This window comes from Manihot esculenta, chromosome 13 (genome assembly GCF_001659605.2).
Source record: "Manihot esculenta cultivar AM560-2 chromosome 13, M.esculenta_v8, whole genome shotgun sequence".
NCBI lineage: Eukaryota > Viridiplantae > Streptophyta > Magnoliopsida > Malpighiales > Euphorbiaceae > Manihot > Manihot esculenta.
Genome location: NC_035173.2, coordinates 14,519,332 through 14,590,934, shown reverse-complemented (window position 1 = coordinate 14,590,934; position 71,603 = coordinate 14,519,332). Strand labels below are relative to the sequence as shown.

The 71,603-nt window shown below is 37.4% G+C and overlaps 1 protein-coding gene across 1 annotated transcript; it reads right to left on the bottom strand.

Moving 5' to 3' along the window:
* Positions 1-24,614: 24,614 nt before the first annotated feature.
* On the bottom strand, positions 24,615-48,431 carry LOC110629398 (phosphatidylinositol 4-kinase beta 1). Its single transcript, XM_021776351.2, has 16 exons — positions 46,335-48,431; positions 43,013-43,204; positions 42,705-42,753; positions 39,189-39,321; positions 38,574-39,039; positions 38,402-38,482; positions 38,206-38,325; positions 37,816-37,885; positions 37,113-37,210; positions 36,931-37,035; positions 27,006-27,059; positions 26,534-26,677; positions 26,315-26,368; positions 26,142-26,216; positions 25,623-25,706; positions 24,615-25,532 (listed from the first exon to the last, which is right to left on the bottom strand). Exons 1-16 carry the CDS (start codon positions 47,781-47,783, stop codon positions 25,431-25,433), a joined length of 3,276 nt encoding a protein of 1,091 aa, XP_021632043.1. The 5' UTR covers positions 47,784-48,431; the 3' UTR covers positions 24,615-25,430.
* Positions 48,432-71,603: the final 23,172 nt, after the last annotated feature.

Here is a 71,603-nt window from a genome sequence, read left to right as displayed (position 1 = left end):
CGGAATCTAAGGTGTTGGATCTCTCTAGAAGGGGTAAAATGTGTTTTCTAAAATGTTTTCACATGATTTCATGGTTTTAAAAGGAAAGAGAATTGAGTTTTGAAGGGAAAAGACCAAGGAGGCAATTGCCAGGTTCGGCCGCCGAAAGTGGAGTTCGGCCGCCGAACATGGGAAGGCTTCGGGAGCGCCTTTGGCCTCCGAAAGTCTTGTTTAAACGAGCCAAGGTTCGGCCGCCGAAAGTCAAGTTCGGCCGCCGAACATGCATGAGTTTAGGGGGCACGTTAGGCTGCCGAAGGTCTTCGACCAGGCCACCTATAAAAGGCCCTCAGATCGGAAATGGGTGAGTTTTCTCCCCATTCTCGAGCTCAGGTGAGTTTATGCCTTCCTTTGGTCGTTTTCGTGTTTTCTCTACCCATCTCTCAAGTTTTTCATGATTTCTACCTTTGTGTTTGAAGATTTAAAGCTTAAAAGGAGTTTTGGGAGCTTGGAGCTTTTGGAGCTTGGATTCTCCATACCTCCGAGTTAGAGATCACGCAACCCTCGATCTTCAAGAGGTAAGTGTAGATCTATGCTTCCTTTTATGTTTTAATGAGTTTTAAGTAAGTTTATTGGAGTTTTGAATGGGTAGAATGGCATGTTTAGGTTTATGTGGGTTTTATACCCAGTGTATGTTATGTGATGTTTGTGTTGAGGAGTTTATGTTAGTTTATGCTCCTTTATGCTTGTGGGAGTGAGTATGCATGTTGGGAGAGAGTATGTAAGGATTTGGGTATGTTGAGTTTGGTTTTTTGGCTTGGCAGAATCGGACCTGTCGTCCAGAGGGGACCAGGTTCGGCCGCCGAAAGGAGTTTCGGCCGCCGAACCTGCATGGGAGGCAGTCTTTAGGCTGCCGAATGTGCCCCCGAAGGAGGGACTTTCGTTTCTGTCCTAGGGTTTCGGCCGCCGAACCTGCCGCCGAACCTACCCGAGTTTCGTCTCTGGAAGGGACTTTCGGCCGCCGAAGGTGCCGCCGAAAGTGCCCTGTCCAGCCGTTTCTTGGGTGTTTTCCATGCATGATTAAGTGATGTTTAGAGGGGTTTTTGGGGAGTTGTTTATGAGTTGTTAGAATGTGTTTGGCACCTCATTCGAGTCCACCTGTGTAGGATCGGACCCGAGGGACCGAGGAGGCCAGTAATGCTAGCAGTTGCAGAGTCAGTCAGCGTCTGCCAGGATGTGAGTAGAACTAAACTTAATCTTTTATGCACAAAATCTAATGCCTAAAGCATGTTCATGCATCATGATTATATGTAGTAGGTTGATTGCACTAGTTTCACGAATATGACGCATTGCATTATTTGATGTTGATAGAGGAAGGGTGGACCGAGGCGACTTCAATAGCCCATATCTGTCACGAGTCTTGTCTTAGTCCTTTGAGAGCCGGACAAGTACATGTAGGAAAGTCCATGTGAGCTCTCTGTGGATCAGACACCATGTCATGTATGTTACAGGCCTTTGTGAGCTCCTATGGGGGAGCCGGGCACCGACAGAGGGATTTTTGATGTCATGTCCATCCTCTGAGAGGAAAGATGCATGCAAAAAGACAGACTCTCAGAAACCAGGGTCCGTGGGGAATAAATATTGCATGAGCCCCGAGACGGACAAGTTATGTGATTTACTTGTGTTATGACGCATTTCATGAAAGCATGTAATTAATGAACTGTTTTCTCTGTTTCTACTCACTGGGCTTTTTAGCTCATCCCTTTCCCCTAACCCCAGTGTTGCAGGTTGAGTCAGAGTTCAGAGGCAGCAGGGTAAAGTCAAGGCTAAGTTAAGTTATGTATGTAATAGTTTATGTTTTGTAGCAGTTTAGTAGTTTTAGAAGTGGACATGTAATATAAGATGATGTAATGTAATTTGAGATAATGTATGTAGCTGATAGTAGAGTTAATGTTTATGGATTAGAGTGTGCTTGGCCCTATAGACTGGTTAATCCCTGTTGACGCATGATTATGAAATGTTTTTATGTTGAGTTGAGAACCAGGCTTGATGTATGTAATGATGACCCAGCTAGAGCATTTGATGATGACTCTAGCATGGGAAAGTTTATGTTCACAGTTATGTTGCAACTTACGAATCAAGCTTGGTGTATGTTCAGATTTCAGGTTTCATGTTAAAGTTTTTAATCATGTATGGGATTTGACCAGGTAATAGTATGTATGTTTGGCTTGCTACGGGTCCCGGCGGCCTTAAGCCGATCTGGATCCTAGCGCCGGTGGCGGTTCGGGCCGTTACAGAGGGGTATCGGTTTCCGGGCTGTTACACCAACTCTCACACTGGAGCTAAACACCTTGCCTCAGGTCCAATCCTACACAGGTGGACTCACATGAGGTGCCAAACAACTCTAACATAACTCGAAAACATCTCCTATACAGCTCCCCAAAACCCCCTAAAAGACCCTAGAACAATCACACAAAGCATGCAAAAGAAGGCTGGGCAAGACACGTTCGGCGGCAGGTTCGGCGGCCGAATGTCCTCTCCAGAGACGAAACTCGCCTACTTTCGGCGGCCGAAGCTCCTCTTTCGGCGGCCGAAGCTCCTCTTTCGGCGGCCGAAGCCTTCGGGGGCAAGGTTCGGGGGCCAAAACATACTCCAGAGACGAAAGTCTCTAACCTTCGGCGGCCGAACCTCCCCTCCAGAGATGAAAGTCCAATCCTTCGGGGGCAGGTTGAGGCAGCCGAAACCACCTCCTCACCACGTTCGGCGGCCGAACCCTCCTTCGGCGGCCGAAGCTGGGTTCTCCAGTTAGGCAGAACCTAGCTCACCTCATGCACAACTTCCCCCAAACCTTACTCAACATGCATCTCAACACACATAGCAAGCATATACTCAAATATATGCACAAAGGGGTCCAAAACTACCTAAAAACCCCAACAAACAACACCCATAACACATAACCATACTCATGCATCAAAACCCTCAAAAACATCCTTTTACACCTCACCATGCAACTCTACCCTTTCCCTCCATAAAACTTGCTTAAAACACTAGAAAACACAAGGATCAACACTTACCTCTTCTAGAACAAAGGCTGGTGTGATCCGAGCTTCAAAACAAGCTTCAAGAACTTCAAGCTCCACAACTTCCTCTTTTTACTCAAAACCTTCAACACCAAGTGAAAACTCATGAAAACCTTACAAGATTTGAGGAAAACACCATGAAAACATCCAAGGGGAGCATAACCTCACCTTTGACTACCAAGAGAGCTTCCAACACCCTCCATGTCCGGTCAAAGGGGCTTAAATAGGTGGACAACCGCCTTTCCTTCGGCTGCCGAAACTGCATGCCAAACCATGCAACATTCGGCGGCCTAACGTGAAGTTTCGAAAGCCGAACCTATAGCACTTTCGGCGGCCGAACGTTCCCTTCGGCGGCCGAACCTGCATTTTGCCTCCTTAGTCTTTTCTCTTCAACACTCATTTCCTTTCCTTTCAAAACCATAAAACACGTAAAAACATGTTAGAAAACCTTGTAGAAAACTTCAGTTTACCCTTCCAATACCCCTCCAAAACGAATCCGACATCCGAGATTCCACCGAACGGTAGGAATTCTGATGCCTGACCGAGCCAGGTATTACAAACAATAAAAACATTGACTAGGAACATTTAGAGATATTACTTAAATCCAATAGAAATCTTATAATTATAACTACATTATAATTTTCTTTGCATAGTATGTTGTCTTATGGACTTTGTAACGACCCGGAAATCCGACCCGTTACCTGCGCTAGGATCCAGATCGGCTTAAGGCCGCCGGGACCCGTAGCAAGCCTACATACCTCCTGTAAACCTGTGGAATCCCATACATAACAACATATACATGATCTGTAAAAATTTTTCTTTTCTCTTATCCAAGCAAAACCTGTGCATGCACAAAATCATACATAAACCCCACACTGGAGTCCTCATCAAATACTCCAATGGGGTATCATCATCATACATATCAGCTTGGATAATCATGGTCATTAACATCATTACTCATTAAACACTCTGTACATAATGGGGATTCACACACCTCTAGGTCAAGCACTACTATAATCCTCAATACATCATCAAATCATTCATTACATTACATGGTCATAAATACTCATTACATCATGTTCATGTCCACTACTATCTATTACAACATACATGACTTAACTTCACTCTAGCCGACTTTCTGATCTATCCCGTACCTGCAACTCTGGGGATAAAGGGAGTGGGGTGAGCTACTAGAGCCCAGTGAGCAGAATAATAAAACATCAATTTAAATCATGCTTTCATGTATGCGCCATAACACAAACATTTCACAACAAGGATGAACTTGTCACCATTTAGCCCCTATCTTTCTTACTTATACATGCCGGGGGCGTAGAGCCGTAGCAGGCACACCCGGACTTCCATAATCTGTCATAGTGCCAGGGGCGTAGAGCCGTAGCAGGCACACCTGGACTCACGTAGGCTATCATGACATACAAGGGCTAATGGATCATCCAACATTCATCCACATCAACAACAAAGTATGCAATGCGACATATTCGTGAATTCTAATGCAAACATCCTAAAATATCTCATGGCATTCATGATGCGTGAATCATGCTAAAACATTTCATTAATTTACTTTAAAACTTAAAGTTTATTCCACTCACCTCTGGCTAGCTCTGAAGAGACTCTGAAGCAGCTGGCTCACTGCTGGGGGTCTCGGTTCCTCGGGTCCGAACCTACACAGGTGGACTCAAATGAGGGACCAAACATACATGAACATGACTCTAAAATACTCCCCAAAAACCCCCTAAAACATCCTGAAAACATCACATGAAAACATGCAAGAAATGGCTGAACAGGGCACTTTCGGCGGCAGGTTCGGCGGCCGAAAGTCCCTCTGCAGCCGAAAGTCATGCAGGTTCGGCGGCACTTTCGGCGGCCGAACCTCCCAGACAGAGACGAAACTTGAGTTTCGGGGGCAGGCTTCGGCAGCCGAAACTGCCTCCACAAGGGGGTTCGGCGGCCGAAAGTCACTTCGGCGGCCGAACCTGAGTTTCTGCCGAAGGGCAGAAACTTGGCTCCCTTGTGTCCACAGCCTCCAAAACGCCTCAAAACATGCATAAACTTGTTTCTACACATGCATACACATCATACATCACACCTAGGGGTCTCAAACTATAATATACCCCAACTACAACACATTTCAAGCCACATTGTCCAAAAACATACATTATACCCATAAACATACACATAACCTAAACATGCATTCTAACCCATAGATCTTGCATAAAACTTATTTAAAACATAATAAGAGTTCAAGATCGACCCTTACCTCTTGAAGATCGAGAGGAAAACGACCTTGACTCAAAGATGGGAGGATTGAGCTCCTTGAACCTCAAAGTACTCAAACGAGCTTAAAACTTGTAAATCTTCAAAACAAAGTTATAAACTTGTTAAAAACGTGAAAGATTGAAGGAAAATGCTCAAGATTGGTGAGGGGCGGCGGAGGTTCACCTTGACCGACAACGGGGAAGAAAAAGCTCGCCCGTGCGGACCAAAGAGACCCTTTTATAGTGGCTGGCCAGGCCACGTTCGGGGGCCGAATGTGCCTCCGCATGCATGCCATGTTCGGCGGCCGAACATGAGGTTCGGCGGCCGAACCTGCACTTTCCTCACTCATGCTTTCGGGGGCCTAACGTGCCTCCAAAACGCATGCATGTTCGGCGGCCGAACTTGACTTTCGGCGGCCGAACCTGAGTTTTCCTCCAAAGACTTTTCTTGCAAAAACTCATTTAATTTCTTACTTAAAAACATGAAATACATGAAAACATTTCATAAAATCATAGTTTTACCCTTCTAGAGGTTTCCGACATCCGAGGTCCCACCGGACGGTAGGGATTCCGACACCGGAGTCTAGCCGGGTATTACATTCTCCCCCTCTTAAGAACATTCGTCCCCGAATGTTCCTCAACTAATCATACAAAGCATGGCATCAATCATAACATACAACATAGCATACATACAGACATTCAAAACAACTAACACTCACCTCAAAACAGATGGGGGTATTGCTGGAGCATGGACTCCCGTGTCTCCCAGGTGCATTCTTCAATATTGTGGTGGTTCCAAAGGACTTTCACCATCGGGATTTCCTTGTTCCTCAGCTTTCTGACCTGAGTGTCTAGGATCCGCACTGGCTGTTCTACATAGGTGAGATCCTCTTGGATCTCTACATCAGGCTCACTAAGAACCTTGCTCGGATCTGACACGTACTTCCGTAACAGAGAAACATGGAAAACCGGATGGATTCTCTCCATCGAAGCAGGCAAGTCTAGCTTGTACGACACATTACCGACCCTCTGAAGCACCTCGAAAGGACCGATGTACCGTGGAGCTAACTTACCCTTCTTCCCGAACCGAACCACTCCTTTCATAGGAGACACCTTGAGCAAAACCAAATCCCCCTCCTGAAACTCTAGCTGTCTTCTGCGGATATCTGCATAACTCTTCTGCCGACTAGCAGCAGTCTTGATCCTCTCTCTGATTATGGGTACCACCCTGCTGGTAAGCTCTACTAACTCCGGACCCGCAAGAGTCCTCTCTCCTACTTCCTCCCAGCAGATAGGTGATCTGCACTTCCTCCCATACAAAGCTTCATATGGAGCCATCCCTATGCTAGCATGATAGCTGTTATTGTAGGCAAACTCCACCAAAGGTAGATGCTGCCTCCAAGAACCGCCAAAATCTAGCACACACATTCTGAGCATATCCTCTATTGTCTGGATGGTCCTCTCTGACTGTCCGTCTGTCTGTGGGTGGAATGCAGTACTGAAGTCTAATCTGGTGCCCATAGCGTTCTGCAGACTCCGCCAAAATCTGGAGGTGAACTGGGGCCCTCTATCTGACACTATAGATACCGGGACCCCATGCAGTCTGACAATCTCATCTACGTACACCTGCGCCAACTTGTCCACAGAGTAACCACTCCTGACAGGGATGAAGTGAGCAGATTTGGTGAGTCTGTCCACAATCACCCATATGGAGTCCAATCTGTTGGACGTCGCCGGTAACCCCACTACGAAGTCCATAGCTATATTCTCTCATTTCCACTCTGGAATCGGTAGTGGATTCAACATTCCAGCCGGCTTCTGATGCTCTAGTTTCACCCTCTGACACACATCGCAGGCTGACACGAACAGTGCCACGTCCTTCTTCATAGCTGGCCACCAATACACTCTCTTCAGATCCTGATACATCTTGGTGGCTCCAGGGTGAACACTATACCTGGTATTATGGGCTTCCCCCATAATATCTCCCTTCAGACCAATGTCATCTGGCACACATAATCTGTTCCCGTAGCGGAGGATCCCCTTATCATCAAACTTGAACTCATTACTCTGGCCTGACTGAACCGTTCTGGCTATCCTGACCAACTCTGGGTCCTCATGCTGTTTCTGAGCTACCTGCTCCAGAAACACGGGTGTCACTCTCATCTGAGCCACTAAGGCACCTGTGCCAGACAACTCCAACTGTAATCCCTCACTCATAAGTCTGTGGAACTCCTTCACCACCGGCCTCCTCTCTGCTGAAATGTGGGATAGACTGCCGAGTGATTTCCGGCTTAGGGCGTCTGCCACAACATTCGCCTTACCCGGATGGTACTGAATCTTGCAATCATAGTCACTCAACAGCTCTACCCATCTCCTCTGCCTCAAGTTCAAATCTCTCTGACTCAAGATGTGTTGTAGGCTCTTATGATCTGTGAAGATCTCACATTTTACCCCATAAAGGTAATGCCTCCACATCTTGAGTGCAAAGATCACTGCTGCCATCTCTAGGTCATGTGTGGGGTAATTCAGCTCATGCTTCTTCAGCTGCCTAGAAGCATAAGCGATCACCCTCTCATTTTGCATTAGCACACAACCCAGTCCCACACGGGACGCATCACAATATACTGAGAAGTCATCATCACTTTTTGGCAGAGCTAACACCGGTGCTGAAGTCAACCTCCTCTTAAGCTCCTCAAAGCTTTCCTCACACTGATCGGTCCATATGAATTTCTTATTCTTCTTTGTCAATTTGGTCATAGGAGCAGCAATCTTTGAGAAGTCCTGAACGAACCTCCTGTAGTAACCTGCTAAACCCAGAAAACTCTTAATCTCGGTCACTGTGGTGGGTCTAGGCCAGTTAGCTACAGCCTCTACCTTCTTGGGGTCTACTTCAATACCCTGTTCTGACACAATGTGCCCCAAGAATGAAATGCTCCTAAGCCAAAACTCACACTTGGAGAACTTGGCATACAAGCCATGCTCTCTCAAGGTCTGCAAAACTGTCCTCAGGTGATGGGCATGCTCCTCTACATTTCTGGAATACACTAAGATATCATCTATGAAGACAATAACGAAGTGATCCAGATACTGACTGAATACTCTGTTCATGAGGTCCATGAATGCTGCAGGGGCGTTGGTCAACCCAAACGGCATCACAAGGAACTCATAGTGCCCATACCTGGTCCTGAAAGCTGTCTTCGGTACATCTTCATTCCTTATCCTCAACTGATGGTACCCTGATCTCAGATCTATTTTGGAGAAACAACCTGCTCCTGCTAGCTGGTCGAATAGATCGTCGATCCTCGGCAAAGGGTACTTGTTCTTGGTAGTGACCTTGTTCAACTGTCTGTAGTCGATACAAAGTCTGAGGGATCCATCCTTCTTCCTCACAAACAAAACCGGAGCACCCCAAGGTGAAGTACTCGGTCGGATGAAACCCTTATCTACCAGCTCTTGCAACTGTTCCTTCAGTTCTTTCAATTCAGCTGGTGCCATCCTGTAGGGAGGGATAGAGATCGGTCTGGTACCAGGCATTAACTCAATTTCGAACTCTATCTCCCTAGCAGGTGGTAACCCTGGCAGCTCGTCTGGGAAAACATCTAAGAACTCACTCACCACAGGCACTGAGGCGGGCTCTCTGACATGACTATCTAACTCCCTCACATGAGCTAGAAACCCCTGACATCCCCTCATGAGCAACCTACGAGCCTGAAGAGCTGAGATCAGACCTCTAGGTGTACCCCTCTTGTCTCCTCTGAAGACGACCTCTGACCCATCCTGATCTCTGAATCTGACTACCTTGTCTCTACAGTCCAAGGTAGCACCATGGGTCGATAACCAATCCATCCCTAGAATGACGTCAAAATCTGTCAAATCTAGAACCACGAGGTCGGCGGAAAGGCATCTTCCCTCTATGAAAACTGGACTACATTGGCAGACTGCCTCTGCCACTGACGGGTCACACTTGGGTCCACTGACCCATAGGGGACACTCTAACCCAGAGACCATCAATCCTACCCTCTCCACGACTCTCGGAGCAACAAAAGAATGAGATGCACCCGGGTCCATTAAGGCATACACATCAGAACAACCAATGATGAGATTACCTGCCACCACAGTGTTGGATGTGTTGGCCTCCTGCTGAGTCATAGTGAAGATCCGTGCCGGAGCTGATGGACCTTCACCTCTGTATCCTGCTGATGAAGAGGCTGACCCTCTCCCTCTGCCTCTGCCACTGGCCTGTGTTGCGGCTGGAGCTACTGGCTGCACCACACTGCCGGAGGCTGTCTGCTGAGACGGTGCTGCAAAGGCTGCTCTAGGACAATCTCGAGCCAAATGACCCGCCTGTCCGCACCTGAAACATGTGTTTGTCCCTGCCAGACATACTCCCTTGTGTGGTCTCCCACATCTCATACATGCTGTAACCTCTGCGCCAGAGCTTGAGCCACTGCCTAAACCCAGACCTGACTTGATCTTGTTCCAGAACTTATTCTTCTTAGATTTTCTGTGGCCTCTGTCCCACTTCTTACTGCCTGCAACTGCTGCACTCAGAGAAGAAGAGTCTAACCTTTCCCCACCTGGGGCCTTGGAACCAGAAGACTGTGCCACTGACTGTCTTACCTTCCCCTCAACGATAGCACTAGCCTCCATTCTCCTAGCCATATCCACTATGGCATGGAAACTCTCCCTCTCTGCTGACTGTATCAAAGAGGAATACCTGGAGTGCAGCCTCATAATATATCTCCTTGACTTCTTTTGATCTGTGTCCAAATTCTGCCCAGCATATGGCAACAACTCCAGGAACCTGTCTGTGTACTCCTCCACACTCATCTGTTCAGTCTGCCTCAACTGTTCGAATTCTATCATCTTCTGCTCTCTAGAGCTCTCAGGGAAAGCCCATCCTGCAAACTCATTTGCGAACTCCTCCCAGGACATACTGTCCGCTCTCGGGTCCACATAGTTCTTAAACCAACCACGTGCCTTCTTGCACTCCAGTGTGAACCCAGCCATCTGAATGGCTCTACTGTCATCAGCCCCTATCTCATCTGTAATAGTCTTGACCCTGCTCAGATACTCAAATGGGTCATCGCCTGCTCTGTACTGAGGAGCACCCAACTTCATGTAATCGGTCATCTTGACCTTGCTCCCTCCAGATGAGGTAGGTTTGGGTACTTGTGTTTCCGGGACAGTAGGTACTGGTGGTGGTGGAGGTGCAACATCCCCTGGGGTAGGGTTTGCTGTACTGGTATAGGGAGGTGGAGGTGGGTACATGGGGTACTGAGAGTATGGTGGGTAGTAAGGTGGGTATGGCATATGTGGAGGATAAGGGCTAAAACTGGGGTTATCCGATGTACCTCCCATCGAATACCCTGGATGGTGTGAATAGGGTGGGTAGTGATGTGGCTGGACATAACTCGAGGCCTGAGTGCCTCCTTCTGATTCTCCCATGCCCTCTTCCGGCATGCTCACACCGAGACTGCCATCCCTCCTCTGATCCACTTCCATATCCTCAGACATTCCTCCCTGCACTGTTCCCCTTACTGATCTGCTTCTACCCAGATCCAAAGACCTTCTAGGGTCTCTAGCTACTCTGTCTCTGTTGGACCTACTGGACATTGCCCTAGGCAATGCTGGAGGACGGGCATCAGCGCCCTCGTCCTGAGGTGGCACTCCAGTCAATCGTGCAGATCGACGAGTTCCTCTCATTCTATCTTCTGAAAAACAGCACATAGTATAAGCAATCATTAGCATCATATGGTTCATGTGGAAACACATGAACCCTCATCACATACATAGCATCACATCATAGCATTTATGCACATGCATATCATCATGGCATATCATATCATCATATAGACAGGACTCTACATCCTATCCTAGTGGACATGATTTTCCTAGCGTGCTTGACCTTCTAGAACATCTATGAGCCCGACACTCTAGGTCCGATCATATGAACCTAGGGCTCTGATACCACTCTGTAACGACCCGGAAATCCGACCCGTTACCGGCGCTAGGATCCAGATCGGCTTAAGGCCGCCGGGACCCGTAGCAAGCCTACATACCTCCTGTAAACCTGTGGAATCCCATACATAACAACATATACATGATCTGTAAAAATTTTTCTTTTCTCTTATCCAAGCAAAACCTGTGCATGCACAAAATCATACATAAACCCCACACTGGAGTCCTCATCAAATACTCCAATGGGGTATCATCATCATACATATCAGCTTGGATAATCATGGTCATTAACATCATTACTCATTAAACACTCTGTACATAATGGGGATTCACACACCTCTAGGTCAAGCACTACTATAATCCTCAATACATCATCAAATCATTCATTACATTACATGGTCATAAATACTCATTACATCATGTTCATGTCCACTACTATCTATTACAACATACATGACTTAACTTCACTCTAGCCGACTTCCTGATCTATCCCGTACCTGCAACTCTGGGGATAAAGGGAGTGGGGTGAGCTACTAGAGCCCAGTGAGCAGAATAATAAAACATCAATTTAAATCATGCTTTCATGTATGCGCCATAACACAAACATTTCACAACAAGGATGAACTTGTCACCATTTAGCCCCTATCTTTCTTACTTATACATGCCGGGGGCGTAGAGCCGTAGCAGGCACACCCGGACTTCCATAATCTGTCATAGTGCCAAGGGCGTAGAGCCGTAGCAGGCACACCTGGACTCACGTAGGCTATCATGACATACAAGGGCTAATGGATCATCCAACATTCATCCACATCAACAACAAAGTATGCAATGCGACATATTCGTGAATTCTAATGCAAACATCCTAAAATATCTCATGGCATTCATGATGCGTGAATCATGCTAAAACATTTCATTAATTTACTTTAAAACTTAAAGTTTATTCCACTCACCTCTGGCTAGCTCTGAAGAGACTCTGAAGCAGCTGGCTCACTGCTGGGGGTCTCGGTTCCTCGGGTCCGAACCTACACAGGTGGACTCAAATGAGGGACCAAACATACATGAACATGACTCTAAAATACTCCCCAAAAACCCCCTAAAACATCCTGAAAACATCACATGAAAACATGCAAGAAATGGCTGAACAGGGCACTTTCGGCGGCAGGTTCGGCGGCCGAAAGTCCCTCTGCAGCCGAAAGTCATGCAGGTTCGGCGGCACTTTCGGCGGCCGAACCTCCCAGACAGAGACGAAACTTGAGTTTCGGGGGCAGGCTTCGGCAGCCGAAACTGCCTCCATAAGGGGGTTCGGCGGCCGAAAGTCACTTCGGCGGCCGAACCTGAGTTTCTGCCGAAGGGCAGAAACTTGGCTCCCTTGTGTCCACAGCCTCCAAAACGCCTCAAAACATGCATAAACTTGTTTCTACACATGCATACACATCATACATCACACCTAGGGGTCTCAAACTATAATATACCCCAACTACAACACATTTCAAGCCACATTGTCCAAAAACATACATTATACCCATAAACATACACATAACCTAAACATGCATTCTAACCCATAGATCTTGCATAAAACTTATTTAAAACATAATAAGAGTTCAAGATCGACCCTTACCTCTTGAAGATCGAGAGGAAAACGACCTTGACTCAAAGATGGGAGGATTGAGCTCCTTGAACCTCAAAGTACTCAAACGAGCTTAAAACTTGTAAATCTTCAAAACAAAGTTATAAACTTGTTAAAAACGTGAAAGATTGAAGGAAAATGCTCAAGATTGGTGAGGGGCGGCGGAGGTTCACCTTGACCGACAACGGGGAAGAAAAAGCTCGCCCGTGCGGACCAAAGAGACCCTTTTATAGTGGCTGGCCAGGCCACGTTCGGGGGCCGAATGTGCCTCCGCATGCATGCCATGTTCGGCGGCCGAACATGAGGTTCGGCGGCCGAACCTGCACTTTCCTCACTCATGCTTTCGGGGGCCTAACGTGCCTCCAAAACGCATGCATGTTCGGCGGCCGAACTTGACTTTCGGCGGCCGAACCTGAGTTTTCCTCCAAAGACTTTTCTTGCAAAAACTCATTTAATTTCTTACTTAAAAACATGAAATACATGAAAACATTTCATAAAATCATAGTTTTACCCTTCTAGAGGTTTCCGACATCCGAGGTCCCACCGGACGGTAGGGATTCCGACACCGGAGTCTAGCCGGGTATTACAGACTTCCCCTTTACATTAAAGATATAAAAAGGTCTTTATTAAAATGTATTAAGCACTTAAAATAAATGAGAAATAATGTCCAACTACAACCAACTGATTGGTTGTAGTGCATATAACCAACAAAAGCATCAATGGAGAACAATATTACAATACGATGTTGCACAGATTGGAGAAGGCAAATACAAAGTGAGAATTGAGAGAGAAAGGAGCATATCAAGTCAATAAAGTCGAGACAACTAGTTTCAATTACAAATTGGAGGTGGCAAACACAAGCTCTTCTAGTTACAAACATACAATAGAATTAAAAGTAGTAGTAAGCACCTCCAATCCAAACATGTAATGGAATTGAGACAATCAACAAGCATATCTAGGTTCAAACATGTGACTTTGCGAGACTTCCAATGGAATCCATAAAATAGATGCGATGTGAGATAAAGAAAGGCCATGGATAATGGAGCTATAAGAGCGATGAATTAAGATGCATTGAGTTGGTGACTTGTTAAGAGCACTAGAGGGAGACAAATTCAAGAGAGGAACATAGATTCAAGAGATGAAAATTGACTATGGCTTTGAAAGTGAGAGAAAGAGGAGAAGGTAAAAGAAGGGTCAATATTGGATAGGGAAGGGGGTGACCAGAGGACGAGAAGTGAAGGCTTTCACTTAAATACACATATATGTATTGATGCAAATATGGGTGCCAAGCACTTGAGCAATGGAATGGATGCAATTATCACATCACCTCTTGGACTAATAACAAAAGCGTGTACAAAGAAGATCAAAGCGTCACTTCAACACTTAACGCAACAAGTTATTCATAAAGGAATTGATACATGCGAAGAAAAGTCTAAGTTTGTGACATATGAAAATCTATGAGATGAAGTATTTGTGAACATGATTGAAGTAAAAGAATAATGGAGCTGAAATAAGAATGTCACACAGTTTGGTTACAGGCCATCATTTAGCCATGTAGTGTATGTGGCCGAATAGTACTTAGATCCTTGTTATTATTTTAGTATTTTAGTATTTTATTAGACTTATTTTAAATTAATTAGGTCCATTTTAAAAGTCAAATTCTTACACCCCTTTAGGAGAAATATTTCTCTATGACAATATAAGAAAATAATATTTAATATAATCACTATTTAATTGTTTGATCAAATATCCTTCCTACATTGTAATTAACCTTTTTTTATTAAAGTTTGGAGACTATAAAAAAAATAATAAGTGGCAACTATGATTTTTTAACATTTATGATTTGTGAACATTGGTATTTTTTTATTAAAAAAAATATAGAAAGAATTTTGTTTAACTTTGTATTATATTAAAAATTGACATCTTACAGAGGTTAGTAATTGTATGGTGATTCCATTATTGTTTCTCATTCTATTATCTATGTTTTTGTTATTTATTATTTAAAAGTGTAGTAGAATACTTAGGAGTTAATTTTGGCATGTGATTTAATTTTATTGTGTTAGAGTTTTAGATTGTATTATTAATCTGGGGTTCCACATTAATTGGTATCAAAGCATAAGTCATAAATAAATTCTAATTTATTATCTCGATTATTATCTTGTTCAATTTCATAGTTATAGTTATTGTTATATTTTTCATTGAATTAATTTGCTTTCTTATTTCGGTAGCTTGTTTATCTTTTCATTTGCTTCATTAGCTTCTCAATTTTGTATCATCACAATTTGTAGTATTAAAACAAAGAAAAAAAATCATGTCTAAAAAAACCAAAAAAACAAATTGCTTCTTGAAAATTTGTGTTTGAGGTTAAAAGCAAGAAAAATGTCTATTTTGCAATCTTTTTAAAATATATCTTTGATGAAGTTGTTGGTTTAAGTTGTTGGTAATATCACACACCTAAATCTGTTGATTTTGAGTTGTTTTTGTCATTTTAGAGCTTTTGAACATTGGGTATTGGTTTAGATATAGTTTGACTTCTGTTAAAGGAGTGCAAAATTTATTTTATTTTCATATTAGCCTTTTTTTTTTTATCTTTGTCATCTTTATTTCGTTTCATTCGTTAGCATTTTTTATATATAGAGTGACATAATTGCTACATGTTACTTAACATGTTACTCATTAAATTGCATCTTTAGTATGCTTATTGCCACCTTATGCTAATATTTTATTGTGTGAGTGTTTACTTCTAGATTTTGTTGTTACATTTATTTGTTGTTCAGGACATTATTGTTTAAGTTCTATTTTTATTAGTCTCATATTATATGTTGATTCTGAAGTGCAACCCTTATAAATTGAACAATTGAGTAGTAAAAAGCTTGAGTAATGAGTTCATAAGAGAGAAAAAGCCAACTTGTGAGCTAAACGTAAGCGTAAACACATTTTTTAGAGAAATATGAGGGAGCCTGTGAGGTCCAACTTTTATTTTCTTGTTTGTTTGAGATTAAATTTCAGGAATGACATGTAAAGACAAAAAAGCTGAACAAGCCGATAACTTTTGCATATTCAAAGCAATTGCTAATTAATTTCAATGCTTGAATGTGGTGCCAAATGACTTCCACAATAATATGTAAAGGCAATCTAGACAAATTGAAGAGTTGCAGCAAGCTAGAGTTAATAATACTAGGAATACTAGTAATAGAGGAAATAAACAAAATAGACATCCTTTTGAAGAAGTAGGTGATTCGACTTCTGGACCTAAAAAGGATGCACAATCTGTAAGAAGAAGACAAAGGAGAGAGGGGAGAGTCGAAAGGAAAGATAGCAACATCAATTCCATTAAGATGAAGATTCTTCAATAAAAAGGATAAAATTATGTTGAAGTTTATCTTGAATGGAAAGGAAGGTAGACTAATTTTTAAGTACCACAACTGCTCCAAAAAGAAAAAGGCAAAATTAATTATTGTTGAATTTGCTAACTATGTATTGGTTTGGTGGGATCAATTATTTTTAGCTAAGCATAGAAATCAAGAATAGCCATTAGCAACTTGGGAAGAGATGAAGCGCATCATGCAAAAGTAGTTTAGTCCATCCTATTACTACCATGAGCTATACCAAGTTGTAAAAATTAACACAAGGTTCTTGTCTATTGAAGATTACCACAAGAAGATGGAAATCGCAATGATGAGAGCTAATATAGAAGAAGACCAAGAAGTAACCATGGCTTGATTCTTTAATAGGCTCGATAAGGAGATCACCAATATCATTGAATTGCACTATTGTGTAGAACTTGAAGATATGGTGAAAGTAAATACAAGAGTTTCTATAGTAAGTCACAAAGCACTACTTTCAAAGTTACAACTGAAATACAATCTTTTATCTAGCAAGCATAGCAAACATCAAGTGTTTTAAGTGCTTAGGAAAGGGGCACATTGCATCTCAAAATCCCAATAGTAAGACTATGCTTTTGTGAGATAACAATGAAGTTATCTCTGAGTAAGAATCTGACAGTGACAGTATACCTCCTTTAGAACATTGTTCTAATAAAGAAAATATTGAGTGTGATGTACAAGGTGAGTCATTTGTTGCATTTGGAACAACAAAAAAAATATCTTTCACACATGATGCCTCATAAGTAGGAAGGTAAGTATAATGATTATAGATAATGGGAGTTGTACTAATGTTGCTAGAACAATCTTAATGGAGAAGCTAGAGTTGAAATAGGAGAAGCTAGGGTTGAAGTGTGAAAAGCATCTCAAGTCGTTTCGACAATGATGGCTAAATATTAATAGGGAGTAAAAGTTACAAAGCAGGTTATCGTACCTTTCTCTATAGGTCGATATGTTAATGAGGTGAAGTGCGATGTAGTTCTAATACAAGCTACTCATGTTTTGCTAAAAAGACCATGGTAGTTTGATAAAAAAAGTATCGTACAACTAGTATTGCAATCGGTATTTATTCCACTTAAATGGGTAAAACTATACTTTTGTGCCCTTATCTCCTACTTGTGAAGACCAACTGAAGATGATAAAATCTTTATCTGAGGCTTTGGAAAGCAAGGAGAAAAGAAAAGAGAGTAAAGAGGCCGTGAGCAAAAATAATAAATAAAAAGGCCCAAAATTGAGTAATTGCACAAAAAAAGAATTGAATGCAAAGGAGACTACTTTAAGGAGTGAAAAGAACGTGAGTATCTTTGCAAAAGAAAGAGAGTTGAATATAGCCTATGTTGGTCACAAATCACTAATATTAATTAGGTTTAAAGAAAGCTTATTTTCTACTATTGACCTTGATCCAAATTTACCTAATGTATTTTGGTTTACTTTTGCAGGAATTCAAAGATTTATTTTCTAAAGAGATGTCTGCAGGATTACCACCATTGTGAGGCATTAAGCATCAAATAGGTTTTTGTACTAGAAGTTGTAATTCCAAACTGACCAGCCTATAAGAGCAATCTGAGAAAACAAATGAGTTATAAAGGCAAGTCGAATAATTATTGGCAAAATGCCATGTTCGTGAAAGCATGAGCTCATATGTTGTATTTGTACTATTTGTGCTGATGAAAGATGGATCTTGGAGGATTTTTATTGATTATCGTGCAATAAACAAAATCATTATAAAGTATTGTCATAATATTCTTAAGTTAGATGATATATTAGATGAGTTAAATGGTGTACGTGGTTTTATAAAATTGACTTAAAAAGTGGATATCATCAAATAAGAATGAAACCTTGTAATGAGTGGAAAACTACATTTAAAACAAAACATGACTTATATGAATAGTTGGTCATGCTAACCAGTAAACCTAACACCTTCATGCGTTTGATGACTCATGTTTTGTGAGGAATCATAAGGATTATTTTAATAATCATAATACCTTACTAGACTCCAGTATCGGAACTCCAACCTTCTGACGGAATATCCATTGGAATCCGGGATCTCGGATGCCGGAACCTCTTAGAAGGGTAAAATAAGGTTTTATAAAATGATTTTATGGTTTTAATGCTAAGTTTTTAAATTAAGTTTTTAAAAAAAGAGAAAAAATGTTTTGAGGGATAAGCCCAGGTTCTGTCGCCGAACATGGTGCTGCCGCAGGAGCTCTTTCGGCCCCCGAAGGTGGTCTGGCCAGCCACCTATAAGAGGCCCTCAATCCGAAAATGAGCGAGTTTTTCTCTCCATTTTCGGGCAAAGGTGAATTCTTGCCCTCCCTTTGATGATTTTATGTTTTTCCTTCAAATCTTTTAGATTTTCACGAGTTTCCTCTTGTTTTTGGAAGTTTTAAGCTTGAATCCAAAGTTTCAAAGCTTGGAGACCTCCGGAGACCGTTTTCTCCTCATCTCCAAGTTTGGGTCATATCTACCTTCGATCTTCAAGAGGTAAGTGTAGATCTTTGCTTTTGATTATGTTTTAAGTAAGTTTTAAGAGTCTTAAGGGTTTATGTTAGTTTTTATGATAAATGCTTTCTTGTTAAGTTTTTGTTGATGTTTGCTGGGGTTTTAGGCTAGTTTTATACCCCTTACGCATGTTGAAGTTAATATGAATGCTTTTGAGGTGTTGGGTTTCAGATTTGAGAGTTTTGGTGGCTGAGTGCATAAGGCGGAATCGGGTTCTGCCATTCTGGAGAACCCAGGTTCGGCCGCCAAAGCAAGGTTCGGTCGTCGAACCTGCCTGTGGAGGCAGTCTTTGGCCGCCTAACCTGCCCCCGAAAGAATGGACTTTCAGATCTGTACGGATCTTTGGCTGCCGAACCTGCCGCCGAAAGTCCCCTGCCCAGCCTTCCTTTGCTTGCTTTGTTTGCATGTTTTATTATGTTTTAGGAGGTTTTTGAGGAGATGTTTAGAGTCTTGCTAGAGTATGTTTGGTCCCTCATTTGAGTCCACCTGTGTAGGATCAGACTAGGGAGACCGTAGAGGCCTTCAGTGAGCCAGCTGCATTATAGACAGTCGAGCGTCAGCCAGAGGTGAGTAGAACTGAACTATGTTTTAAAGTAACTAAATTTTAAGCATATTCATGCATCATGAATGCCATGTTATGTAATAGGTTGTTTGCATTAGAACTCACGAATATGATGTATTGCATAATTTACTGTTGTTGTGGATGGATATTGGATGACCCACTAGCCCTCAATATGATACGATATGATATGATATGATGTAAGGGAAAGACCAGAGCTTGCCCATTCTACGCCCCTGGCACAGTTGGATATGTTATGTTATGCTTAAGCGAAAGTCCTGAGGAGCTCCGTCGAGGGCCAGGCACATTGGATATGTAAAGGGTTACTGGTGACAAGTTCATCCTTGATGTGAATTGTTTGTGATGTGACGCATTTCATATGAGCATATGTTGATTTAAACTGTTTTTATGATTCTGCTCACTAGGCTCTTATAGCTTATCCCTTTCCCCTAACCCCAGGTTTGCAGGGTCAAAAGTAGCTCGAAAAGTTGGCTTGAGGTGGGTATAGTTTATGTAACAGATAGTAGTGGACATGTAAAATTTAATGGATTAGACTTGTACTTTTCCCTAGTTTACGTTGTAAGTCCCAATGAACATGTTTTTATGTAAAAGTTTTTATAATGAGGTATGTTGATCCAAGCTTGATCTATGTGATGATGACCATACTAAAGAATTTGATGAGGGCTCTAGTGTGGGTTTTATGTATACAGTTTATGATGAATGCACAGGTTGAGCTTGGTATATGAAAAGTTTAAAATTTTTATGAGTATGAATGTGCATGTATGGGATTTTATCAGGTACACAGGATGTATAGTAGGCTTGCTACGGGTTCTGGCGACCTAAATCGATTTGAATCCTAGTGCCGGTAGCGGTCCGATTTCCGGGTCGTTACAATAATATTTTGATTTACAACAAGTCTCACGATGAACATATAATACTGTTAAGTCAGTTTTCATTACGCTTCTCTAGGAGCAATTTTATGCTAATTTGAAGTAGTGTACCTTTTGGATGGAAAAAGTAATCTTTTTATGTTTTATAGTTAGTGCAAAAGGTGTCGAAGTGGATCAAAAGTAGGTTAAGGCTATCTAAGAATGGTTGAAACCTAGGAAAATTTTTTAGGTAAGGATTTTTTATAGGCTTGCAAGCTTTTACAGAATGTTAGTGAAGGATTTTTCATCCATTATAGTGCCGCTAACATGAATCATCAAGAAAGACATAGGGTTTAAATGGAGAGAAATAGTAGAAAGTGTATTCTAAACTCTAAAAGAAAAACTTTATATTTTTCTTATCTTTTATTACTTCTATTCTATGTTTACCTAACTTTTTTCAAGTATTAGCATAGATGTGGTTTTGATATAAAAGAAATGAGTCATATTGTACTATAGTTAGAAGCTGTGTAGAGCGCAATTGAACTACTCTACATATGATAAGGAATTGTATAAGTTGGTGAGAGTTTTGGATATGTGGCAACACTACTTGCTTCTTGAAGAGTTTATCATCCATACCAACATGAGTCGTTGAAGCACTTATAGGGGTAAGAAAAGCTAAACAAATGCCAGTGAAATAGGTGGAGTTTATAAAATCTTTCCTACATATGATTCAGTACAAGCATGGTAAAGATAACATAGTAGCGATACACTATCTTATATATATGTGTTTATCACTACTCTTGGATCAAAATTGTTAGGATTTTTTAGTAATTGAAAGAGTTGTATGCTACTACTGTGGACTCTAGTATTGTGTATAATGCATATGAACATGCTACTTTTTATAAGTTTTATAGGCATAATGGTTTTCTTTTCCGAGAAAATCAATTAAATATTCTTGCTTTTTCCGTGCGTGAGTTGCTTGTATGTGAATCTCATAATGGTGGTCTAATAAGACATTTTGGAGTGCATAATACTTCAGATATATTATTTGAATATTTTCATTAGCCTCAAAAGAATGTTGAATAAGCATATGCATGATGCATCACATGTAGGCAAGCTAATCTAAGTCTATGCCACATGGTATATACACACCTCTGCATGTATCTTTTGAACCTTGGACTAACATTTCTATAGATTTTGTGTTGGGATTATCTAGGTTTAAGAAAGAAAGGGATACCACCTTTATTGTTATTCATAAATTTAGTAAAATGGCATACTTTATTGCATGTTATAAAACTGATAATGACACACATATTGTTGATCTATTCTTTTGTGAGGTTGTTAGATTTCATGAAGTCCTTAGGACTATTATTCCTTATAGAAATATGGAGTTTCCGAGTCATTTTTGGCATATTCTATGGGAAAAGTTGGGAACTAAACTTTTGTATTCTACTATAGACCATTCACAAGCTAATGTTCAAAGTGAAGTTATTAATAGGACTTTAAGAACTTTGTTGCGTGCTATTGTGGATAAAAACTTAAATACTTGGGAAAATTGTTTTCCTTTCATTGAATTTGCATAAAATAGATCCACCCATTCTTCTGCAAGTTATTCTCCTTTTGAAATTATTTATAGTTTTAATCTATTAATTATATTGGATTTGTCGCCTCTTCCTTTAAGTGAAATTATTAGTCTAAATGGAAAGGTAAAGACAAAATTGGTGCAATCTATACATGAGAAGGCCAAATAGCACATTAAAGTAAAGAACGTGGTGTATTCTGAAAAAGCGAACCATGGATGGGATTAGTGATCTTTGAACCTAACGATTGAGTTTGGATACACCTTTAAAGGAGAAGTTTCTTAAATAGCAGAAATCTAAGTTGGATCCACGAGGAGATGGTCCATTCCAAGTATTGAAGCACATAGGCGATAATGCTTACTACATCAATTTACTTGGTGAGTATTCTGTTTCTACTACATTTAATATTTATGATTTATCTCCTTTTGATATTGCAGATTCGAGAACGAATCTTTTTTAGGAGGGAGGAGATGATCCAAACATGGGAGCCAAGCACTTGAGCAATGGAATGGACACGAATATCACATTACCTCCTAAAGTAATAATAAGAGCACACGCAAAGATGATCAAATTTTCACTTCAACACTTAGTGCAACAAGTTATTCGTGAAATAATTAATGTATATAAGGAAAAGGCCAAGTTTGCGACACATGAAAATCTATAATATGAAATGTTTATAAACATGATTGAAGCAAAAGAATAATGGAGTTGAAAAACAATACCACACAGCTTTGTTGCAGCCCATCTTTCAGCCACGTAATATATGTGTTCAAATTGCAATTAAACTCATTTTATTATTTTAATATTTTATTATTTTATTAAACTTATTTTTAATTAATTAGACCCATTTTAAAAGTCAAATTCGTACAATCTCTTTAGGAGAAAAATTTCTCTAAGACAATGTAGGAAAATAATATTTAATATAATTCAGGCTTGGCTGTTTGATTAGATATCATTCCTACATTAAAATTAACCCTTTATAGTAGAATTATGGTTTAAATGCTATAAAAACACCTCGTGAGCAGCAGTCACAAATTTTTAATTTCTCGTTCAAGTTCATATACAATTTTAATTCCATATAATTACTCTTTTATTGTAATAGTATAAAATATCATAGACATTTATATAAATTAAGTGTGTTTCTGCTCTTTTTCATATTTATAGATATGCACATATAATTCAATTGTAATAAAATAGATAATGTATTAATAAGTAAGTTTATTTTGATGTAATAAAAATTTTAAAAATTAATTAATTTTATATTTTTATTTTGTATAAACTATTGATTTTAAATGTAGTCATTAGTAATTTGAAAAATATGACTTTTTATTATTAATTATTTATTTATAGTTATTTTTAATATAATAAAACATTATTATTTGTATAGTAAATTATAATATAAAGGTACGAGAGTAATTATTTCTATTAAAAAATAGTTGATAAAATTTATAATATAGTTATTTATTTTAATATTTCTTTTTAATAGTATTAAAGTTGTAATTAAAATTTTATATTAGAATTACTTTAAATAAATAAAACAATAATATTAGAAAATAAAATTTATATAAATTTAATTATCATATAAAATATTTGTAGAAAATTATTTGAGACAGCTTTCGTTGTTAAAGATTTTAGAATATAATTTATTTTTATCTACGATTTCAAAATATAAAATACTAATTTTTATTATTTTTAAATATAATTTTTTTATATTAGTTAATTTTTAATGTTATTTTATATTATATTAAAATTTCCATTTAATAAAATTATATGTTAATGTAGCTTTTTTTATAACAATTTTAATTCAAATAAAATACTTATTTTATTATTAAATAAAAATAAAAAAAATAAATTTATAATTCTTATATTGAAGGTGCGGCTTTTTTAGTATACCAATATATATATATATATATATATATATATATATATGACTAAAACATGTGGATGACTACGAAGTTGAATTTAATAATGTTAGTAATTTCTTCTTCAATAAGATGACAAATATTACTTTCTGTATAGAAATTATATGGTTTATTCGCATGTAACCTTTCTTAAAATCAAACAATTATTCCCTTACAATATATAATTATTTCCTAGAAATGATACAAGGAAATACTATACAATTATAAAAAGAATGTAATTTCCATTATCTTATGCCAAAGTTTCATTAGACTAAGCAATTGCTTCGAGTATATTTTTCCACAAAAAAAATACATAGGTCAATCTTAAGTTATAGTATAATTACTTTATTATATTGTACAAGTTATTTCATTGCAATGCTTGAATTAACCATCACCTTTTGTAAATTTTAGAGACAATTACACAATATATGGAATCGTATAAAGAAATAAGAAACTTTCTTAATTTTGGAAAAGTATTACATAACCATCTAAAATATACATTGATGTGCTCTTTCTAGAAATTTACATAACTCTACAGAGTTGAGAAAATAGAACAATTACTGGAAAACACCAATGTGGTAGAAAGTAGAACATAGTTTATTGTCTTGCTAGTATTTGTAATATATTTAATATTATCCTCAGGATTTTATGGACATGAGATTCAAAACTGTGACTAGATTAAAAAGATAGTAAAAAAACAGGAGAGAGAGAGAGAGAGAGAGGAGAGAGGAGGAAAACCAGTGAATCATTGAGCACAGAACATATCATTATCACATCATCAAAGGACTAGCTCAATAGAATTTTGCAAATATGTAACAGAAGCCAACACCAAGCCTTTGTATAGAGTTGCTTTTATCATATTCTACATGAATCATCCTATAATTGACGGACACAAGCAAAGTAGAAAGTAAAAGTTTCTATTTACTGATCAACAAAAACGTAACATTCTCATGCAACCTAGTTTACAAACTCAAGGATTTCAATAAACATGGGTGTTCTTTTCTCCCCTTTAAAGAATATCGGATATGATCTCACATAATATATTCATATGCTGATTTCAAGAATTTTGTCTGCACAAACTTTCTGGTAAAATTGTATCGAGGAGTTATACCTGGGAAGACTTGCCATTAGATGGTTGACATCAGTTCTGAGACAGATCAACCATCCCGTGTTTGTCTGACAAGCTTCAATCCCGAGAATATAGCAACTTCTAGTGGAAAAATTGTAGATGCACAAAACAAGATGTAAGCTTCTGACGACTATCAAGTATGAAATCCGACCAGCACCTGTGGCATCGTAAAGCCTTTCCATGTCTGGCCTGTCATCCTCGTGGGAACAAATCTGTACATGTTGTATGAAGTGGGTTGAGAGTATAATCTCCTTTATGAACAACCAAATTCCCCAATTGCCAGCATAATACAATATCAAATGAAATGGGGAAAACAGTGAGAAGAACAAGACTCCAGTGAAGAAAATTTAGCCTGCTAGACTTCCTAAAGTGTTTCACCCGATACAATTACAAATTCCTCACACCAAAGAGAAAACAGGCCAAACTCTGTTATCAGTATTTGATACATCTTCATCAAAATCTCAGTGCCACAATGCAGCAACTCGATTGCTTTTGTACTGTGCTTTTTAAATCCAACTCGGATCAAAATGCTTCACTGGATTGGTGATTGTCAAAGGGAGCAAAGAATGTGGTACCACACAAATCTAACCTCACAATATTCCATTCAAAACTCTCTGATAATAGTCATACTGTCGTGTGCGCCAAGCATCTAGACTGCTGCTGATAAGAGAAAGCACCAACGAGACACATTGCTGCTAGACAACAGATTATATCATGACACTGACAACCATAAAAATATAATTTTGTGCAGAATGATAATTAAAACGGGAGTTTTATTTCACCTCTTCAGTCAAACTTAGATGGAATCGTTTTCTTAGGTTCTGTATTGTTCGTGGACCACCTTTAAAGCAAGGGAAACCAGAGTCCTGATTCAAGAATTTCACAAGGACCATGAGCAACCATCATCAAAGCAGATAAATGAGTGCTCTTTAGTCTTTAGCCTAAAAACACACATGTTGCAATGCTTGAAGATTCAAATTTAACTTTCAAACTTAAACAAATGTAATTCACTTGTTCCCCGTTTGAACTGTGGGTTATTCACTGTCACCAAACACACGTATTTGCTTTTTTAAGCAACTAGAGATGCTACCACTGGTACACAATTGAAAGTCCTCAAAGAAACTCATCATCAACTCATGATGTCAACCCTCACGACCATAAACAGGTCCACAGCAAATGCAATGAATAAAATATTACATACTGTTAAAGTCAAAGGAAGTAAAGAGGTGCAAATGCTGAGTGTGTCTTTATGCAAGTGTGCAGTTAAAGATAAGTTGAAGCCTTGGAGGTAGTAGTGTCACCTGCAACATCTCGACAAGAAGAATAATACGCTCTGCATGCTTACGGCATGTTAAGAAGCCTTGAATGCATAATACCTGGATTTAGAAGGCAAATGCCATAAGAAATGATAATTCCCTAAACAATACATACAGAAATGTAAAATAAATAAAAATAAAATGTGGTCAGTAAATACTTTAAAATAGTCAAAGAACTCGCTTGGAACTCCCTCAGCATCAGAATCCATAACCTAGGACAACCAACAAAGCTCCCATTATCATAGGATACAAAGCAAAATATGAAAATCAATTCAGGTACTGAATAATCAAATGCAATGAGGTTGTAGAAAAAGTGGAGAAAATTGAAGGCGAAAAAAGAACTGCAAAATAAAATAGCACAAATCATAAAATATTACCTCAAGAAGTTCTCGGGTTAATTTGAAGGGTGCACTCTCAAAATTAACACCACCAGGTGAATTAGAGAGCATGAATCCGAAGTCTATATGTATAATATGACCGTCTTCATCCAATAAAAGGTTTCCATTGTGCCTATCCTTCACCTAAACAACAGGATTTTTTAAATTAAATTTTCCTGAGTTTGTCCAGCTGGATGGCAGTAACAAATAGAATACCAAAGTCTATTGAACATGCATCTTTTTAAAGAAGCCAACTGTGAAATAGAAACTGAAATTAATATCTTTCATGTTATATGCTTTGTAACTTGAGTTCAGTGAAACAACCTCATTATAAATGAATAAAGCCATAAGATTGACTTTATATCTGAGCAACAAATAGTTGATGATGCTGCTTCTTGTGAAAAAAGCAATTCTTATAGGACATGTACAAAAACCAATTTTTATATGCAAATCTGAAATGACTTCTACGAACCTGTAGCAGGTAGCATACTAGAGAATATCCAGCCATACTTTCAACAAAGTTCCTCTGAAGGAAAACAAAAAAATTGATTAATTAATAAAGCACCTATATGAATCAATCAAAGGGAGAAAAAACTTTCATGCCGCAAGTAAAACACAAAAAAAAAAAGCTCACTTTATAGCTATATACAAAATAATATTTTTTAAAAAGTAGATAAAGATAAATGCAAAATATACTGTCCTATACCATTTATTTGACCTTTTCAAGGCCAAGTAACGACAGCTTATAGAAAATAATAGTTAACCCACACTGAAGGAGTCCTTTTTTCGGGTTGGGGGGGAAGGGGTGCAAATGCATTATGAAGAAACCAAGCTTATTTTATCTATGCAATTTCTCTTTTAATATATTCATTTTTTATAATACTACTAGATAAATATCTTCTGATATTTGTAACTGCTCTATAATTATACTCTTGTTAAATTTATATATATATATATATATATATATGTTGAAGAATTTTGAAAAAATTTAGAGAATTCTTGTATTTCACTCTTAATCTTTACAATTGGTTTTATATGACTATTTATACACAAAGAATTATATCTAAACAGAAAGCAAATAATCAAATAATAATTACAGAGATAATTAAGGATTCTAATCAAATCAAATCAAATCATATCCCTAGAATCAGTTAAGATCAGCAAATAAGTCAACACTCCCTCTCAAGTTGGTGCAAAGATGTTGCACATGCCCAACTTGCAAATCAGATTATGGTAGATCTTGTTGTTGAGCCCTTTAGTAAACACATCCGCAAGTTGCCCAGTAGAAGTCACATGAACTAGGCTCAAGACACTGTCTGTTAATTTTTCTTTAATGAAGTGCCGATCAATTTCAATGTGTTTCGTCCGATCATGTTGGACTGGATTTTGTACTATACTTATAGAAGCTTTATTGTCACAATATAAAGTTATCTTGTCTCTCTCGAGCAACCTCAACTCCAATAACTTCTGTAACCATAAGAGTTCACACACACTTTGGGCCATTGCTCTGTATTCTGCTTCAACACTTGACCGAGCAACAACACTTTATTTTTTGCTCCTCCAGGTGATAAGGTTCCCTCCCACAACTGTGCAGTAGCCAAAGGTGGATCTCCTGTCATAAAGAGATCCTGCTCAATCTGCATCTGTAAAAGCTTCAACTCGAAGGTGACCATGTTTGGAGTAAAGAAGCCCTTTCCCTGGCGCAGACTTTAGGTAACTTAAGATGCTAAGTACAGCTTGCATATGAGTCTCGCGAGGGTCATGCATAAATTGGCTGACTAAGCTAACAGCATAGGCTATATCCGGTCGAGTGTGTGAGAGATAAATCAACATTCCTACCAATCTCTGGTATCTTCCAATATCCACGGACTCACCAGTTCCTGCTTCCAACTTGTGATTACTTTTAATGGGCCATTGCCTGTCACCACTATATCATCAACATAAACAATAAGAAGGGTGATCTTACCCTTGTGATGTTTGATAAACAGAGTGTGATCAACATTGCTTTGTTGGTAACCAAAGGAAATCATGGCTCTGCTAAACCTGTCAAACCAAGCTCTAGGAGATTGTTTTAGCCCATACAAAGCCTTTTTTAATCTACACACCTTTCCTTGTGTCTTCTCATCGGTGAACCCAGGAGGAATTTCCATGAACACTTCTTCCTCTAAATCTTTATGGAGGAAAGCATTCTTCACATCAAACTGTTGCAAGTCCCAGTCCACGTTGGCTACACAGGATAACAAAACTCTAATTGAGTTCATTTTTGCAACTGAGGCAAATGTCTCATAGTAATCCACTCCATAGGTTTGGGTGAATCCTTTAGCAACCAATCTGGCCTTAAACCGTTCAATTGTGCCATCAGCTTTGTGTTTCATTGTGAACACCCATTTACAGCCAACGAGTTTCTTCCTAAGTGGGAGAGTGACAAGCTCCCAAGTCTCATTTTTAGCCAATACTTTCATCTCTTCAATCATTGCTTTCTTCTATTTAGGATCTGCAAGAACTTTCTTCCAATCTTGTGGAATAGACACAGAGGAAATAGACAATGCAAATGCTCTATAGGAAAGAGATAAGGATTCATAAGAAACAAAGTTAGAAATAGGGTGTTTAGTACAAGATCTGACCCCTTTTCTTTGTACAATAGGTTTATCTAAGTCATTGAAACATTCAAGAGTTGTGGGTAACTCACCAGAAGAAGATTCATGACTGGGTAACTCACTGGAGAAGATTCTTGACTCTGAGTAGACTGCATGATGGCTTCTTCTGCCTTGTCTCTCCTCGAATACCTTCTCAAATTTGGCTTGTCCAAACGACTAGTTCTCTCTCCCTGATTGGACATTTCCCCCTGTCTACTAGAACTCAAACTTTCTAGTTGAATCATATCATTCAGAATTACAAAATTCAGGATCACCTCTTCTTGCTCATTATTCTCCCCCTGAAGAGGTGAGTGGGTGGTACTGAAATAGGATTCAGTTTCTCGGAAGGTAACATCCATACTAACTAAGTATTTCCTAGAGGGAGGATGATAACACTTGTATCCCTTCTGTGTTGGAGAATACCCAACAAACACACATTTAAGGGCCTTAGGATCCAATTTTCCGGCCGTCCTAGTATGGACAAAGCAAACACACCCAAATACTTTTGGTGGAACAACGTATGAATTCTTCCCTTGTAGAACTGCAAAAAAACTCATAAAGTCAAGGATCTTGAGAGGCATTTTATTGATAAGATAAGCAGATGCAAGAATTGCATCTCTCCAATATGCTTTGGGTAGATTCATGGTGAACATAAGAGATCGAGCTACCTCCAATAAATGCCTATTTTTCCTCTCAGCAACGCCATTTTGAGCACTAATATAAGGACAACTAGTCTGGTGTACTATCACATTACTCTCTAAATAAGCAAAAAAGCTACTATCCATGTATTCTCTTCCATTGTCAGTTCTCAAAATTTTCACCTTAGTATCAATTTGAGTACAAACCATCTTATGAAATGATTGAAAACAAGAAAAGACATCACTTTTAGCTTTAATCAAATAGACCCAAGTCATTCGAATGCAACAATCAATAAATGTGACAAACCATCGATTACCAGACAAAGAGACAGTTTGAGTAGGCCCCCAAACATCAGAATGAATAGTCGCAAAAGGAATTTTACTTTTATTATGACTCAAAGGATAGGATGTTCTAGTGTGTTTAGCATACTCAAAAGCATCACAAAATAGAGAATCAAACTGAGTTCTAGCAAACAAATTAGGATAAAGTTTTTCTAAGGAAAAAAAAGATGGAAGCCCTAACCGTTTGTGCCACTATATTACTTCCTGATTGACATCCTTATTTCCTCCAAAATAGGCTTGAGATATCGAAGAACCTGGATCACCCTCTAACATATATAATCCATCATGCAGCCTACCATTGCCAATCCTCTTTCCTGTGCGAAGACCCTGAATAACACAATGATCTTGAAAGAATTCAATTTTACAATTAAGAGCATCGGCAATAGCACTGACAGATAAAAGGTTGATAGGAAAGTGGAGAACATGAATGACAGATGATAATTTAACGTTGGATGTGCAAATAACAGAACCTGTTCCGGATATGGGAGTAAATGAGCCATCAGCAATTCTGACACTATCTTTGGTTAGAGAAGGAAAATAATTGAGAAAGCCTTTAGAAGAGCCTATCATGTGTCTATTCGCACCAGAATTGATAATCCATGGAACATTATTAAGAGAGGAAGCATTACCTGACTTTACAAAGTTAAATGTGGCATCGGAATCAGAGTTAGGAATCGAGACCCTTTTACCTTCTGCCATGGTAAAGATTTGTGAACCGTGAAAGAATAGGAGGTACCCAAGGTTGTACACACAAGAGAGCCCAACCAATTCACCAAAAGACTGGGTAGCGGCACGGGAAGGCTGAAAAGATGGTCGGAATCGTCGCCGAAGTGATCGGAGCCGCGAAGCAGCGTCAGGCGATTGGTCACGCGCCGAGAAAGGGAGGCGTGTGAGCCTCACGTGTGGGCTTTTTCGGCATCGGAGCTGAGCGATCGGACGGCGACAGTTCTGGTGCCGGCGGTGAGAGGAGGAAAGGCTCCTAGATGGGTTAGTACCAAAAAAGGTAGATCTAGGGTTTTGAAACCCTAAAGAGGAAAAAATTAAATTTGAACCCTAAAATCAGGAAAAAACTCTGATACCATGAAGAATTTTGGAAAAATTTATAGAATTCTTGTATTTTACTCTTAATCTTTACAATTGGTTTTATATGACTATTTATACACAAAAAATTATATCTAAACAGGAAGCAAATAATCAAATAGTAATTACAGAGATAATTAAGGATCCTAATCAAATCAAATCATATCCCTAGAATCAGTTAGGATCAGAAAATAAGTCAACATATATATATATATATATATATATATATTATCCAAGAGATTTTGGACAAATTGATGGAAAATTCTTCTAATTTTCACAACTTTATAAATATAGAAGTCATCATTGTAGGACTATTATCCACACAAATATACTGGACTTGAAAAAAATAGCTGCGACTAAGACAAACTAATTAAGAAGAGGGGAAGAAAAGGCTTACAGGAAAGTAAAGGACAGTAGGAAGAACAAAAGAAAGGGAAAATCTGGACTGATCCCAACTTAACCCAAAACTCATAATGAACTTGGGAACTTGGGGCTTACCTAGGCTGAAAACCTGAATTTTGGTCAGGCCAAGCCAGCAATCATTTTACCAACTATGCGTGCTCGTTGATAGTCCAAGTGATGCCAAACCAGTATGACAAAAGGAACTAAGGGTAAGGAAAGAAAATAAATCCTCAAAGGCATGAACCACTAGTTAAATAATATAGATTTCTTGATTAATAGAAACCAAAAGTTTCTACCTAATTTTACAATAAAAAAATTTAAAATAAAGTAAAAACCATGGGTGCGCCTTTCTAGAGCTTTGTGCCTAGAGCAAGGCAAGAGCCTAAGCTCGTAAAGCAAGCACCCATTAAACATCACTTGCTTTCCTCCCATTGAGGAATTGGGGTGGAGCATTGAGTCTTGAGCATGAGCTGAGCCCATGGAATCAAATAATGGATGATACGACCATTATGTAACAGAATTTTGAGGGGTTGTACCCGTTTCACCATTATGTATAGGTCTCTCATGATCTGCAGGTGTGACGGCCGTCACCGACCGTTATATAATGGAAACAGCCGCTGCCAACAATTCACTCTTACAAAGGGAGCTCTTAACTCCTGTAGACTAAAAAAAGGAGTCTTAATCTCAATTTTTCAATAATAAATCTACTTTTTTTAATGAATAACTAGAAAATCCTCGTATAGCAGAGGTTTTCACAATCTTAATACTTTTAGAAAAGGTAGAAGTCTAATAAAAGCTATCATTGGATAATAAACTACAAAGATAAGATAACTAGATAATCGCAATCTATTTATTGTTGATAAATATAAATCTTAGTTAATAGACATTTTTTTTTAAATTTAAACTCTGTTGAAGAATGGATTTGACCTTATCCATTATCCATAACATCACTCTCTTGCTGAAAAGAAACTTATTCTCAAGCTCAAAGGTATGTGCAGCCTAGAAAATAATTGATAAACTCCCAAGTAGCCTTAGATTCAGGAGAATCTTGCCAACTGACTTATAGTTTCCAAATCCGATTGTCAAAATCAAAGACAACAACTCTATGCCTCTTTCATAATACTTTTGCATGTGTACTTGTGGTTTGTATAAGTGTATTCGGATTCCACTGGAAACTAAATCACATTCTTTTAAAATATGATCTATTACCTCCATTCTTATAAATCTCGAAATGTAGGATAATAATAAATCATTTGTGTCATCATATGTGGGAAAGTCGAGTTTGCATTTAGGGGCACCACAAGTACCTCCATCCTCTCATTCACTTGTTGACCAAAATTTTGTTGGCGACTAGCAATTTATCTTGATTCTGGTTCATCCCCAATTGAAGGTTCCAACTAGTTCGGAAATTTACTGAACTAAGTCATGCAAACATGCATTGAATCGTTGCATGAAAGAATTAAGCTTCTTTTCTAAAATTGTTGAATCACCCATGACGAGCTCTGATACCAATTTGTTATGGTGCAAAGTAACAAATTGAATGACGCGATGAATATGATGGATAGAGAGGAGCTCTTAACACGTCAAAACTCAAGAAAGGAGATGGTCTCAATCTCACAATTTTTAGAATAAATTTGTTTATTTTATTAAATAATTAGATATTCCTTATATAGTGGAGGTTCTCACAATCCTAGTACTGCTAAGAAAAGTAAAAGTCTAACACAAGTTACTATTAGATAATAGTAGAAGTCTAATACGCTATTATTGGATAAGAAACTACTAAGATAAGATACTAGAAATCTAGTAACAAACTACTAATATAAGATAACTATATAAATGTCAATCTAATTATTATTGATAAATATAATCTCAGTTCATAGACTTTTTTATGTTTAACACCATTGAAGAATGGATGCATAGAGTTGTTGTCTTTGATCTAGACACCTGAGTTTAAAAAATATTAGTTAGTTAAGTTTGTCATAAATCTGAAGCCATATGGGAGTTTATCAATTATTTTCAGGTTGCATATCCTACCTTTAAACTTGACGACAAGCTCCTTTTTTGAGAGGGAAGTATTGTTTTTCTAAGAGGGAAGTAATGTTATGGATAATGGATAGACTAAATCCATTTTTCAATAGAGTTTAAATTTTTTTTTAAGAGAAAAAATTCATCATCTAAGATATTATTTATTCACAATAAAAAGATTATATTTCTCCACAATAAATAGATTATATTTATCTAATTATCTCATCTTAGATTTTTAATATCTTATCTTAGAAGTTTGTTATCCAATGGTAACTTGTATTATACTTTTTTCTTAGAAGTAATAAGATTGTGAGAACCTTTACTATATAAAGGTTTCTAAATATTCAATAAAACAAGCAAATCATTCTCGAAATTGTTCGATTGAATCTCTCTCCTTTTTTAAGTCTTGAGGTATTAAGAACTCCCTTTAATGAGCTCCTTCCTTATCCATCATCCCGTGACGTGACCTGGGACCATAATATTGAGCCTGAGGTGTGCCTTTAACAACACTAGGCCATGTCACTATTACTCATCCAAAAGAAAGATGCATAATCACCTTAGTTTAATACGCACTCAAGCAATTATCAAAGGTGCATTAAGGCACAAAGAATCAGGCATTAGACACAATCATGTGTTTGAGAGAGCTGTGGTGCAAAATAAATAAAATGAGGAAGTTAATCCTATATAAGACAACCACCCATGGTATAACACAAAATATTTAGAATTCCAGCAATGATGTTTTCAAATCTAGGATTCAATAGTACACATAAATACAATATAGTAGCAAACGTAACTAAAAAATAAATAAATAAACAGGTACATCATAAATATTCATACACATTGGTCTAACTTAGTTCATTTTCTTTCCTCTTTTAATACCAAAATTAAAATAAGTTCTATCTAATTTCAAAATTACAATGATCCTTTCCCCTAATTGCAACCCACATGGTCAAACTAAAAAAGTTAATAAATGAATTCGTGCAAAGCTAAAATATCAAACAAGTAAAGCATCTAAAAACAAAGGCCAAAGCACAAGCAAGCCAAAAGGAGCAGCACAATGAGGGGTCAAATATTAAAAATAAAAAGGGGATTGAGATTAGGCAACCGAGAATAAAAAAATAAAAGCAAAAAGAAGATTGAAGGACAGGTTGGTGGAACAAATGGAAGAGAAAACGAGAGATAGAAAAGAGAAAGAATAATGTTCCCAATAAAAAATTAAAGGAAAAAAAAAAAGGAAAATGCATTTTAAGTGCCTTCGGCCAGAGTTAAGTTGGCCAATTGTTTTGGAGATATCACCCGACTTTAGCCAAGGAGCTTATGCTTGTGCCTTATGCACAACTATAAATTAGTAACTATCTAGATCCATAAAACAGATCCAAGTACAAAACATTTCATCATACTTCTCACACAGAACCAATACTTGCACTGAAGATTTGTTAATATAATTAAACTGATGCCAAGAGGGGGCAAAAAAATAAAGCACACTTCAAAACCAGTAAACCAAAATTTTCTACAAACTATCAAACAAAAGCTTTTCATATTTGTCAAAAATTGTAGACTGCTTAATCTTGAGTGAGCCAACATTATTTCCTTTTTAAGAAATATTATTATTAATTCCATATCATGCTTAAAATCATTTTGCATTTATTGCAGTAGATCGACTACTTATAATGGAGGGAACTTCAAAGTAGGAGGTCAAATTCAATTCAACCTTAAAATGCTCAAGTTTGGATGCCATCCATATGTATTTTATGTCAAAGAAAAAAAAAAAGCAGTACCAACTGTAGTGCTTTTCACAATTTTAGCATGAACTTTTAATTTTGTCAATAAAATGCACCAACTGAAATTTCAAATCGAGCATTATTACTGGCTGACTTGTTGCAACTAATAAATACTGAAGTGGCAGTGACTAGGAGATAGAAAAATAAATTACAACATGGTGCATTTTCTCACAGGCATGGTTCTTCCACCACCATCTTCTCCTCCCAAGCCAATGCAGACCCCCTAGCTCCTAGCCCCTAGCAAACCCAGCTCCCCCTCTCCCCCCACCTCCGCCTCAAATTTTCATGAATCTATTAATTAAAATACAATACTTCTGAGCTCTTAGTCACACAAACAAGCTTAAGTTTGGTTCTCAGGAAGCCCTCATCTTAATTCAAAAAGTTCCAATTTCACTCATCTCAAGTTAATCCACACAAAGATCATTCGCATTGGCGTTTCTGATGATCAATTGCTTGCTAAAACAAGCTTCTATTGTGCTTCTCTCATGGGAAAAGTGATTAATGCCCCTTTGCTTTTCCATCAAATCTAGACCCACAAACCTTTACTTGCAATTTCATGATTAGAGCCTATGCAAACAATGTGAGCTCTCAACAAGCTCTTCTTCTTTAGAACCTTATGGTTTGCTGAAACTTTCTGCCTGATAAGTTCACTTTCTCCTTCTTTGTCAAAGCTTGCTTGGCCTTTTCTTCTCTTGACAATCGAAAGGCAGTTCATTGGTTAGCTATTAAAACTGGATTTGGATGGCAATGACTAATTTTTATGTGAAAAACCAATGATACCAGAAGCATTTGAACTGTTCTGAAGAATATAACTTCGGCAAAAAGGTCATATTTGCCCCTGGATTATGCAGCAAGAGTCAAAAATAACAAATTTCATCTAAAAATACCCGACTTATCATTAAAAGGGCAAATATGCCCACATAAGGCCAAATAGATTGAGTAGATAGTAGCTCACACTTTCAGATTCTTATAAGTGACGGCCTTATTTGGCTTTTTAACGATAGTTCAGGAGTAAATTTTGGCTGAAAAATGAAATTTGATATTTTTTACCCCACTATATAGTTTAGGGGCAAATTTAACCTTTTAGCCATATCACTTTATAATGAGAGAACCAATGAGTTTACACTAATTGACTAGTTAAAAGCATGTAATGGATTAGGAAGTCTCCAGTCAGATGGATGGCTTTGCATGAGAGGAATTGGGTGGCATTGCATTGATTTGGGATGAGAAGATGGTGATGGGAAAGAAGCTGATGGTGAGAAACACACCATAATGGATTTTCTTTTTCTTTTCTTTCTTCTCTCCCCATCACTTCCATGTCAGCATTTTATCAGGTTACAATAAACTGGTAAAAATGTTTTGATTGTGAATATTTTGGTTGGTTGGTGTATTTTATGGACAATTAAAGGTTTGTGCTAGAATCGTGAAGCCTAAAATTAACTACAAAACCAATAATATAGTGCATTATCACGCCACTAGTGCTGCAGCATTACCTGCGCAAGCCTAAAACTTGGGGAGTTCTCCTCATACTTAGCAACAAAGAAGTCACGCAAACTTGTGATGTTGGGATATCTACTCTTGATAGAATGAAGTGAGGCCTGTAGAAGAAGATCACAACCACTAAGACCCAAAATTTTTAATAGTTGATTAACTCAAAGAACACTACCATACATACAGTATCAGGAATTGTCTCAATGAGAGCTGTATAAGATGAAGTGACCAGAACTTCATAGGGACGTAACCAGAGAGGGAGACCAGCTTCTTGGAATATATCTGACATCAAAATGAAAATATTATAAGCTACCATGTATTGTTAAGATTTAAAGGGACAAAATGCAACTTCTTAATTCTCATGATAATCCATCATAACAGCTAACTGTTATGTGATTATCATTCCACGGAATATTGATTCAACAATTACCTACCATTTCCAGCTTGTTTGATTACTTTAATAGAAGAGAAAATTCAGGATCCTAAATCTTCTCAAAAGTAAGAGTGCTAAATTTAGTTTACACAAGAAAAAGCTATTAAACTAAAATGGACCCTATCACATGGGTCAGAAACTCAAAATAGATTGCAATTTGATGACAAATTTTATCCCAGGAGTTGCTCATCATTAAGCTGTAGTGAAAGGTAGTTCACCTAATGCAGCATATTATTCAGTCGGGTAGCATGCATGCAAACATGAACATGCATCTCCGTAATAGTTCAAAATTTTTCTTGATCAACCTATATACAACTTCTTTACATTTTCTTTAAAAAAGTTTGTTATTTTTACACCCTTCTGTAATAAGAGGACACAGCAAAACAAAGATTATTTTCAAATAAAAATATAGAGCAATTAGCCATTAAGACCAACATTATATACAGGCACCTACCATAAAAATGAGAAATAAGTTGCACAGCAAGATGCTCCTGCCTACAATCATCACCACTCTTCACAATAACCTGCAAAAGAAACAAGAAAAAAAAATAATCACATTAAAACCAAAACCACGTGCAAATATAAATTATAACAGAACATTTAACACACAAAATTTAGTTGCCTTGAGACAAAATCAAACATGCTAGCATTTTAAGTATCTCAATATAACCACAAACAAAATAGAGTATCTGGTTGACCAAATCATCAAGTATGATTGTGTTTCAGAAAACACAGTTTACTGAGCATATCTAAGCATCAGAATAGACTTTCAAGAGGGACAAAATGGCATGCAGATCCTATACTTTTTTTTTCCCTTTCAAGTAGCTCAATATGCAGAACTTACAGAGCGCAAGTCCCAACCAGGTAATTTTCCATATACTGAAGCTTTACGAATTCTCTCTTTCTTTGCCTCCCAGAGTTCACCAGATAGAGCATCACTGGCCTTAGGGTTGCCACCATTAACCTATTGGAAAGTTAAAATTTTTTGAGTTTCATCATTCTTCACAGAGAAGAACTTGGTTTTCTTTATTAATGTTTACCATTGGTTGTGCATCTGATGAATCTTGCCCAGCCCCCTTTAGAGGTAGTCCAGGAGGTGCTTCGCCTTTGGCTGCAGCAGCCTGCAAAAAACGGTCAAATTTTACAAACAATTCCAACACCATTAAAAATCAACAATTAATATCACTAACCATATTCCTTCTAAAATCCAACCTTCACTTCTTCTATAGCAATTGTACTAGGAACACGACGATGCTCCCTGCGACGAGGTGGCCCTTGATCCCCAATGTCCTCCATTCGAAGTCCAGGATCTGCCGTCAGCACTACCCTTACCCATTGCAAATCCCCTTCAAAAGTTGCTCTTTGATGCTGAACACTGCAATTAATGTCAGGGTGTATATCATGTGCTTTTTTGTTCCTAGACTGGCGAGAAAATTGCTTCTCCACAGAGAGGCTCACATTAACATATTTCAATCTTGCATCCAAACTATGAGACATTGCCTGGTCAATGGCTTGAGCTGTAGATCTTGACATCCTATCACTACTATTCCGATATGCTTCCTGGGCAGTCCACAAAGGATAGGCCCATGGAGGTGGCTTTGGTAAAAATGCATCTCCATTTGCCAGAGGAATACCTCCTCTGGAAAGCTTTTGACCACCAAAAGTATCCTTGGTATTGCTGAAAGAGTTTTCAAAAGATAAATTTATCAAACCAAAAGAAAAGGATTCAGATTATGCACCAGTTAAATCAATTCCAGAAACAAATGTGCTATAGCATGGTCAAATTGGGATTATGCCATTTTACCCATGATGCAACTCCATTATTACCTAGGCATTTCGCATTTCAAAACTTCAACACAAATCAGATATGGTGCCTTTTCCCTAGAATTCAAAAGAACAGCTTCATCTTCAGGTATATGAACCACGCGATACATACCCTTTCCCATTGGGAAGCAAACTCCTAAAAATAAATAGTGATATTCAGATAGGTATACGCAGATATAAGTATAAGAAACAACAGAATGCATATGACTAAGATTTGAAGTATAATGCAACATTACATTTTCAACATGTCAAATTTTTAACCAGTAAAATGATCTTCAGTTTCTTCATACTGGATTTCTATAGCTAGAACCAAAAAATAAAAAAGAGAAATGAACCTTGAACATTTAATTACTTTAAGTGAGATCTTTTATCAGTAAGCCCTAGTTCATGTCAGACTGACATCATTGGCCCAGTCAAAAAATAAACGTTGAACAAGCCAATAATTGGTAATCATGCATTTGATTATTGAGTTACAAAATCGATAATATTATATGTAGATCCTGCATTAGTCAAAACTCGAGATTTATTTAAGAAAAGAAGACCAGAAGCACAGATGGAAAGGATGGGAAATAAAGAGAACAACCTACATCATTTAAGCTCAAATAACTAACCAAAAAATTAGAAATCATGCCACAACCTAGCACTAGTTATCATCCTGAGGATGAATCATTACTTTTCAAAATAAAGCATAATTTGCAAGAATTGTAAAATTATTTTTAGAAGGCCTTGAAAATAACTAAGCCAAAAATCTCTAATGCTTTGTTTGGTTTGAGGGAAATGGAGAGGAGAGAGGAAAAAAATTAAAATTTTCAAATTTCTCTTGTTTGGACATGAATTAAGGAAGAGAAATAAAAAAGAAAGGAGAGGCAAGAGGAGAAATTGTTTTTCCCAATTTGTTACAAATGTCCCAAAGCATTTCTCTCCAAATTGGTGGGAAACAAAGGAAAATAGATATAAAACACCTAAATGCCCTTCTTTCTTTGAAGGAATAAATTTGATTTCTCCTCTAAACTACTCATTATCCATAATTTCTCTCCAATTCTCGCACAATTAAGGAATAAGAATCCAAACATAGGGTAAAGGTTGTTTGCATAAATGCAGTATCAAGTATCAACATCTTTAAAATATAAGTAATAGGTTCAAAAGATATTTTTTTTGTCAAAAAAGAAAAAGACAATGGACAAGAAAATTCCATACGTTTACACTTTTTTTCTAGCTTTAATGATACTTTTTTATTTATGAAATAATCCTTAAAGCTTTGACACTGATTTCAGCTTTAGTGATTTTATATTTGGTACATAATCTGGAGTTAATACAGACATGCGCATGCATTATTTACAATTAAATGTTCAATATCTTTTAATAAAATTAACAGGAAATATGTACACAGACACACAACATATATATATAAATGTACATATATTATTTTCATTGATGTTTCAGCTGTAACCAATCTTAAAATTCAATTCAATTGATTCTTGATTCTTGATTCAAATTAGAATTTTGATAGATAAAGGGGATAAGAAAAACTAAATAGATAAAAATGCAAGAGAAATCAGATATCTATTAGGGCAATATCTTTAGATACTTTGTTGAATAACAGGGGATTCGATCATCAACTCCTCTTCTTGACAAACAAGTCGGTACGAAGAGAAAAGAAAGAAAAGCATTTCTAATTACTCAACCAGAAAGACTATCCATGCAGACAACAAAGAGAGGGAAAAGAAAAACAAATTAAAAGAGGGAATAATTACTATCGTGTCCCTGTAGTTTACTCTAACTAATTAAACTACGGTTATAGTTTTAGAATTACATTAAAATACCCTTATATTTTTATTCCGTCAACTAAAAAGGACATCTGTTAATTTTAACATTAATCTATTAGTCAAAATTGAAAACAATTTTGATATTGTGTCTGTACTTTGTCCTAACTAACTAAAATGTCCCTTAGTTTTAGAATTACATTCAAATATCTTTATATTTTTATTTTATTAACTAAAAAAGACGGTTATTAGTTTCTATCCATTTTTATTGCTAATCGTTAATCTATTAGTCAAAACTAAAGAATTTTTTTATACATCCAAATCGGCTTCCTATTAAATAAAACTCACCACTCACCCACTACTCACCAGTTAGCTCATGATTGTTCAATTAAGCCCCTATTTTTTTGTTCAATGGTCAACTAAGCCCAATTTAATTTTTTTCATCAACTCAACCCATTTACTTTTATTCAAGGGCCAAATAAGTCCTGACTTGATATTTTTTTAATAACAAAATATTTTTTTAATAACAAAATATTTTTTTAATTTGAAATTAGTATTTTAATAAACATAAAAATTTTTAAAAAATACATAGAGATAGTAAATAATTTTAAAATTTGTAAAAATGAAATTTTATTAATAAAAATAATATTTTAATATTAAAAATAATATTTTATTATTAAAAAACTATTATTTTATGTCTGGACTTATTTTGACGTTTAAGTATAGCGGCTTAATTGGCCAAAAAAACTAAATTGGACTTATATGGCCTTTGAATAAAAGCAAAAGGATTTAATTGAACCTTATCCAAAAAAAAATTCAATTTTTGACTAATAAACTAATGATAAAAATGGATAAAAACTAATAAGTATAGTTCCTAGTTAATACAATAAAAACATAAGGGTATTTTAATGTAATCTTAAAACTATTAGGGGTGTTTTAATTATTTAGAATAAATTTAACAGTAAAAAATAGGTAAAAACTAACAGATGTCCTTTTTAGTCAACGGAATAAAAGTATAAGGTATTTTAATGTAATTCCAAAACTACAGGGGCATTTTAATTTATTAGGGAAAACTACATGGGCACAACAGTAATTATTCCTTAAAAGAAACAAGACTCTGGGTCTCCTAGAAGAATAAACGCTCCCTGCCGAATATTATCCTCACCAAATTCTGGTACCAACAATTCTCACATGCCCTCCTCCTCCCAATCATTTCCTGTCTTACACTCTGTACAAGAATCTTCCATGCTAACTGTTTCCTGATAGGTGTCCCTCATATCCTCTAGTCCCATAACAGCAGCTTCTTTAGGGGGAATCAATGATTCCTCCTCCTTTCCCTTGGCCCTTGGGCCTTCTGTAGTAAACTTTTTGTGGCCTAGTTGAATTACCGTTTTACTTTGGACCTCCCTATCATATTTCGACTATGATTTAGGAGTTTTATTGCCAAAAACATGACAAATCTACATCAAAAGCCAAATGTTGTGGCCTCACCCTACCTTTTGATGTTTTATTCCAATTGTGATAGAAGGCCTTCAGATGGGATTCATTCTACATATTTTTCCTCAAAAGCAGCTATAATTACAGTACCAAATAGACCTTAGGTTTTCTGAGTTAAAACTTGAAAGAATTAGCAATATTTAGTCACCCTTTGAGACCATTTCAGACAATAAAAGGATGATCTAAAATGAGAGAATAATTAAATAGGCACTGAATTTAGAGGGCAATTTCCAACTAAAATCTAAAATAAAGATAGTACCTCCACTATTTTGAGCTTCAGCTAAATGCATATTGATCTCCGCGAGTGACTGAAAATACACGAAAACAGAAGTTTAAATGTGCAAGAAAAATTCAAGTTCAAGTAAAATATTATGTTTAGATAATAGATATACAATACTTATAATTCTATATCTGCACATACACATACATATGGGCAGAGGTTAGTGCACTGCACAAGCATGTGAACAAGCAAGCTTACATGGATGTGCAAATGCATAACCAACAGCTGGAACCAAAAAAGAATCAATGAAAGAAAGGCCACAGAAAGCTTAAAGAGCATTAGATGACCTCACGAAGAGCACTTTTGCGATCTTCAATAGGAAAGACATCTACTAAGCCATATGAAGTCTCACATAGTGACATCACAAAGTCCAGTGATTCATGATAAGCCCCTTTCCTGAAATGTGATGTGGTATTATTAGGAAGTGGAGGCTTTGTGTTTGACTTGTCATTCTGTTGCTTTGGTGAACCTGGACGCTTCTGCCATATAAAGAATGCAGGAAAATTAGATCATGGAATTATAAGACTCGTGCAGCAATGAACCTCGAGTAACAGAGATTTCCAACCTATGCAAATACAAGATATCTACAATAGCATGCTAGATACCTTGGTCTGCCCACCAGTTTGTCCTCCATGAATGAGTACTTATGCTCATTAATTACTTCTAACACTGGTTATGCTAGATACTTTTCCAGCTATTTAACAGATCAAACATATTCTAAATAGTTAATTTAATATTAAAAGCAACATATGTTTCACAACCAACTTTCTATCAGTTGAGAATCCACAACACTGATATTCTACAGAATTGTTATCTTACAAAGGCTTATCTGTCTAGATGCTTACTTATGGAAAGTCCAGGGTTTTATTTTCAACCATGTGTACGACACTTATATACAAGTTCATGATCAACCTTTGACAAAATGGAAGTTAGCAGTGATACTGCATGCTCTCCAACCATGGCTTAGCAAACAGGTTTCTATATCTCCTATTAATGAAAATGTTCCTTTTCTTAATCATGAAATTCTGCTGCATTACTTTACAAGAAGTTGGATGCATGCTACAATTTTATTGGTATTTGCAACAGCTTTATACCAGTCTACATCCCCATAAAGCACCAACTTTTCCAAAAACGGCCTGCTAATTGGACTTCAAGAAAAACTAGCAACTGACCTTAAAGCAAAGGGCCTACAACTCTCCACAGTCCACAACCAACCAACCCAATTATCATCTCTACCACAGCACCAGCCATTCAACCACCAAGTTGTATTGGAAACCATAGATAACCAGCTCATCTGCACAACCACAACTAATCTCTCTCCAATATGGACATCAATCCAAGCCAACACAAAAATCATAATAAGAGAGCCTAGTGAAACTCATCCTCATGTGAAATCCAACATTCCAAATTTTGAAGCAATTTCAATTGGATAATTTTTGTTTGGTCATGTCGTCTGCAATTAAAAACAATCCTTCAGTTCAAATCCTGTACCAGATAAATGATTGATGAAAAGGATGATGACAATGAGGAAGAAGTCTAGATCATGTCGTGGCACTACTTATTCAAGAATTAGGATTATGTATTTTTTAAAATAGTTTACTTGGATTGGGTAGTTATATTATTTAGGGTGTCTATTGGTATTTCAAATTGTTGTCAGGATTAGGTTTATGCTGCAGGAAATACATAAGTATTTTACCATTATGATGATTTAGTTTATTAAAGATTGAAATTGAAATTTAGATGTCATTTTTTGCTTGTATCTTTATTGTTCTTGTGGTTCTTCATCAACCAATGTGAGAACAAATGGATGAGACTGAGCTGTAATATGTATTTGTTCCATCACTTAAAGGTAGTTTTCAAAGATACCTTTACAAGTAGTATGTGGTCATCTCTTCCTGATTCCAATGCTATATGGATTTCTACATAGGGATTTCATGCTTTCTACTCTCTTGGACTATTATTCACAGCTGAACTCTCAAAGTAAACTCCTGTTAGCCAAGGGAAATGATATGGAGAGTTTTAGGACTGAATAATTTAGAAAGAAATAGAGGAAATAGTTCACTTAGGTTACTTTAAGAAACATAGGGAGTAGGTTGGTTTCTTTGGGTATCATAATTATCTAGGCCATCTTTGTTATTGAGTTTGTTATTAGGGTTAGAAGTTAGGATTTATTTTCTCATGCCTGTATAAGTATTCGCTTAGCTCTTTTACCATTAAAGGTTGTTGGGATGCGTAAAAATTGAATATAAGTTTAGATCATCATTTCTTTGCCTTAGTAACTCAAATCCTTTTTTGTGTTGGTTCTACTTCACAAGACAAATGCCATAGCCTATGATCAATATTAGACCACCTAAAAGAAAAAGATTAATAGTAAAATACAAAACTTAAAAGAGAAACCAATAAAGGTCCAATACTTCAACCCTATCAAAAATTTTCACTCACTCAGTAAAGACATCAGACCAGCCAAAGCAGCAATAGTCCAAAGTTTTCAAAATTTCAATTGATGACTCTGATGCCGATATATCATAAAAGAGAATCCGGCTCCAAGAGATGCTACAATTTCAATAATGAAGTTAAGTCACCCATCTTCCTTCAACTTTTGCAAGTTAGTCACCCATCTTCCTCCAACTTTTGCACATACAAAACCAACCTAGAACATGTTCTCTGATATCTCATAAACAGATTATCTACTGTTAACATTTTACTTAAGTAGTGTCATGGAAGGATAACAAATTCATGAAGTGACCTGAACTCCAATACAATTCCATGGAATTATCTTATGTTTCCCCTTAATCTCTAACAAGGCGACCCCTTCAGTTCACATGGTGCTAACAATTTCATGCAATCTCCAACATATCTGATCATCACTAATACACTAAATTTTAACTTAGTTATTTGCAATTTCAAAAAGGATGTAGATGGTTTTGCAACTTAGAAAAGGATGCTGCTGACAATAATTCCCAATGCACAGCCATAATAACTCTCAAAGCCAATGCAAGATTCTCATAGACATGTCCATAAAACCTCCACAGTTGTATTCCCATTTTCCCAAGAAAATTGTCAGAAAATAGATACTGCAGATGATCTCTTCTTTCACTCCTCATGGAAGAGGGTGGTTTCGGAAGTTTATCTTGTATTTCAATCACCACGACAGACACCATACCAAGTAGCCATCCACCCACCCAAAAAAAAATAAAGCACAAGTCCAGCTAGAAGTGTATGCTTTTACTACCCTCATCAGTAATCAACTAATCATAATCAAAAGCAATATATTTTGAGAAAAAACCCTAAACCCTGTCGCATTTCTGCAAGAACATCCCATGAGATTAGATCCACAACTTCAATGACCATTTATCTTCCATATAACTCCAAAATACAAATAATAAAATAATCTTATCAATGTTAATAAGAGGTCAACCTAAACACAAGACATTGTTACGAAAATGTCATCATCACAATTCCACAACTTGAAGAATCAAATAATGTTCATCAAGGGAATATCTATCGCTTCAAAATAACAAAATGTATAAACATATATGTACTCCAAAGAGCAAATTGAACACATTTTCAATCAAACCAAGCATGGCACGAAATTGATCATCAACACACCTCTTTATTCTTCTTTGAACCAAACAACTCCAATTCTTCAACTGAACGGTCACGATCTCTAAACAATTTGCGGAAAAAATTCTCAGTTCCAGGGCTGCTCTCAAACAAACCACCACTATTGCCATTCTCATTCATTGCATTGCTCTTGGCATCCTCAGGATGCACACGAAACAATCTTCGAAACAATGAAAATTCAGAAGGTTCTTCTTCCTCACCGTTGGCATTTCCCTCATCAATTTTATCATTTCCATCTTTCCTTTCGTCAAACTTATCCTTAAATAATTTGCGGAAGAACCCCTCCTTTTCATCATCTTCTGCAGATTTAGAAAATTTATCTTCAGAGCTCACCCTTTCTTCATGCTCATCCTTCTTGTCCTCAAACTTCTCCTTAAAAAGTTTTCTAAAGAACCCTTCCTTTTCATCATCTTCCACTGATTTAGAAACAGACTTCTCGTCCCCGTCACTCTTGTTATCACGAAACAACCTCTTGAAGAACCCTTCCGAGCTAGATGTCAACTCCTCATCCTCACCTTTACTACTACTATCCCTCAAAAACCTCTTAAAGAAGCTATCTGAGGGTGATGTCAACTCCTCATCCTCTCCTCTACTGCTATCTCTTAAAAGCCTCTTGAAAAACCCATCGGAATTTGATGTTGACTCCTCATCCTCACCTCTACTGCTATCTCGCAAAAGTCTCTTGAAAAATCCATCCTTCTCACTCTCTTCTTCATCTTTCTCCACTGACTTCCTAAACAACAACGCATCTCTAACTTTTGGACCTGGAATAAATTTCCTAAAAATCTTGTTCTCATCCGGTGACAACAAATTTCCATCCTCAATTAAACTATTCCCAGATGAGGGAGAAAAAGACAGAGACTTATTAGCAGGTGGTGAAGATGTCAATGATAAGAACTTCTGTTTTGATGACAAGATTTTATTCAGAACAGGGTTCTTACCCCCAGGGCTGGAGGACTCACTTGGTGGTCGCACAAGGGGAAGCCATTCTCCCATCAAAGTAGCTGCAATCTGACACTTCTCCTGAATCCTACTAATCCCTTCATTATCATCAGAATCCTCAATCTCGGCCAACAAAAACCAATGCACCTTCAGAGCTATCAGTAGAGACTTGGAGCATATATCAATGACAAACTTATCCAAAGATGGGCTTGGCTTGTGTATTAACATGTAACAAATTTGGAACAAATAACTTTCAATCCCTGATAAAGGCAAGGTATACATTCTGTTACACAGATAGTCCCGTACCCCAGCATGATCATGCTTGTACAGGTAGCTTACAGCAATCCACTCGCAGAAAAACGCAGAGTCGAAGAACCTGATTAGCCACCCGCTCTCGCCAGACTCACTTATTAGGTTAGTTCGCGAGGTGATCTCCCTGGGTGACTCGTCCGAATCCCCACGACTCAGTCCCAGAAGCCTTACCATTGTCATTCCACCATCATAAACCCTAACTCTGCGTTTCAAAATCAGATCAACTGAGACCTGATTACCTAGTAATCCAAACACAATAATCGTATTCGATTCAGCAGACCAAGTAGAACCCTTGTCTTGAATATTAAACCCTAAAATCCCTAAACCTTTTTTATCGAAACCATGAATCTGACACCAGGCCAGCTTCCAGTGTTCTCTGTTATTCAATTCAAATGATCACAAACACGCACATTAAACCTTCTCATTCACCGGAACCCTAATTCTCTGCATAGGCCGACCAAAGAATGCAATGTTCTGATTGCTTCACGGGAAAATTAGAAGAAGAAGAAGTAGTAGTAGTAGTAGATAACGCAGGGAAATGATCGAGAGATATTATAAAGTCAAATGTAGAGGTCTTTTCAGTTGATTAGATGAGAGAATTTTGGAAACTTACTTGCAGTGAAACTTCGAATGTTAAATAATCGAGGAATACTGAGACTTGAGAGCAGATCTCATGAATCTGCTGGGTTCAAACGACACCGTATAAGGCGGCGGTGGCGGCGGTGGCTGTGGTGGTGTTGTCTTGTATGCTGTCACAAAGAGGGACGAGGTAATTAGTGTTAATATTAGAATTTTTTTTTTTTTTTTCATAGCTGGGTTTTGCTAATATGCGCAACACTGCATAGGAAGTTCTAAGAGGTGGTATTTTATTTTTTTTAAAGGCTCATCAAGTTTATTAAAAATATTCAAAATTTTTTGTTATTATGTGATTTAATTTAAATTTTTAAATATTTGTATATTATTTAAATCTTTTATTTTTATTACAATTGTTTTAATTTTAAAATTTAAATTAAAAAATATATTGTTCCCTGACATGGTAAGGCAACATAGTTTTTTTTTATTTTTTTATTTTTCATAAAATAACTATTTACACAAAAAACTAATATTTTTTTATATTTTATAATTTAATTAAAATCTTTAAAAAATAATATAATTTAACTGAAATTTTCTAAATTTTTCCATATTTATTTTTACAATCTTAAAAATTTATTATTTTTTCTATTTATCATTAATTTCAATAAAAATTACTGCAATTGTAATATTTAATATTTTCTTCCCTTTTAAATACTTTGTTAAGTATTTATTATGATAAACTTTATTATTTTTATTATAAAAAATTATTTCAATATTATCAAAAATATAAATTATATCTAACTACTTGCAATTATACTATTAATTTTGTAAATTTCAGTTATTCTCATACTACTTAATAATATAAGCCAATACTCCAAAATGTAAGAATAAACACTCCATCAAGACAAGCATGATTGAAAACCATCGAAATTAAAATATCTAAAACCATAAAATAAGAAGAAATCTTGTTGTTGTCTTCTGTGTTAGACTAGACAAGGATGAAAAATAATAATATGATTTTGAAAATTTATATTTTATTTGAATATCTTATGAGGAGAAAGGAAAACAAGAGATGTAAAATATTTTTATTTTCTATCTTTTATTTTTTTTATCTTGTATTTGAAAAGAGATTTATTTTATTTTTCCATCAATTTGTAGAGAAAATAAACACTTTATTTTCCTTTCTTTTCCAAACAAAGGAAATTTAAAATTTTATTTTATTTTTCACCCATTATTTTTCTTCTTCTCTACTTTTTTGGAGCATATTTTCAATTCATACATAATAAAAAAAAATAATTATCAATTCACGTAAGATCCAAAAATATTTTCGGATTCTGTGTGTGACACCCATAGTGTCGAACAATAGAGAGTTCGACACCATGGGTGTTGAACTGCAAGTGGACCAGTTTGTTCGACACCAATGGTGTCGAATAAGCTATTCCTTGCCATGGGAGCAATTTGAACTACTCCTGTGACTGCATGCGTGGCGTGTTCGACACCCAAAGTGCCGAACACGCATCACGGGTACATCAAAGATTAAAAGAAAAGTGTTCAGCACTTACTTATAGTACTGAACACTTTTCTTTTGCATGCAGATCCGCGGACCTGCATGCATGCAGAGCCACGCGGACCTGCATGCACAGGCATTTGTTTAGCACTTTAAGTGCCGAACTAGCCAACAGCTACCCGACCTCTCTATAAATTACCCCACCCACGACTCTGTAAATTACCTAAAATCTGCACTATATCTCAGTAAATTGCATTCTATAAATTGTTTATTTTCCTCTACAAATTTCACAAATTTATTGTATCTACTTATTTCGATTCGACTACAAAAACAGAAACGCCAGTAAGTTTTAAATATTTTATATTCTAAATTTTATTTTTTTTTTAAATTTATATAGTAAATTGAGTAAAGAAAAATAAATTCTCAAGACAAATTATTTTTTATTCGTAGGAATTGAGTGAATTGATTTTAGTGATCGATCCGGTGAAAACCTGTGTAATACCCGGCTAGACTCCGGTATCGGAATTCCTACTGTCCGGTGGAATCTCGGATGTCGGAAGCCTCTAGTAGGGTAGAAACATGTTTTCATAAAATGTTTTAAAGTATTTCATGGTTTTAAATATGAAAATTTAATGAGTTTTGCATGAAAAGTTTTTGGAGGAAAACCCAGGTTCGGCCGCCGAAAGTCAAGTTCGGCCGCCGAACGTGCATGCGTTTTGGAGGCACGTTAGGCCCCGAAAGCATGAGTGAGGGCAGTCCAGGTTCGGCCGCCGAACCTCATGTTCGGCCGCCGAACATTGCATGGATGTGGAGGCACTTTCGGCCCCCGAACGTGGCCTGGCCAGCCACTATAAAAGGGTCCCTTAGCCGAAAACGGGCGAGCTTTTTCTCCCCATTTCGGCCAAGGTGAGCTCTCCGCCATCTTTGCTCAATCTTGAGATTTTCCTTCCTTTTTCCATGATTTTTACAAGTTTATAACATTTGTTTTGAAGATTCACAAGTTTTAAGCACGTTTTGGAACTTTGAGGTTCAAGGAGCTCAATCCTCCCACCTTCGAGTCAAGGTCGTTTTCCTCTCGATCTTCAAGAGGTAAGGGCTGATCTTAAGCTCCTTGTATGTTTTAAGTAAGTTTTAAGTGATTTTATGGGGTAGAATGGCATGTATAGGGTTGTATGAGTTTTTAAGCAAATGTTAGGTTTTATGTGATTTTTGAACAATGTGGCATGTTTGAGTATGCTTGAAGTGTTGTAGTTGGGGTATTTGATGTTTTGAGGCCCCTAGGAACTTGTATGCATGTTTTGGTTGAGATATATGCATGATTTGAGAGTTGGGAGGCGAAAATGCACAAAGGAGCCAAGTTTCTGCCCTTTGGCAGAAACCAGGTTCGGCAGCCGAAGGCACATTCGGCCGCCGAACATGGCTGGGGAGGCAGGCCTTTCGGCTGCCGAAGTTGCCCCCGAAAAGAGACTTTCGTCTCTGTCTGGCACTTTCGGCCGCCGAAGGTGCCGCCGAAAGTGCCCTGTTCAGCCACTTCATGCATACCTCTATGTGATATTTTCAGGATGTTTTAGGGGGCTTTTGGGGATATATTAGAGTTACGTTTATGTATATTTGGTCCCTCATTGGAGTCCACCTGTGTAGGTTCGGACCCGAGGAACCAAGGACCCCAGCAGTGAGCCAGCTGCTACAGAGTTTGTCAGAGTCAGCCAGAGGTGAGTGGAACTAAACTTAAATTTTTTTTTTAAATTTAGAAATGAAATGCTTTTATCATGCTTCATGCATCATGATCATATTATAGGTTGTTTGCATTAGAATTCACGACTATGCCACATTGTATTGTTGTGATAGATGATAGTGGATGGACATTAGGATGATTCATTAGCCTTCTGAATACGAAGTCCTGTGGTGCCCATAATAGGGCCGGGCAATACGAAGTCCTGTGGTGCCCATAATAGGGCCGGGCAATAACTCCGAGTACGAAGTCCTGTGGTGCCCATAATAGGGCCGGGCAATACGAAGTCCTGTGGTGCCCATAATAGGGCCGGGCATGGAGTTGAGGGATTTTTGAATCAGTCCATCCGTGGTGTGATTTGTTTGTGCAGTGGCGCATTTCATGATAGCATGTTTTAAATAATCTTTTTATAGTTCTACTCACTGGGCATCTAGCTCACCCCTCTCCCCTAACCCCCAGGTTTGCAGGTACGGGATAGATAGAGAAGGCAAGAAGAGAAAAAGTCATATGTATGTAATAGTTAGTTTGTGGACATGACAATTGTATTATGATGATATGTAAAAGATTACAGTATGTATGTAATGAGGTTATTGAGGATAGAGTTGTGCTTGACCATAGTATGTTGTTAATCCCTTTTGTATGTACATGATCTTATGTTATGATGTTTATGTAAACTAACTCAACACAGGTTGTTTTGCCTTTGAGGCTTGATGAGATCCCACAGAGGGACTATGTTATGTATATGTTCAGAGTATGCACAGGTTGAGTTAGTTGATGACAGTATGTATGAAGAAAAGTTTTAATTTTTATGCATGCTGTTGATCATGTATGGGATTATACAGGTTTACAGGTTATATGTCAGGCTTGCTACGGGTCCCGGCGGCCTTAAGTCGACCCGGATCCTAGCGCCGGTAGCGGTCCGGTTTTTCCGGGGCGTTACAGAATGGTATCAGAGCCCTAGGTTCACATGGTCGGACCTAGAGTGTCGGGCTCATAGATGTTCTAGAAGGTCAAGCACAATAGGAAGGTCATGTCCACTAGGATAGGATGTTGAGTCCTGTCTTGTATGATGATGTGAAATGCCATGATTTTGTACATGTGCATCAATGATATGCTATGCTATGTGATGTATGTGATGAGGGTTCATGTGTGCCCACATGAACCATATGATGCTAATGTTTGCTTGTTATGAGCTGTTTTTCAAAGAATAGGATGAGAGGAACTCGTCGATCTGCGCGATTGACTGGAGTGCCACCTGAGGATGAGGGCACGAGCGCCCGTCCTCCTACATTGCCTAGGGCAATGTCTTGTAGAGCCAACAGAGATAGAGTGTCAAGGGACCCTAGAAGGTCTTTTGATGCTAGCAGAAGGGGGACTGATAGAGGAGGAAGTTCTTCAGGTGTGAGGGAGGTTATGGAAGAGGATCAGAGGAGGGATGGGAACCTGGATATGAGCATGCAGGAAGAAGGGACAGGGGAGTCTCAGGGAGGCGTTCAGGCCTCGGGGTATGGTTTTCCACCCCATTATCCACCCTTTCCACAGGGTTCAGGGTATCCGATGGGAGGCACATCGGATTACTCCAGCTTTAACCCCTACCCTACCTACATGCCTTATCCACCCTATACACAGTACCCAGCTTATCCACCCTCACCTTTCTATCCAAACCCGGCAAACCCCACCTCGGGGAATGCTGCACCTCCACCTCCACCACCTACAGAACCAGCAGCCCCAGTTACTCAACCTCCTAGACCTAGCTCAGTCGATGGGAGCAAGGTAAAGATGACAGACTACCTCAAGCTAGATGCTCCCAAATACAAGTCAGGGGATGACCCCTTTGAGTATCTGAGAGTGGTGAAAACAATAACTGATGAGCTAGGGGCAAGTGACAGCAGGGCCATTCAGATGGCAGGGTTCACTTTAAAGTGCAAGAAGGCACGGGAATGGTTCAAGTGTTATGTGGACCCGAGACTAGACGGTATGACATGGGAAGATTTTGCGAATGAGTTCGCTGGATGGGCTTTTCCAGACAGTTCTAGAGAACTGAAGATGATTGAGTTTGAGCAACTGAGGCAGTCAGAGCACATGAGTGTAGAGGAGTTCACAGATAAATTCTTGGAGCTATTGCCTTTTTCCGGGCAAGCTCTAGATTCAGATACAAAGAAAGCCAAGAAATATGTTATGAAGCTGCATTCCAGGTACTCCTCGTTGGTTCAGTCAGCTGAGAGAGAAAGTTTCCACACTGTGGTGGATATGGCTCGAAGAATGGAAGCAAGTGCTATAGTTGAGGGGTCAGTGAAGCACTCAGTGACCCAGTCTTCAGGGGTTAAGACCCCAAGCAGAGGAGGACCAGGTTTCTCTTCTCAGAGCTCAGGAAAGAAGAGGTGGGATAGCACCACCAAGAAGCCGAAGAAGAATAAGTTTTGGAACAAGTTGAAATCCGGTCTAGGATTTGGCGGTGGCTCGAGCTCAGGCTCAGATGGTACAGAATGCCAGAGATGTGGAAGACCGCACAGGGGAGTGTGTCGAGCTGGGACTAATGCATGTTTCAGATGTGGACAGGAGGGACACATAGCTCGGGATTGTCCTAGAGCGCCTTTTATGGGCCAGCCCCAGCAGACAGCTTCTGGTAGTGTGGCACAGCCAGCAGTTCCCGCCACAACTCAGGGCAGTGGCAGAGGTAGAGGGAGAGGGGCAGCCTCTTCTTCTGGTTCCCGAGGTGAAGGTCCATCAGCTCCAGCCAGGATCTTCACCATGACTCAGCAGGAGGCTAACACATCCAACACCGTGGTGTCAGGTAATCTCGTCATTGGGTGTTCTGATGTGTATGCATTAACGGACCCGGGTGCATCTCATTCATTTATTGCTCCGAGAGCCGTTGAGAGGTTAGGTCTGATAGTCTCTGGGTTAGAGTGTCCCCTATGGGTCAGTGGACCCAAGTGTGACCCGTCAGTGGCAGTGTCAGTCTGCCAGTACAGTCCAGTTTTTATTGAGGGAAGATGCCTCTCCGCCGACCTTGTGGTTCTAGATTTGACAGACTTTGACGTCATTCTAGGGATGGATTGGCTATCTACCCATGGTGCTACCTTGGACTGCAGGGACAAGGTAGTCAGGTTCAGAGATTAGAACGGGTCAGAGGTCGTCTTCAGAGGAGACAAAAGGGGTACACCTAGAGGTCTGGTATCAGCTCTTCAGGCTCGTAGGTTGCTTAGGAAGGGATGTCAGGGGTACTTAGCTCATGTGAGAGAGCTAGATAGTCAGGTCAGGGAGCCGGCCTCGGTGCCAGTTGTCAGAGAGTTTCAGGATGTCTTTCCTGATGAGCTTCCAGGTTTACCACCTGCTAGGGAGATAGAGTTCGAGATAGAGTTGGTGCCTGGAACTAGACCGATCTCTATCCCTCCCTACAGGATGGCTCCAGCCGAGTTAAAGGAGTTGAAAGAGCAATTGCAAGAGCTGGTAGAAAAGGGTTTCATCCGACAGAGTACCTCACCTTGGGGTGCTCCGGTCTTGTTTGTGAGGAAGAAGGATGGATCCCTTAGACTTTGTATCGACTACAGGCAGTTGAACAAAGTCACTACCAAGAATAGGTACCCTCTGCCAAGGATCGATGATCTATTCGACCAGCTAGCAGAAGCGGGTTGTTTCTCCAAAATAGATCTAAGATCGGGGTACCATCAGCTAAGGATAAGGGATGAGGACGTGCCAAAGACGGCTTTCAGGACCAGATATGGGCATTTTGAGTTTCTTGTAATGCCGTTCGGGTTAACCAACGCCCCTGCAGCATTCATGGATCTCATGAACAGAGTGTTTAGCCAGTACCTGGATCACTTCGTTATTGTCTTCATAGATGATATCTTGGTGTATTCCAGGAATGCAGAGGAGCATGCCCATCATCTGCGGTTGGTCTTGCAGACTTTGAGGGAACATGGCTTGTATGCCAAGTTCTCTAAATGTGAGTTCTGGCTGAGGAGCATTTCGTTCTTGGGGCATGTAGTGTCAGAGAATGGTATTGAGGTAGATCCCAAGAAGACAGAAACTGTGGCTAACTGGCCTAGACCCACTTCAGTGACAGAGATTAGAAGTTTCTTGGGTTTGGCAGGTTACTACAGGAGGTTCGTTCAGGACTTCTCAAAGATAGCAGCTCCTCTGACCAGACTAACCAGGAAGAATCAGAAGTTTCTGTGGACCGACCAGTGCGAGGAGAGTTTCGAAGAGCTTAAGAAGAGGTTGACTTCAGCACCAGTTTTAGCTCTGCCATCTAGTGATGAGGACTTTACGGTCTTTTGTGATGCGTCCCGTGTGGGACTGGGTTGTGTACTGATGCAGAATGAGAGGGTGATCGCTTATGCTTCTAGGCAGCTAAAGAAGCATGAGTTGAATTACCCCACACATGACCTAGAGATGGCAGCAGTAATCTTTGCACTCAAGATGTGGAGGCACTACCTCTATGGGGTAAAATGTGAGATCTTTACAGATCATAAGAGCCTGCAGTACATCTTGAGTCAGAGGGATCTGAATCTGAGGCAGAGGAGGTGGGTAGAACTGCTGAGTGACTATGATTGCAAGATTCAGTACCATCCGGGTAAGGCGAATGTTGTGGCAGACGCCTTAAGCCGGAAATCACTCAGTAGTCTATCCCACATCGCGGCAGAGAGGAGACCAGTGGTGAAGGAGTTCTACAAGCTTATTGAGGAAGGTCTACAGATGGAGTTGTCTGGTACAGGTGCCTTGGTAGCCCAGATGAGAGTGGCGCCCGTGTTTCTGGAGCAGGTGGCTCAGAAACAGCATGAGGACCCGGAGTTAGTGAAGATTGTCGGGACTGTTCAGTCAGGCAATGATAGTGAGTTCAGATTCGACAGCAAGGGGATCCTCCGCTTCGGGAGCAGACTGTGTGTACCAGATGACATTGGGCTAAAAGGAGACATTATGAGAGAGGCTCATAATGCAAGATACAGCATTCACCCCGGAGCCACCAAGATGTATCAAGATTTGAAGAAAGCTTATTGGTGGCCAGCGATGAAGAAAGAAGTGGCACAGTTTGTGTCCGCCTGCGAAGTATGTCAGAGGGTGAAGCTGGAACATCAGAAGCCGGCTGGAATGCTTAACCCGCTACCTATTCCAGAGTGGAAATGGGAGAATATAGCTATGGATTTCGTAGTGGGGTTACCGGCGGCGTCCAACAGATTGGACTCCATATGGGTGATTGTGGACAGACTCACCAAATCTGCTCACTTCATTCCTGTCAGGAGTGGCTACTCTGTGGGCAAGTTGGCGCAGGTATATGTGGAGGAGATCGTCAGGCTGCATGGGGTTCCTGTTTCTATAGTGTCAGATAGAGGGCCCCAGTTCACCTCCAGGTTTTGGCGGAGTCTGCAGAATGCCATGGGTACTAGGTTGGACTTCAGTACTGCCTTCCACCCCCAGACTGATGGACAGTCAGAAAGGACCATCCAGACCATCGAAGATATGCTCAGAATGTGTGTGCTGGACTTTGGCGGTTCTTGGAGGCAGCATCTACCTTTGGTGGAGTTTGCCTACAACAACAGCCATCATGCTAGCATCGGGATGGCTCCATATGAAGCTTTATATGGGAGGAAGTGCAGGTCACCTGTTTGCTGGGAGGAAGTTGGAGAAAAGGCCTTGGCAGGGCCTGAGCTAGTAGAGATTACCAGCAGGGTGGTACCCATAATCAGAGAGAGAATCAAGACTGCTGCAAGCAGACAGAAGAGCTATGCAGACGTCCGCAGAAGACAGTTAGAGTTTCAGGAGGGGGATCTGGTATTGCTCAAGGTGTCTCCAATGAAGGGAGTGGTTCGCTTCGGGAAGAAAGGTAAACTAGCCCCACGATACATCGGACCCTTTGAAATCTTGCAAAAGATTGGGAATGTGTCGTACAAGCTGGATTTACCTGCTTCGATGGAAAGAATCCATCCGGTTTTCCATGTTTCAATGTTGAGGAAGTTTGTGTCAGATCCGAGCAAGGTTCTTAGTGAGCCTGATGTGGAGGTCCAAGAGGATCTCACCTATGTTGAACAGCCAGTGCGGATCATAGACACCCAGATCAGAAAGTTAAGAAATAAGGAAATCCCGATGGTGAAAGTCCTGTGGAACCACCACAACTTGGAAGAATGCACTTGGGAGACACGGGAGTCTATGCTCCAGCAGTACCCTCATCTCTTTTAAGGTTAGATCCCTATGTGTTTATGTGCCTTGTATATGTGTTATGTTCTTTGCCATGCTTTGTGTGCTAGTGAGGAACATTCGGGGACGAATGTTCTTAAGGGGGGGAGAATGTAATACCCGGCTAGACTCCGGTATCGGAATTCCTATTGTCCGGTGGAATCTCGGATGTCGGAAGCCTCTAGTAGGGTAGAAACATGTTTTCATAAAATGTTTTAAAGTATTTCATGGTTTTAAATATGAAAATTTAATGAGTTTTGCATGAAAAGTTTTTGGAGGAAAACCCAGGTTCGGCCGCCGAAAGTCAAGTTCGGCCGCCGAACGTGCATGCGTTTTGGAGGCACGTTAGGCCCCGAAAGCATGAGTGAGGGCAGTCCAGGTTCGGCCGCCGAACCTCATGTTCGGCCGCCGAACATTGCATGGATGCGGAGGCACTTTCGGCCCCCGAACGTGGCCTGGCCAGCCACTATAAAAGGGTCCCTTAGCCGAAAACGGGCGAGCTTTTTCTCCCCATTTCGGCCAAGGTGAGCTCTCCGCCATCTTTGCTCAATCTTGAGATTTTCCTTCCTTTTTCCATGATTTTTACAAGTTTATAACATTTGTTTTGAAGATTCACAAGTTTTAAGCACGTTTTGGAACTTTGAGGTTCAAGGAGCTCAATCCTCCCACCTTTGAGTCAAGGTTGTTTTCCTCTCGATCTTCAAGAGGTAAGGGCCGATCTTAAGCTCCTTGTATGTTTTAAGTAAGTTTTAAGTGATTTTATGGGGTAGAATGGCATGTATAGGGTTGTATGAGTTTTTAAGCAAATGTTAGGTTTTATGTGATTTTTGAACAATGTGGCATGTTTGAGTATGCTTGAAGTGTTGTAGTTGGGGTATTTGATGTTTTGAGGCCCCTAGGAACTTGTATGCATGTTTTGGTTGAGATATATGCATGATTTGAGAGTTGGGAGGCGAAAATGCACAAAGGAGCCAAGTTTCTGCCCTTTGGCAGAAACCAGGTTCGGCAGCCGAAGGCACGTTCGGCCGCCGAACATGGCTGGGGAGGCAGGCCTTTCGGCTGCCGAAGTTGCCCTCGAAAAGAGACTTTCGTCTCTGTCTGGCACTTTCGGCCGCCGAAGGTGCCGTCGAACCTACCTGAGTTTCGTCTCTGTCCAGGACTTTCGGCCGCCGAAGGTGCCGCCGAAAGTGCCCTGTTTAGCCACTTCATGCATACCTCTATGTGATATTTTCAGAATGTTTTAGGGGGTTTTTGGGGATATATTAGAGTTACGTTTATGTATATTTGGTCCCTCATTGGAGTCCACCTGTGTAGGTTCGGACCCGAGGAACCAAGGACCCCAGCAGTGAGCCAGCTGCTACAGAGTTTGTCAGAGTCAGCCAGAGGTGAGTGGAACTAAACTTAAATTTTTTTTTTAAATTTAGAAATGAAATGCTTTTATCATGCTTCATGCATCATGATCATATTATAGGTTGTTTGCATTAGAATTCACGACTATGCCGCATTGTATTGTTGTGATAGATGATAGTGGATGGACATTAGGATGATTCATTAGCCTTCTGAATACGAAGTCCTGTGGTGCCCATAATAGGGCCGGGCAATACGAAGTCCTGTGGTGCCCATAATAGGGCCGGGCAATAACTCCGAGTACGAAGTCCTGTGGTGCCCATAATAGGGCCGGGCAATACGAAGTCCTGTGGTGCCCATAATAGGGCCGGGCATGGAGTTGAGGGATTTTTGAATCAGTCCATCCGTGGTGTGATTTGTTTGTGCAGTGGCGCATTTCATGATAGCATGTTTTAAATAATCTTTTTATAGTTCTACTCACTGGGCATCTAGCTCACCCCTCTCCCCTAACCCCCAGGTTTGCAGGTACGGGATAGATAGAGAAGGCAAGAAGAGAAAAAGTCATATGTATGTAATAGTTAGTTTGTGGACATGACAATTGTATTATGATGATATGTAAAAGATTACAGTATGTATGTAATGAGGTTATTGAGGATAGAGTTGTGCTTGACCATAGTATGTTGTTAATCCCTTTTGTATGTACATGATCTTATGTTATGATGTTTATGTAAACTAACTCAACACAGGTTGTTTTGCCTTTGAGGCTTGATGAGATCCCACAGAGGGACTATGTTATGTATATGTTCAGAGTATGCACAGGTTGAGTTAGTTGATGACAGTATGTATGAAGAAAAGTTTTAATTTTTATGCATGCTGTTGATCATGTATGGGATTATACAGGTTTACAGGTTATATGTCAGGCTTGCTACGGGTCCCGGCGGCCTTAAGTCGACCCGGATCCTAGCGCCGGTAGCGGTCCGGTTTTTCCGGGGCGTTACAACCTGATATAGTGATTCATTCTTAAAAGGTAAGTATATAAAAATTATAATTTTTTTAAAATGAATATCTTATATTTATTGTGTTTAATTTTAATTTATTGTAATATTTAAGAAATTAAAAGTTTAATTATCAATTATAGAAATATTGATTTTATATTTTTATTTTTATTTTTTTATCAGAGAAATGGCAGTTCCTGCATATGCTAATATTCATTGGGATGGAAATATTATAAATAATTCTCATGGTTACGATTATGATGGAGGTTTTTCAAAGATTATTCCAATGGGTAAATGAATAAGTTTTAATCAATTAGTCGGAAAAATTACTCGTGCAATTGGATTATCCAAGAATAATGAATTTATAAAGACAATTAATTTTAAAAAGCCTACAATTATGGATGGATCCTTAAAATTTGAATGTATGAAGATATGAGGTGAAGATGATATATCTAGTATGTTTAATTACTTATATCAAATTGGTGGTATACCTGGAATAGAAATATATATTAAGATACTTCGTTGTGTTGATGCGACAAATGAGGATACTGATATAGGTCCATCTGGAACTACTGGGAAATCAAATAATGAACAATGTGAAGAGCAAAATGTAGTGGATGATTATGGTTTATCTCATAGTCTTGGAGGGCCGTCAAATAATTTATCTGATAGTGTAGAGGATGAGGACGAGGATGATTTATAGATGTCTACTGAGGATGATGATGATGATAATAGTCAGGAGGATAGTGGGAGTGAGTCTCAATATTACAACACTCAATTTCCTAATTCTATTGTGCCTGTTGTTTATCATCCCATATACGTAGAAATAGACTTCGATTTGCTTATGGTGGATCCTTATGATAAGGCAGAAGGTCGTTTCTTTTGGGATTTTTCTAAAGAGTTTTCAGTTGGAATGATATTTTCTTCGAGAGATGCAGTAGCTACGGCTGCAAAAGAATATCACCTAAGATATCATCATTAATTTTGTTACCATGAAACAAGAGAGAAGACTTATTCTATAAAGTGTAAAGACAAAAACAGTGGATGTGCATGGAGGCTTCGAGCATCCAAGAAAGGAGAGGATATATGGACAGTGGACCGTACACATGTACAAATCCTCAGTTGACGAAAAACCCTAGCCAATTGGATGAAAATTTCATTTGTTCATTCATCTTTGCATTAATTGAACAATAGCCCGATATAAAAATTGTTGCCTTACAAGCTGAAGTGAGGGATAAATTTGGTTATGAGCCGTCTTATCAAAAAACCTGGAAAGCAAAGCAGAAGACAATTGTAAGGCTTTATGGGGGTTGGAATGAATCATACAGTCGTTTGCGTAGATTCATGACTGCTCTTCATCATTTTAACCCAGAAACGGTATACATGATTGAAGATAATCCACATTGGATAAATGAGCGATTAAATCCGATGTGTCGTGTATTTGACCGTATGTTTTGGGCTTTTAAGCAATCGATTGAGGGATTTAAATATTTCCGATCTGCAATCGATTGAGGGATTTAAACATTGCCGACCTGTAATCTCAATCGATGGGACATTCTTATATGAAAAATAAATCGGGTGTATATTGTGTGCAACCACACTCGATGGAAATAATTAACTCTTTCCATTAGCTTTTGCTATTGTTGATAAGGAGAACGGTGAAAATTGGTCGTGGTTTATGGATTGCTTAAGGATCTTTGTGACCAATCAAGAAGATTTGTGTGTAATTTCATATCGTTATGCTGGAATTCTAAAAGCAATACAGAAAAATTGGTGACAACCTCCAGCTGGTCATTATCGTTACTGCATCAGACATGTTTTGAGTAATTACAATAAAATATTCAAAAATGCAGCAATAAAGAAAGGGTTGCACAATACAGGTATGTGTCATGTTTTAATACGAAGTTTACTATATTTTTTAAATTTAATGTCACTTTTGACTTATGCTAATTTTACTTTGATGAACTTGTCATTTATATCAGCATATGAAAACCATAAAAGAAAGTTTTACAAGGCAATGAATAATATTCGGGAGGTGCACCTTGAATCATATGATTGGGCAGTGAAGATAAATTTAGAGAAATAGACGAGATCACACAATGGTGGACAAAGATATGGCGTGATGACAAAAAACATGGCAGAATCCCTAAATGGCATGATGAAAGGATTTCAGGCGTTGCCTATAACGGCAATTGTTGAAAATTAATTTTCCAGTGTGTCCATTATTTTGATACGCGGATGACATCATTTTTGGATCAACAAAGCAAAGGCTATATTTTCAGTCAGTCTTGCAGTGAAACACTGCGTGCTAACACTGCGTGTTCACGCAATTAAAGCGAATGGACATAGAGTTAGACGGTTCAATAGTTAGACAATGGTTTGCGAAATAATTACTGCAAATAGTAGGCAAAAACAAGTTGTGAAACTCATGGATCAAACATGCACATGTGACAAATTTCAGGAGATATGGATATCATGTTCACTCCTTATTTTAAAAAAAAAAAGATACCATGTTCACATGCTATTGCTGCATGCATATCACATTCAATTGACTATGAACAATTTATATCTGACTATTATAGATTGGATCGTACCATCCAATATTACGTGTACACATTCCATCCTCTTGGACATCCTGACTATTGGCCTGCAGCAGATAGACTTCCTCTTGTGCCTGACATTTATAGAACAAGGAAGAAGGGACGGCCGAGGTCTTCTAGAATACGTAATAAGATGGACTAGAGGTCAAATAAAATAAAAGGAACATCTAGAGTCCATTGTTTCATATGTGGCAAGATGGGACATAATAAGAAAACTTGTATGGGTGGGGGATCAAGTAGATAAATATTGATCATTTTATTTATTATAAATGTAGAATATTGCAAAAAATTCAGTTAATTATTAAGTTATTTTTAATAAATTAGTTTATTTTTATAACATAAGAATTATATATAAATTTGTAACATAATTAAATATTAAGTGTAATAATTGAGATTATTTTTATCATTCTTTATGTTATCTACAATTTCACTAAACTTATTTTATAACTCACACAATATTTTTTTTATTACTTATCGATTGATTAAAAAATAATTATTGAAATTTAAGTTTTGTTTTATTAGTTATCTGAACAAGCAGTATACATTGAGACTATGTTTCATTAGTGAACAAACAGCTGTAGGTCCATTAGTGAAATTGTAGCAACTTCATTTTGAACCAAAATCTAAGTGAATTAAAAAAAAAGATAAAAAAATGCTAAAACATAATTGAGATTTTAATCTATTTCCTCACAAAGAATATGCAACTGTAACAGCAATGGGACAGCTAATTTTCTGATTGATCAATCTAAACAATTAACAAACTCATATCCATATGCAAGGAAGTCTGCAAGGCAACCATTAATTCAAAAGAATCCAAACATAAAGCATACCAGAAATAATAATGAAGCATAAGGTTGCAAATTCCTAACATTATTCACATGGCAAAATGGCAAAATCAATTTAATATCTAAGAAACCACTTATATAGTTGCGCTTTTGAATTTGAAAATTACAAGGCTGAACCGACAACCTCAGTCTATTCCTAATCCATTCTATCATCAGCAGTCATTTCCAACTTTACACTAATATTATCTGTTGAATAATCATCATGAACCTAGAAAGGAACAACAAATCAATGAGTCAACACATGTTAAAATGTGTAGTGTTCAAATCATGCTTACTCATGTTAATACTTAGATAGCCACAATTAATCCATTCAAAATGTAATCTGAGATCACCAACAATGAAATATTGAATTCAGCAACTCACAATTAGAGACCCCACCATTACACATAAATCAAAGAAGACTATAATAAGAGTGTAATCGATTTAAGTTGAAATATATGATTATAAACATATCCATCCATATCAACCCAAACAAAATTATATTATGAGTAACAAACTCATATGTAGTACATCGATAAATTTATTACGGAGTCTAATAAAGTGAATTCAATAGCTCACTACACTAATGCAAGTGCAACTCACGATCAGAACAAAGTTATAGTTCAACGGCAAACAAGGTAATTCAAAACAATACAAACAAGAACCTATCATAAAGCATAATTGATTCAAAAGAAAAACTTACACACACCAATTTTACATGTGGAATGAACTCAGTAGCAGCTTCCTCAAGTGCCCGCCAAAGATGTCATGTCTAATTACCACCTGCATTTCCCAAAATGATAGTGAATCATAAGACTCAATCAATATCTTGGAATAGGCTCAACTAAATACCCAAAAAAAAATCATAATGAAAAGAATTTAATTAAAACACTTTTTACAGACATATTCAACTCACTATCAGTTATGATCATCAGTACCACACCCTCGATGTCTCCTCTCATGTGGAGCCCGTAAGCGACCTTGCCATGGTCCTGGTGCTAGGAATTGTTGAGGATCCAGATCATCATGTGTCGGCGCATTAACATCTGGATTTTGCACCTCAGCACCAGAAGAATCGAACTGACCAAACAGACCAATACCAATCTAGCCATATCCTAATCCAGTGTTATATCCCACAAATATATTCTCTGTAGTTCCGCCTAACATGTAAAACTGCTTAGAAGTAGAAGGCTCATACGCAAGCTCTGATGCAAATACAGGAAACACTAATTCTATTGGCGTATATGGTACACCATAAACACTGGTCGTAAATGAAGGCACATTGTATTCGGTCCAGGCGTCCAACCCATGAACTGACTCTGTGAAGGATAAAACATAGAAGGCACGTGAGATGAGCTGGGTGGCACATGAGATGAACTTGATGCATCTTCATGTGTTGCTTGTGACTAATGATACTGTATCGGGGGAGGCACTGGATGCACATCCCTATCACCAGATTTCAAATTATTATATTTTTAAAAAATATTAAATTTTATTAACTTTTTAATTATATATATTATAAAAATATTAAATTTTATTAAATATTAACAAAAATTTAAAAAAACTTAAACATAAAATAATATTAATACTCATCATTTTATATATTATTATAATATAAAAAAATAAAATAAATAATAATTTTAAAATATTTAAAAAAATTAATAAGATGGATGAAATATTTTAAGATTTTAAATTATTATATTTTTTAAAAAATATTAATTTTTATTAACTTTTTAATTATATTTATTATAAAAATATTAAATTTTATTAAATATTAAAAAAATTTAAAAAAAACTTAAACATAAAATAATATTAATACTTATCGTTTTATATATTATTATAATATAAAAAATAAAATAATTAAAAAAAATTATAAGATGGTTGAAATATTTCAAGAATTAAAATTATTATATTTTTAAAAAAATAAAATTTTAATTATTTTTTAGAGATAAGTTTATATAAAAAATAAATTTAAAATTTTTTTATTTAATTGTATAATTGATGGGTGATTTTAATTTTTAAAAAACTTTACTTTTTAATATCTTATATACAAATATTAATTTTTTAATTTTTTACAAATTTAAAAATTAATTAATAAATTTTTATTAATTAATTAAATTTTAGAATGAGAATTATTATAATTTTTAATACATATCATAATTAAAATTATGATTATATATAAAATTATAATTTATAATTTTATTTTTTCATATAAAAAATATATCGATATTCAAAAATAAATTTGAGTAAAAGAAAAATCTGGTGATGGTGGAGATGTTGAAAGGAGATAAAGGAGATCTGCTGGGGATAGTGGAGATGTTAAAAGGAGATAAAGGAGATCTGCTGGGGAGGGAGATGGAGAGGGAGAAGAACTGCTGAGGATATTGGAGAAGAAAATACTAAGGAGATGAGAAGAAAATGCTGAGGAGAGAAGATTTAAGAAGAGAAGATGGAGAATGGGAAGATGGAGAAAGGAGACTTAAGTCTCCTTCCTTCTGTGTATGTAGGTCCGCGGGATGTGTATGCAGGTCCGCGGGGTGTGCATGCATAACGCGCCTGCATGTAAGAAATGTGTTCGGCACTATATAAGTGCCGAACACACTACATCAGTCACGGAGCAGTTCGAACTGCTTCCGTGGCAAGGAGCGTTGTTGTTTGATACCAATGGTATCAACGATGCCACGCGGCAGTATAACTGCCGAACACATCCCTTTGACATGTAAAATCTAAAAATATTTTTGGATTCTGCGTGATTTAAAAATTATTTTCATTATAATGTATGAATTGAAAAAAAGCTCACTTTTATCCTATTCAAATAGAGGTTTAATGGTAAAGGACAATAAATTTAAGGCCAATATCATAGAAACTCAAAGAAATTAAAGAACTAAGAACTAGAAAATAGGTAACGTAGCTACTTGTATCAGACTAAAAAAAGATTAAAAAAAATAATAGGCTTTTGAAAATTTAATGTTAAAGAGGCTGCATTTAAGAATTTTTTAGTTCAATTGTATTAACTTTTAAAAATTTGGATTAAGTTGTAAAATAGTAAAAAGTTGTATTTTTGTATAAATAAATATTATACTAATCAAATAAAAATAATAAAATAAAATGTCTTTACTACTAGCAAACTATATTTCTCCCAATTTAAAATTTAAAATTAAATACAGTTACAATAAATATTACAAATTTAGACAATTATACTAACAAAGTGGATGAAAAGTTTTAAATTTTGTTTGTAAAAATAGCCTTTTATTTTGTATTTTTAAAAGCAAAACTACTGATTGTATTAATAAAATTTCATCAAACAGAGAGATATGTCATTTCAAACAGAGAGACGATTATACATAATAGATTCTCTAACCAAAGTATGAGTAGTTAGAATAGCATTACAACAAACCAATCTAATAGAAATATCAGTTTTAGAGTCTAACAACGATTTACAATCATTCAAAATCAAACCTCTGCGTAAGATAATTTGGCAAAGATGCTCCTCAAGTGTCTGTCTAAACCCCTGCATAAGATAATTTAGCAAAGATACTCCTCTTTCTTCCTCATCTCTCCAGCATAAATCATTAAAGTCTCCCGAACAAAGCCACGGAAGAGAGTTTTTATGAGATAAAACTCGAATAAGGTTCCAAGATTGATGTCGTCGTTGCGATTCCGGAAACCGATAATAACTAGTAAACCTCCATTGAACATTATCTTCCGAAACAACCGAATCAATAAAATTTGAAGAAAAGCCAACCACAAAAACAGACACATGACTCTTCCACATTAATGAAAGGCCTCCTCCCAATCCTTGTCTATTGACTGAGAAGCAACCATCAAAATGTAAAAAATTACGAGAAAATTCCATACGAGAACTAAGAGCTTTTGTATTCATAAAAAATAAAATGTTCGGCTTGTAACTAGTAACCAAATCCTTCAATGCATTAACTGTCCGAGGATTGCCGAGTCCTCGACAATTCCAACATAGGACGATCATTGCTTTCGGCTATCCCTACCTTTGACGGGATGAGCCGCTTCACTGTTGCCTGTCAAATTAACATTCGCATTCGCAGGGTGTTGTTAGAGGCATCCTATTGAGAGGAAGGAAAACCTATAACAATGGGTTGACTTTTGCCAAATAAGGAGAATTGCCTATTATGTTCTGCCAAATTAGTGTTTTCAAAATTGCTAGTTGATGTCAATTCTGCTACAAATCCCGGAGGAGCAGAATTGCCGGAATCACGTAGCCACAGGCTTGTCGGTCTTTGGTTTCGACGAACAGGTGCTTTGAGGAAATCACTCCAACCAAACTTGATATCTTCTTTCTTCAACCTCAGCCGCAAGTCACAGAAAGCCTCCACATGACTCGGTTTCCCACATAGATAGCAAAAAGTAGTCGGCTTTTCATATTGAAACTTCACAGTAAACACAGTACCATCATCTCCAACAAACTTCTTCCGCCGTTTCAAAGGTTGCCAAATGTCCAAACAAACTTTAACTCTCATAGGGCCCAGCGACATAGCTGAAACATTTTTCATATCATACTCTTTATAGTGGCCAATAAAATCCTCGACCCATTTAGCCAACGTCTCGTTATAATAACCAGAAGGGAGGTCTTTACTCAGAACCCAAAAATCAGAATGAGTTAGAGGGATATGGAGAGGATTTTTATTACCTTGTATCCCCTTCCAAACAAGCATGAATCGATTGTACAACCAAGGGTCCTCATTCCCTGTATTTTCAAAATCAACATTATTAAAAAATCAAAACAGATATCTTTTTGCCTCTAATTCTATAATAGATACCCCCTCTAAAGGATGCCATAAATCTGTCAAAGAGGTTTGCATATTCTGAAAATTGATTGGATTGCATGTGAGAAACATTCCCACCATATAGAAATCATAAGTGACGATCGGAATATCCCTGAAGCTCTTAATATGGACAACAACATCTTTTTCTTCTTCATCGATAGTCAATTGACGCAAATCGTCTTCCATGGGGAAGAGGAAAAAAGAAGTTAGGTTTAAGGAAAAAAGAAGTTAGGTTTAAAATTATATTCAATTTAAAATTATTATGAACATTAAAATAACATTATTAATTCCTTTTATTTCATCATCATGATGTAAATCTTTTTCTTTCAAATGAATATTCTAATATATTAATCATACGGTTAAATTTAACAAATTCAATTTTCATTGTCTATAAAAAAATAAATTAATTATATGAATTATAAGAATGAAGCAAATATAAAATTTATAATAAAATATAATATTGACTATGAGATCAGCTAATATTAGTTTTATTAATTTTTTTAAATTTATTTTTAAAATATTTGATTGAATCAACTCTAAAAATTAGTAGATTCATCCTATTCAATATATATAAAATTTTTTTAAAATCTATCAATAGCATGTCCAAATCTAATGTTACGATGACCCATTGCAAACTATAGAAACTTAATTCCATGCTTCAGAGTATACAGAATATCACATTACATTGTCATCACTCATGCACTTGTACTTATATTACCTCATATTTATAGTAGTTTTTCTAGACATACAATCTTTACAACGACAATTTTAATGAAAAATATCGTAATATTTTATGTGCAATTTTCCTTGCTTTTCCATCTTGATGTACCACAAATTGCACATTTTATATGATTTACGACGTCTTTTTAAAAAAGCGCACAATCATATTTATAGGCATTAATAGAAATATATCACAAATCCAAATCTCTTAATATTGTCTTTACCTCATAAAGAGATTTTAGATGTGTCTCACCTTTAAGCAATACATCCTTATATAATTGCAACAACATGTTAAAACTTTTATTGCTCCATTTATTATAAACCTTGAGGTGGAGTAACTTTACAATAAAAGATAAAGTTAAAAATTTTAAATAACTTGGAAATAATTCTTGTTGAGCTTCCTCCAATAACTTATTTAACCTGATTTTCTAACTTAAGTAAAATTATTATTACCTTCATAATCATCTAAAAGTTATTCAAATCACTTATCACATTGTGCATTCCATCATCTTCTTCGTCATCATCAAGCATCACACCATAACCATCAAATATTTTCTCAAGAATTTCATGCTCAAAAGCTTCTCTGTAATAAATTTATCAAGTATAAAACTTATTTATACTTTTAATTTAAAGAATGTTAAGTACAACTACTTGAATATATATGGAAACATTTAAGCAATCCACATAGGAATGAGCATTCTGTAGGTTCGATTCAAAATCGAATCAAACCGAAAAACTGAAAACTAAATTGATTAAAACTAATAAATCAAACTGAACCGATTAAAAATAATAACCGAGTTGAATCAAACTAAACTTTTCAGTTCGATTTGATTTGGTTATTCGATGTTCATTTCCTTGATTGATCGTCAACCTTCTTTCTTTTATGGATTTTTTTTTCCAGTATTAAAAAATTATGATAATTAAAATCTAATTCACAAAATAGCAACACTAAAACTACAATATCTAATCTATAACAAACCCAAAATTACAAAGTTTTAATCTTTGCTACACTCAAATAACCACAACTCAATAATCTAATTAAAATTATAAACAACAACCCCACAAGTCAAATAACTCAAGAAATTTGTTACAAATTTACATATGATATAAGCCACAACAAACATCCAAGTTAATGGATTACTCATCATCGATTGGGCTTCAATTACCAATGAACCAAGATCTATGAACACAATAGGACGACGGAGCCTATAAAAGCACAAGTGAATGATGGCAAGGCGAAGAAGAGAGCGAGCAACAACATGATAGAAAGAGAGTGATGGCGAAATGAGGAAGAGAGTGCTCGAAGATGAAATGAGAGACGACGAGATGAGAGACAGTGAAACGAGAGATGGCGAGATAAACAAGAGTAATGGTGAGAGGATAAAGGACATAAAGGCTGCAAATAAGGAAAAGGAGGAAAAACAATGTTTGGGTTTGCATTAAAGATGAATTTATATTAACATATTGAAGCACCCAAATCTTTTTAATCAAAATGAACAATTAAGATCTAATAAGTATTAAGTTAAAAAGAATTGCTTTTTTGTGGGTTTGAAAACCAAGACCTTTTGGACTGTGGATTTGAAACCAAGACTTTTACAAGCCTAATATAAGACTTAACCATTATGCTATAAGCTTCATAATGTAGATAAAGCTAATACTTTTTATATATCATTTCCATTCAGTTAAATTAATTTTTTATTTTCTAAAATCGAACTGAATTTTCTAATAAATCAAACCACAATTTTAATTCGATTCGATTGATTATTTCAGTTTGAACCGAACTCTGCTCTACCCTACTTCCACATATTCGTTCGACTATTTCCTCTCATTCATCCAACTTTTTTCTATTTTCTACAATAAAAAATGTAAATAATACTATTTTATAAAAATTGTTCAAACAAGTTTGTGATTTAATTACTATATATATGATGTAGAATTCAGGATCAACACGTGATCCAGAAACCCCAACACACACTTGACAAAGAACGAGATTTAAATAATTTTCAAAGATTACTCTACTACATTGCTAATAAATTAATGTGATTAGAAACGAAGATAATCAAGTGTTTGCAGTTAGAGAACGCCACAAGAAATTCTTGATAAGTTAACTAAGTATGGAGTGAGAAAATCCATATTAGAATGCCACAAAGTTGAATCTTGATAAGTTGCTAAACAATGGAGAGAAAAAAATTCTAAGAATTAATTCTCATTGTGGAAGAAATATCAGTTTTTTTTATCTTATTGATGCTTCGTGGCTGCCATTTTAAGGGTGTTTTTATAACTTTCAAACCCTAATTCCAGTGTAGGAAGAGTATCTAGCCAAATAGTCCAACCTAAATTATATTAAAGATTTTTTTCCTAAACTGTATTGGAGAAATCTTCTTTTTAATAGGACTGCAAGAATTTGGCTTCTAAATTAGGTCAAATTAATTTTAAACAAGTCTAATAAAATACTAAAATAACAAAATAGGTCTAAATGCAATTCGACCATACATGCATTACGTGATTTGAAATTGTATTGTACATCTGATGTGGAATCCAAGATCAACTCGTGATAAAAAATTTCATTACATATCTTGACAACGAACGAGGTAAAGATATATTCCATAAGATTACTCTACCACACCCCTAATCAACCATTGTGATTAGAAATAAAGATAATCAAGTGATTTTAGCTAGAGAACACCACAAGGAATTCTTGGTAAGTTAACTAAGCGTGAAGAAAA

Coding starts and splice junctions, on each gene's coding strand:
- LOC110629398 (XM_021776351.2), bottom strand. CDS start 47,783: ATGACAATGGTAAGGCTTCTGGGACTGAGTCGTGGGGATTCGGACGAG. Junction 43,205..46,334: donor GTTCAAAGAAGAATAAAGAG/GTGTGTTGATGA, acceptor TTTATATGGCAG/AAGCGTCCAGGTTCACCAAA. Junction 39,322..42,704: donor TGAAGCTCAAAATAGTGGAG/GTACTATCTTTA, acceptor ATTTATTTTTAG/GAGTTTGCTTCCCAATGGGA.